This window comes from Phacochoerus africanus, chromosome 8, assembly GCF_016906955.1.
Source record: "Phacochoerus africanus isolate WHEZ1 chromosome 8, ROS_Pafr_v1, whole genome shotgun sequence".
In the NCBI taxonomy this organism is placed as follows: domain Eukaryota; kingdom Metazoa; phylum Chordata; class Mammalia; order Artiodactyla; family Suidae; genus Phacochoerus; species Phacochoerus africanus.
This window is the reverse complement of record NC_062551.1, coordinates 51681595-51749426: the sequence shown is the minus strand read 5'-3', so window position 1 is coordinate 51749426 and position 67832 is coordinate 51681595. Positions and strand designations below refer to the sequence as shown.

Genomic DNA, 67832 nt, shown 5'->3' with positions numbered 1-67832 from the left:
TTTTCCATGAGAATCAAAAGGCCAAAATCACAGCATTCAGAGAGAACCACTATTAACATTTTGAGTATTTCCTTCCAATCTTTTGGAATGAAATTCTAACCATAAAATATCAAGTTCTCAATCACAGAATCCTGGGAATGCAGTGTCCTAGGTACTCAGCAATTTGAAATGGCACAACCTCATATTTCTGGACTCACAACACATTGGTTTTTTTTTTTGTCTTTTGGCTATTTCTTGGGCCGCTCCCGCGGCATATGGAGGTTCCCAGGCTAGGGGTCCAATCAGAGCTGTAGCCACTGGCCTACGCCAGAGCCTCAGCAATGCAGGATCCGAGCCGCGTCTGCAACCTACACCACAGCTCATGGCAATGCCGGATCGTTAACCCACTGAGCAAGGGCAGGGACCGAACCCGCAACCTCATGGTTCCTATTTGGATTCGTTAACCACTGTGCCACAACGGGAACTCCTCACAACACATTGGAAACTTGAAAAAACTGAGCATCAGAGGATTTTGAAATCAGTGGCTCTTGGGATCTCCAAATTCCAGAATCTTGAAATCATAGACACCAAAGACCAGAATCACAAATGCTATATGCTCAGAATAAATGAATTTTGGAGTTCCTGCTTGGCTTAATGGGAATGAATCTGACTAGTATCCATGAGGACACAGGTTCGATCCCTGGCCTCCCTCAGTGGGTGAAGGATCCGGGTTGCCATGAGCTGTGGTGTAGGTCACAGATGCATCTCAGATCCCACAGGGCTGTGGCTGTGGCATAGGCCAGTGGCCACAGCTCCAATTCAACCCCTAGCCTGGGAACCTCCATATGTTGTGAATGCAGCCCTAAAAAGACAAAAAAATAAATAAATAAAAATTTGTAGGATGACACATGAAAATCAAAAATAAAAAAGCACAAGGTATAAATTAGGATGTTTATAATAGATAAAGATCCTAATTCCAAACATCTAAAATTAACACTTGGTAACACCTTGCCGTGTGTGCTTCATAGCATTTATTTTTTAATAAAATGAATGAAGCTGTATGGACTGAATATCTGGCTTCCACAATCATCAGCTTGGTCTCCCAGCTTCCTCTCAAGTCGACTCCCTGACTGTTGTAGGGAAGCAGTAGCTGTAGAACTGAGGTGCCCTCCTCCCCATGGCCTTCTGGACTCGGGCTCTGTGCCTTCCTGGATTCTAATCCCAGCCCTGTTGTAGCTGCATGACTTGGTTCGGCTGCCGCCTGGTTTCTGAACCTCTGTTTCCCCTTCGGAGAAATCAGTATCTTAGCCAGCCGCTGAAATGCCTCGCCCTGTCCCCCAGGAGATGCGCTCCGTGCTGCGGAAAGCCGGTTCCCCGCGCAAGGTCCGCCGCGCGCGCCTCAATCCACTTGTGCTGCTGCTGGACGCTGCGCTGACCGGGGAGCTGGACGTGGTGCAGCAGGCGGTGAAGGAGGTGAGTGCCGCCCGAGGGCAAGCGGGGTCGGGGCGGTGGCGGCCTCCGGCTGGCCGCTGCAGACTGAGCCTCGCGGTCCCCCGCCCGTCCAGATGAACGACCCGAGCCAGCCCAACGAGGAGGGCATCACCGCCCTGCACAACGCCATCTGTGGCGCCAACTACCCTATCGTGGACTTCCTGATCGCGGCGGGTGCCAACGTCAACTCCCCCGACAGCCACGGCTGGTGAGCCCTGACCGCGTGCGGCCTGCGGGGGCTGGGGGGCGACTTGAGGTGGGGACCGCGCTGCGGGCCACCTCGTGGCCTCTCACGCGTGCCTCCCACGCCCAGGACACCGTTGCACTGCGCGGCGTCGTGCAACGACACGGCCATCTGCACGGCGCTGGTGCAGCACGGCGCCGCAATCTTTGCCACCACGCTCAGTGACGGGGCCACTGCCATCGAGAAGTGCGATCCCTACCGCGAGGGCTACACCGACTGCGCCACTTACCTGGCAGGTGCGAGACCAGGCTGGGCAAGCCAGGTTCGGGGGAGGGGGTGAAGGGCTGGGCCACCCAGCTGGCAGGTGTTGTGGCGGAGAGTGGGGTGGGGAAGGCGGCAGAGAGACGTGGTAGCTGTATCAACAGTTTGGCAGCATCAGAGAGGAGGGGCCAGCGGGATGGACCACCTCTCCGCGTGAGAGGGGGACTGGGCCTCCCACCTGGCAGGTGCAAGAAGGGTCTGTGGGGGGAGCAGAATGTGCCACCTTCGAGGGAGAGGGGTCAGGGGAACTGAGCCACGCAAGCTGGACCCCTGTGGGGAGGAGATTGCGCTGCTTTATCCGCTTTTTTTGTTTTGTTTTGTTTTGGTCTTTTCTAGGGCTGTACCTGCGGCATATGGACGTGCCCAGGCTAAGGGTCAAATGGGAGCTACAGCGCGGGCCTACGCCACAACCATAGCAACGTGGGATCCCAGCCGCGGCTGCGACCTGCACCACAGCTCACAGCAATGCCAGATCTTGAACCCACTGAGCGAGGCCAGGGATCCAGGGATTGAACCCACAACCTCATGGTTCCTAGTCGGATTTGTTAACCACTGAGCCACCACGGGAACTCCCTGCGCTGCTTTATCTGCTTCTCATCTACAGGGGTGGGGAGTGGGACGTTCCAGCTACCATCTACCTGGCTTACGGCTGGGCCCCGGGCTGTGCTACCTGTGGGAAATACAGTACCACACAGGTGACAGGTGAACAGGCCATGCCTTCTGGGGAGGGACTTGGGGACTCTTCCACTTGTAGGGAGTCATGAGGCTGTACCATATATCTCCAGGAGGGAGGGGTCACATCACCTCAAGAGGTGACGGAAGAAACTCTGGAGACTGTACCCTGGGGGTGTGCCTGGGCTCCGTTCTGCACCCTTGGGAGGGGCCAACCGTACAGTAGGGTAGAGTTTGGAACTTTACAGAGTTGGAGGAAGGCAGGCTGTAGGACCTGGGGGTAGGACAGTGTTATTGAGAGGTGAGCCTAGAGGGACTGCGACAGCCTCTGTGCTCTGGCAGAAAGTGGGGGGGGAGGCAAGGGGCTATAACATCTGCCTTGCGGGGGAGAAGCAGCTGGCAGAGATTGGACCACTGGGAGGGGGGGAGGAGAAGTAGACCGTCCGCTGCAGAAGGGAAGGGCGGGAACCTTTGCAGAGGAGGATTGTGACCACGTTTATCACAAGCAGATGGAGCCTGTGAGATAAGAGGATTGTACAGTCCTACCTGCTTGGACCTGGGGAGTTCCGCGAGGGCGGAGCACGCGTGGGGCCGGGGGAGAAACTGGAACACAGTGGGCTGAACCACTAAAGAGGGGGAGCGCGGTGGACTGTACCATTTGGAAAGGGTGGGAATTTTACCTTGTGTGGGGCGGGGGGGTGTTGGCGGGCGGGGCTTTCTTGCAGGCTCTACTGTCTGGAAAATTATTACATCCTCCTGGAGACTTTATTTTTTGGGGAGGGGGACTAGTATGCCTGCACCCCCTGAATGGGGAGAGTTGGGACAGCTTCGTGGGGAGGAGTAGCGCTATACCGTCTGAAGGAGAGGTTGGGTCCACCGTGGAGACTGTACCGCTTAAGCAGGGGTTGAAGACGGTACTTCTGGGAGTGATACGGAGCCTACTGACCCAGCCTTGGGCGCCCCAGTGTTTTAGACATTGCCCGTTCTGGCAGCTGACTCCAGTTCCGGTGCCCCTCTCCAGACAGGGGTACACAACTTTTCTGGGGGCTTAGTCCCCCAGGTGGCGCCCTCCAAGTCCCAGGGTCTCTTCCTTTCCCAGCGTGTCTGGTACCCCTGTGTGTTCCCAGCCCCCCAGGACCGGGCGCTCACGATCCGTGCCGTTTCATGTTTCAGACGTGGAGCAGAGCATGGGGCTGCTGCACAACGGGGTGGTGTGCGCCCTCTGGGACTACAGCGCCGAGTTCGGGGACGAGCTGTCCTTCCGCGAGGGCGAGTCAGTCACCGTGTTGCGGAGGGACGGGCCAGAAGAGACGGACTGGTGGTGGGCCTCGCTGCACGGCCAGGAGGGCTACGTGCCCCGTAACTACTTTGGGGTGAGCCCAGAAGGGATACAGTGCGCGCCTCTTGATGGCTGTTTAAGGAAAGGGGTGATCCCATTAAAAAAGAGAGGCAAGAGGGACAGCCCATTATACTGGGATGGAGGGGAGGTCAGAAGAGTCCATTTTCCGTCGTGGGGAGGTGAGGAAAGAGCCCATTGTAATAACGGGGGAGGTAAAGGAGAGCCCCCTTCTTCTTTTTTTTCTTTGCTGTCACTTGGCATATGGAAAATCCCAGGCCAGGGATCTAACCCGCGCCACAGCAGCGACCTGAGCCGCTGCAGTGACAACGCCAGATCCTAAAGCGCTAAGAACCCCTCCTTGGTGATACTTACCAGTGCTGCCTTACTGGTTATTTGACTGGTTCGTGCTCAAGAAATACTCGTTATTATCTCTAGTTATATTCACCGGAAGGTAAAGAATGATATATTTTAGCCGCGGGGAGCCGTGAAGAATCCCGTTTTGGGTAAGTGGGAATTAGATGGAGAAGAGTCCCGCCCAGACAGCCACGGTTTTTATGGCCCAGTGGGAGGCTCAGAATATTTCTTTTCATCCAGCCGGCTGCTGATTGGAAGGCTCCCTCTGTGGTTTGGGAGATGCTGGGAGAGTCCACTAGGAAGGGATTGGAGGATGGAGACAGTCCTTGTGTTTGGGGGTGGGTCGGGTGACTATTAAATTTGTGGGTGGAATGAGGGGGTGGGGCTCCTGGTATCTGAAGATTCTGTCTTCCCTCAGCTCTTTCCCAGGGTGAAGCCTCAGAGGAATAAAGTCTAGCTGGAGAGGACATTTCCAAAGGACGGGGAGGAAGAAGCACTGCCTTCTCGCTGCACCTCCTCCTCCTCCCCTTACTGCTGCATCTCGCTCTGCCCCAGGCCCTTGCAGGGTGGGGTCCTTGCCAACAGCTCTCTGCTTCCCTGGAAGCCCTGGGGAGAAGGAGAAGCCCAGCCTTAAGTTTAGAAACCTGCCTTAGCTGTAGGAGGTCGAGGTGGGGCGGGGAATCTTTGGGGGCCAGAGAGACCCCCCCCCATCTGCCAAATCAGATCCCGTCCAAAGTGCCTCCTACTCTCACTGCCAACTTACCCCACCCCCATCCTCCGCCCCCCAAAACAGACAACCTCCCATCCCAGGGGAGCCTGGGGTGGGTCACCTCCACCCCCATCTCTACCAGCAGCGTTCAGGGCCCAGGTGAGGCATAGCCACCTCTGCCAGCCTCCTTGCCCCACCTGTCCCTAGTCAGGTGACTTCACACATCGCTGGTTTTATAACCAAATAGGGAAGTTTTTCTTTATAAATAAAGGTAGTTTGCACAGAAATTGACTTCCTTCTCTTTGAACTTTGTTCTGACTTAGTAAGTGCTTATCATTGGTCTTATTTTTGGTAAACCTTTTTCTTTTTTCTTTCTTTTTTTTTTTTTTGTCATTTTGGTGTTTCTTGGGCCGCTCCCATGGCATATGGAGGTTCCCAGGCTAGGGGTTGAATTGGAGGTGTAGCCACTGGCCTACACCACAGCCACAGCAACGCGGGATCCGAGCCGCGTCTGCAACCTACACCACAGCTCATGGCAACGCTGGATCCTTAACCAACTGAGCGAGGCCAGGGATGGAACCTGCAACCTCATGGTTCCTAGTTGGATTCGCTAACCACTGAGCCACGACAGGACCTCTTTTTTGTTTTTTGTTTGTTTTTTTCCCAAAGCTGGGGCATGCAGAAGTTCCTGGGCCAGGGATCGAACCCACTCCACAGAAATAATCAGAGCCACAGCAGTGATGACACGAGATCCTTAACCTGCTGATACACCAGGGAACTCCTTTTTGGTAGTATCTTGATCTTTTTTCATGTTTTGGATTCCTTTATGTCTTTAAGCGTCTTTAGATTTGTGATGTTATAGTGTATATGTGATAATCCCATCATCTGAAGTTTGAGGCCATCTCCTTCTGTAATCTGTTGTGTCAGGTTATTTTACTCATTCATCATTCTGACCAGACGTCTAGTCCCTTCAGTCTGGACCTTCGCGCCCTTTGGTTCTGGGAAACTCCCTTGTATATTTATGTGCTGATTTCTTCCACTTTGTTTTCTTGCTCTCCTTTCCTGGAATTTTCATTTGGATTTTGAATCTTCTGGCTTGAACTTTCAGTTTTCTTTTCTTTCCTTTTTTTTTTTTTTTTTTGCTTTTTAGGGCCACACCTGTGGCATATGGAAGTTCCCAGGCTAGGGGTGGAATTAGAGCTGCAGCTGCCAGCCCACACCACAGTCACAGCAACTCGGGATCCCACGTTCCTGTTGTGGTGCAGTGGAAACAAAGCCAACTAGCATCCACGAGGATTCGGGTTTGATCCCTGGCCTTGCTCGGTGGGTCAGGGATCCAGCGTTGCTGTGAGCTTCCACATGCTGTGGGTGCAGCCCCCCCCCCCCCCCCGCCCCCAAAAAAGTCCTTGCCTTCAAATGCAAACACTGCACCTTGAATGATAGTAAGCAATTATTACTCCTTTTTTTGAGGTGGGGTAATGACATTATGATTATGTTCTTACAAAGAGCTTTTTCTTTTCTCTTTTTTTCCCTGAACCTGTGGCATGTGGAAGTTCCCAGGCCAGGGACTGAACCCACACCACAGCAGTGACAATGCTGGATCCTTAACCCGTTGCACCACAAGGGAACTCCCAAGAGTCTTTACTTTTAGAGCTACACTTTTGTGTGTGTGTGTGTGTCTTTTTGTCTTTTAGGGCAGCATCAGTGGTATATGGAGGTTCCCAGGCTAGGGGTTCAATTGGAGCCACTGGCCTACGCCAGAGCCACAGCAACACAGGATCTGAACTGCCTCTGTGTCCTACAACACAGCTCACAGCAAAGCCAGATCCTTAACCCACTGAGCAAGGCCAGGGATTGAACCCGAGTCCTCATGGATGCTAGTTGGGTTCATTAACCACTGAGCCACAACGGAAACTCCTAGAGCTACATTCTGAAATACTCGGGGGTGAAATGGTATGATGTCTGGGATTTGCTTCAAAATAATCATCCGGCGGGCGGGGTAGTGGTTGGGGTATAGACGAAGCAAGATCAGCTCGGAGTTGAAAACTGATAAAGCTCCCTGTATGTGGGGCTTCGTTAGACTCTTAGACTCTTCTCTCAACTTTTGTGCCCATTTGAAATTGTCCTTAATAACTGGGGATAAAATGCTCCTGCTTTTGTAGAGCTGACATTCTAGTGGAAGAGACAGATGATAAAAAAAAAATAAGCAAAAAACCCCATATTCCATTAAATGCTGATCACTGCTATGGAGAAAACTAGAGTAGGCGAGGTGAGTATAGGTGCCCGATTGGAAGTGTATTCTTTTCCTGTGGCTACTGTCACAAATGACCCCAAATCTGATGGCTTGAAACAACACACATTTATTTTCTTACCGTTCAGACGATCAGAAGTCTGAAGTTAGTTTTACCAGGGGTGCGCTCCCTCCGGAGGCTGTAGGGGAGAATCAATTTCATTTCCTTTTCCAGCTTCTAGAACTGCATTCCTTGCATTCTTTGGCTCTGCCCTCTTCATCTTCAAAGCCTGCAGCCTGGCATCTTGCCTCAGTGTCACATCGCCTCTGTTTCTGTCCTGCTGCACCATCTCCCTCTTAGGAGGACACGTGATTACATTTCTGACACGCCTCGATAGCTCAAGGTCATATCTGCAAATTCCCTTTTTGCCATCTGTGGGATCAAAATAAAAATAGAGTCAGTATTGCTAGAAGAGTGCTCTCAAATGGAGCTGGGAGGCCACTGAGGAAGTGTGATTTAGGCACCTCTCAGCCTGGATGGAATCTGACCTTTTGACCACCTATTGTCCTAACATAGGCATCCAGAACATCTGCCAAAAATGCGGGATACTCAGTCAGACCCTTATCCTAAAATAACTCATGACAGCCTATCTATTTGTGGGACTCTTACCCTAAATAACTTGATTTCTTTAGGACAAATATTCCCTGGCGCATATCAGAGTCAACTGGGATTCTCACCACACAACAACCCTGTGGCTATTGTCAGCAAGGCCTTCCCTGACTACCCTATACATTTTTTTTTTTTTGTCTTTCTAGGGCCGCACCCACGGCATATGGAAGTTCCCAGGCTAGGGGTCAAATCAGAGCTGCAGCTCTTGGCCACAGCAACGTGGGATCTGAGCTGCATCTGCGACTTACACCACAGCTCCTGGCAACAGCAGATCCTTAACCCACTGAGCAAGGCCAGGGATGGAACCCACGTCCTCATGGATACTAGTTGGGTTCATTACCGCTGAGCCACAAGGGGAACTTCTGGCTACCCTATTTAAATTGCAATGCATCCTGGGTAGGCTGAATAATGGTCCCCAAAGGTCTCCAGGCCCTGATCCCTGGAACCTCTTAATGTTCCCTTACATGTGTCAACCAAAAATTAACACAGAACAAAACACAGAAGGCTGCAATAAGACAATTGTGATTCTAGGAGTTCCCGTTGTGGTGTAGCAGAAATGAATCCAAGTAGTAACCATGAAGTTGCAGGTTCGATCCTTGGTCTCGCTCAGTGGGTTAAGGATCTGGCATTGCCGTGAGCCGTGGTATAGGTTGTAGACACGGCTTGGATCTCGTGTGGCTGTGGCTATGGCATAGGCTGGTGGCTGTAGCTCTTATTAGACCCCTAGCCTGGGAGCCTCCATGTGCCGCTGGCTTCGGCCCTAAAAAAGCAGAAAAGAAAAAAAAAAAAGAATTATCATAATTCTGGAAACAGATTCAGGTAAAACTGAAGGAGGGTTCTGCGGAAGAGAAAGAGTCGGGGGCTGAGGCAAGAGCCTTCCAGACACAGAGAACTATGACTACAAGAAAGCTCTCAATCACCCTGCCGTCTGGCAGTCACGTCCTTGAGTAAAGCCTCCCCTTGACCAGGAGCTGGATGTAGAGATGTATTCTAAGAAATGTTTTACACTTGGTGCTCCCGACCCGTGGGTTCTGCTCAACCAACAGTGGATTGAAAATACAGTCATCTGGAGTTCCCATTGTGGCTCAGTGGTAACTAGTATCCATGAAGATGCAGGTTCCATCCCTGGCCTTGCTCAATGCATTAAGGATCTGGTGTTGCCGCGAGCTGTGTTGTAGGTTGCAGATGTGGCTCAGATCTGGCATTGCTGTGGCTGTGGTGTAGGCCGGCAGCTATAGCTCTGATTGGACCCCTAGCCTGGGAACTTCCATATGCCACAGGTGCAGCCCTAAAAGCAAAGAAAGAAGTGAAAAAAAAAAAAAAGGAAGAAAGAAAATACAGTCATCCCTTGGAGTTCCTGCTGTGGACAGTGGGTTAATGATCTGGCTTGTCTCTGTGGTGGTGCTAGTTTGATCCTTGTCCTGGCACAGTGGGTTAAAGATGCTGTGTTGCTACAGCTGTGGCATAGGTTGCATCTCTTGGTATAAGCAGGAGGAATGGCTCCTCCAGGGATACCAAAATCTGTGAATACTGAAGCCCCTCATATAAAATCTCACAGTACAGTTTTCCAGGGCAGACTGTGAGGGAGCTGAGCATATATTTACTGAACCCCTGGTCTGTGCAGGCCCTGTACTTGGTGGCAAAGGGCACATAGCAGTGACCCAAATAGTGTCAGCCCTACACTCCTGGAGCTCACAGTCCAGTGGGGGAGACAGAACCATCCCCAGGCTGTGACAACCCAGAGTGGGCAGGGCTGGGATGGGGGTGGCATGGGCAGCGGCACCTGGCCTAGCTGTAAAGCCTTGGGCAAGTTTCTCTCTGAGACTCACCACCGAAGTGGGGATAATGAAGGAGTTCCCTTTGTGGCTCAGCAGTTAACGAACCCGACTAGGATCCATGAGGATGTGGGTTCCGTCCCTGGCCTCACTCATTGGGGTAAGGATCTGCCGTTTCCAAGAGCTGTGGTGTAGGTTGCAGACACAGTTCGGATCTGGTGTTGCTGTGGCTGTGGCCAGCAGATGTAACTCTGATTTGACCCCTAGTCTGGAAACTTCCATATACTGTGGGTGAGGCCCTGGGGGAAAAAAAAAAGTGGGGATAACGACATATATCCACATATGGCATTTATCACAGTCAAATGAGAATATACTTTCAAAAGTTAGGCATCGGTTGAGGTATTTAGTGAGACATGACACTGAGCCTTAAGAGATGCCACACGGGGAATTCCCGTCGTGGCGCAGTGGTTAACGAATCCCACTAGGAACCATGAGGTTGCAGGTTCGATCCCTGGCCTTGCTCAGTGGGTTAACGATCCGGCGTTGCCGTGAGCTGTGGTGTAGGTTGCAGACGCGGCTCGGATCCCGCGTTGCTGTAGCTCTGGCTTAGGCAGGTGGCTACAGCTCCGATTTGACCTCTAGCCTGGGAACCTCCATATGCTGCAGGAGCGGCCCAAGAAATAGCATAAAGACAAAAAAAAAAAAAATCATTAAAAAAAAAAAGAGATGCCACACGGGAGTTCCTCTCGTGGCGCAGCAGAAACGAATCCAACTAGGAACCATGAGGTTTTGGGTTGGATCCCCAGCCTCGGTCAGTGGCTAAGGATCCGGTGTTGCCTGTGAGCTGTGGTGTAGGTCACAGACGCGGCTTGGATCTGGCGTTGCTATGGCTGTGGTGTAGGCCAGCAGCTGTAGCTCCAATTAGACCCCCTAGTCTGGGAACCTCCATGTGCCCCACGTGCGGCCCTAAAAAGTAACAACAATATAAAAAAGATGCCACGCAGGTGCTCCTTGCACTACCATGTACAGGAGAACAGACTGGGAATAACGACCACGCGAGATGTCAAATGGCTGGGTGTAAAGCATGGGATGGCTTCCATTTCGGAGGTTTGTGCTCCCCAAGCCGCATTCCAGCCCCATCGTGCTGTCCTCTGCTTCCACTTGCCTTCAGCGGTGTCCTCTGCGCCTGCAGCGACGTCTGGGCCACCTTACCCTGCCTCACTACTCCTCACCCGACCCCTCCCTCAGGAAGCCCTCTCTGATCCCCCAGGCAGGGTCAGGAACCCCCTCTAGGGCCCCCCCATTCTAGTCCTGATTACTTTGTCAAAGTGGAGGGGGCGTCTTAAAACCTAGAATATAATAGAATGAAATCAAGTGTGTATTCACTGCTCATAATTCAGACATATGCAGGAAGCCAGAATCCCAGTAAGTAGGATCGATTCTCTCGGTTCTCTTCCTTCCATGTTTTGTTCTTGGTCCTCGGCGATCCTCAGCAATGCCTGTGGTACCGCCTCTCCCGGAGCCCTCCCCCCGCCCCCGCCTTGCCCTGCGCACGCGCATTATCCGATTGACAGCCCCCCAGTGGAGTGACGGGAGGAATCAGCCAATGGTGTCGTGACGAAGGTGGAGCAGAGCCTCGAGGACGCCCTGCGGACCCTGCCTTTACTAGATATTCATGAGGGAGGCGGGCCGACGCTTCTGCGAGTAGCGGCCGGCGCCATGAAGTGAGAGGGGTTCGGGGGCTCGCGGCTTGCGAAGCGGGCGCGGGAGTCTGGACGATGCCAGGACCCGTGGGCGCCCCTGGGGTCCCAGCGGGGCGAGGGGAGGCTGAAGGGGTGGGGTGGGGATAGCCGTGGGGACCCACGGGGCGGTAACGGGGATAGTCAGCGATGAGATGCCAAAGGGACCCAGAGGCTCCTGGGCAACTCGGGGATATCTGGGGAGACCAGCGGGCCAGTTCCGGGCTGGTAACCCCTCTCCTGACGACAGCGGAGTGTGGGTGCTGGAGAGGGACTGAGGGGACGGGCGACTGACCCGGCAGCCCCTGCCGCCAGGCTCAACGTGGACGGGCTGCTGGTCTATTTCCCGTACGACTTCATCTACCCGGAGCAGTTCTCCTACATGCTGGAGCTCAAACGCACGCTGGATGCCAAGGTGGGTGGCTGGGGCTGCCTCATGTGCGTCTAAGACTGAGATTGCAGGACGTCTAGAGTTTGGAAATCTGAGGTCCGTGGGAGGCCAGTACGGCCAAACTTCGTCTTACCTAAAATAATACGGGTTAATAACAGCAGCAGCTAACATTTATCAGAGGCTGCATTGCTCAGTGGCTGGCTTAGGAACATAAAGAGTTTGGAACCAGCTCCTTGGGTTGGAATCCTGGACACACAGCTGTGTGCCCTTGGGTAAATCACTTAATCTCCCTGTGAACAGTTTTCACCTCTGTAAAACGAGCCTAGTAATAATACCTACCTCAGAGGTTAATATGAAGGCTCTAGGGGTTAATTCACTATCTAAAGCAGCTGTTATCAATTAAGGAACGTTTTGACACCCCTCTACCTTTCCCCCCATTCACCCATATCAAGAGACATTCCTGGCTGTCATACTAGTGGGGAGGGGGTGTGGCTGGCGTTTAGAGGCCACAGATGCTGCTAAACATTGTATGGTGCACAGGACGGCCCCCCACAATCAAGTTGGGTTTTTTTGGAGGGGGGGTACGCCCAGGGCATGTGGAAATTCCTGGGCCAGGGATCAAACCTGAGCCACAGCAGTGACAATGCCGAATCCTTAATCACTAGACCTCCAGGGAACTCCCAGGTGTGTGTTTGTTTTTACAATTTTTGAACCCGGGCCTCAGCAGTGAAAACACTGAGTCCTAACCCCTAGACCACCCAGAGAACTCACAATCAAGTATTATCCAGCCCCCAAATGTCAATAGATTTGCGGTTGAGAAACTGATGTAGGACCCTTGGTAGTAGTGCCAGACCCAGAGTAAGTGCTGGGGAGGGGCTTGCTACATTAAAAAGGACTCACTACCTGTCGGGTACTATACGGAATGTTTAAACTCTAGTTTCTCACTCGTCCTCCTAGTTGTGCTATAAAGAAGAGACCCATTTTAGAGATGAGGATACTGAGGCCCAGCCAGGTGAAGGCATTTGCCTAAGTCCACTCAACAGAAGTGGGGTTCAAATCCACTGCCCCTGGGGCCCAGACTTTTAACTGATGTGTTGACATGCTCTTCCAGGATTGGGGGGGGGGCGCTCCCCAGAGTTTGTGTCTCTGAAGTTCTGAGAGCCTTGTTCTTCCTCAACACCAGGGTCACGGAGTCCTGGAGATGCCCTCAGGCACCGGGAAGACCGTGTCCCTGTTGGCCCTGATCATGGCATACCAGCGGGTGAGTGACCCACTGGGCGCGTGGAGGGGGAAGAGGCTGGAGGGGGAAGAGGCTGAGCCCATTGTCGTCGGCAGGCGTATCCGCTGGAGGTGACTAAACTCATCTACTGCTCGAGGACTGTGCCCGAGATTGAGAAGGTGAGCCTGGGGCCAAGCCCACTGCTCCCCGACTCTGTCGGAGCCCTTGGGTTCCCCTGGCAGTTGCCACTAGAGCTTCAGGGGCGTTTGGAAAGCCGGGTAAGGGGCGGGGGCCTGGCTGGGCAGGGGCCGGGGCTTGTGCTTTCAATCAGGCCAAGTCCTGCTCCCTCATCAACTGGAACAGGTGATTGAAGAGCTTCGAAAGTTACTCAGCTTCTATGAGAAACAGGAGGGCGAGAAGCTGCCATTCCTGGGGCTGGCTCTGAGCTCCCGGAAGAACCTGTGTATTCACCCCGAGGTGAGTGCCTGTCCCGCCCCTCGCCCTAAGCCTTAGGGTTGAGGAAACTTTTTCTTTTTTCTTCTTCTTTTTTTTTTTAGGGCCACACCCGCAGCATACGGAGATTCCCAGGCTAAGGGGTCGAATCAGAGCTACAGCTGCTGGCCTACGCCACAGCTCACATCAATGCCAGATCCTTAACGCACTGAGCGAGGCCGGGGTCGAGCCTTCGTCCTCATGGATGCTAGTCAGACTTGTTTCCGCTGAGCCACAGTGGGAACTCCCTGGGTTGAGGAAACTCTTGCGTCCAACCAGGAGCCCTGGATCCCCAGACTAGGCCTCTTGGGGGATGTGCTGGGGACGCAGAGTCCTCCTCTCACTCCTCAAGTGCTGACACCGCATTTTGGCCCAGGTAAGCACACCTCTTCCCAGCTCCGGACTCCGGCAGCCCTGCTTGCCTGGCTCTGAAACGGGCTGGTCATGTACTTATGTTTTTTTCGTTTTTGGCCACACTTTTGGAAGTTTCCCAGCCAGAGACTGAATCCAAGCCGCAGCTGAGGCCATGCCTGATCCTTAACCTGCTGTGCCACAGTGGGAACTCGGCTGTGTACTCTTGCATAGGTGATTTCTGCTCTCTGGATTTCAGTCTTCCATTCTGTAAAATGAGGGTAATTAACTACCTGGAGTTGCCTGGTGGCACAGCAAGTTAAGGACTCAGTGTCATCACCTGTGGCGCAGGTCACAACTGTGGCTCGGGTTCGATCCCTGGCCCAGGAACTTCCACATACTGTGGGCACAGCCAAAAAAATTAACTACCTGCTTCATATAGTTGTTGATAAGTTTGGGCAAGGGGGTGGGGGCTGGGCAAAATGGGTGAAGGGGTCAAAAAAGTAGACAAGTTGTAAAAGAAATAGGTTGTGGGGATGTAATGTACACTTGGCCCTGTTATGTGTGGATCCAAAACCTGAGGATAGGGGAGCTCCTATCATGGTGCGGTGGAAACGAATCCGACTAGGAACCATGAGGTTGCCGGTTCGATCCCTGGCCGCTCTCAGCGGGTTAAAGATCTGGCGTTGCTGTGAGCTGTGGTGTAGGTTGCAGACGCAGCTCGGATCTGATGTTGCTGTGACATAGGTCGGTGGCTACTGTGCCATTTAATATAAGGGACTTGAGCATCTGCGGATTTTGGTATCTGTGGGGCGGACTTGGAACTAGTCCCCCCCCAGCCCCCCGCAGATACTGAGGGCAGCTGTACAGCATGGCGACCATAGCTCATAATACTCTATCATATATTTGAAAGTTTTAAGAGAATAAATCTTAAAAGTTCTCATTATAAGAAAAAAATTTGTGAAGGGAGTTCCCTTTGTGGCTCAGTGGTTAATGAACCCGACTAGGATCCATGAGGATGTGGGTTCGATCCCTGGCCTGGCTCAGTGGGCTAAGGATCTGGTGTTGCTGTGAGCTGTGGTGTAGGTTGCAGATGTGGCTCTGATCTGGCGTGGCTGTGGCTCTGATTAGACCCCTAGCCTGGGAACTTCCATGTGCCTCAAATTTGGCCTTAAAAAGAAAAAAAAAATTGTGAATTTCTCCTGTGGCCCAGCAGGTTAAGGATCTGGGGTTGTTACTGCAGCGGTTCAGGTCAGTGCTGTGGTGAGGGTTTGAGATCCCTGGCCTGGGAACTTCCATGTGCTATGCGCACAGTGGGTAAGAAAAAAAAGAAAAAAATTGTAAATGTGTGTGGTGATAAATTTAAGATTTTTTTTTTTGTCTTTTTGCCAATTCTTGGGCCGCTCCCGCGGCATATGGAGGTTTTCTCTGGATAGATGCCCAGGCGTGGAATTTCTGGATCATATGGTAATTCTGTTTTCAGTTTTTTGAGGAATCTCCATACTGTTTTCCATAGTGGTTGTACCAATTTACATTTCCACCAACAGTGTAAGAGGGTTCCCTTTTCTCCACACCCTCTCCAGCATTTATTGTTTGTAGACTTTGGGTTTTTTTTTGCCTTTTAGGAGCCACACCTGCAGCATATGGAAGTTCCCAGTTAGGGGTCGAATCAGAGCTATAGCTGCCGGCCTACACCACGGCCCCAGGCACTTGGGATCTGAGCTGCGTCTGTGACCTACACCACAGCTCAGAGCAACGCCAGATCCCCGACCCAGTGATCAAGGCCAGGGATCAAACCCAAATCCTGGATTTGTTTCCTCTGTACCACAACAGGCATTCCCTGTTTGTAGATTTTGATGATGGCCATTCTGGCCCCGTGTAAGGTAGTACCTCATAGTGGTTTTGATTTGCATTTCTCTAATAAATGTTGAACATCTTTTCATGTGTTTTTCGGCTGTCTGTATGTCTTCTTTGGAGAATTGTCTGTTTAGATCTTCTGCCCATTTTTTGATGGGGTTGTTTGTTTTTTTGGTATTGAGCTGCAGAAGGTGTTTATAAATCTTGGAGATGAATCCCTTGTTAGTCAATTCATTTGCAGATGTTTTCTCCCATTCTGTGGGTTGTTTTTCCTTTTCTTTTTTGTCTTTTTAGGGCTGTACCCATGGCATATGGAGGTTCCCAGGCTAGGGGTCTAATCAGAGCTGTAGCTGCCGGCCTACACCACAGCCACAGTAATGGGATCCTAGCTGTGTCTGTGACCTACACCACAACTCACAGCAATGCAGGATCCTTAACCCACTGAGTGAAGCCGGGGATGGAACATTCATCCTCATGGATGCTAGTCGGGTTCTTAAACTGCTGACCCACAGCGGGAACTCCTGTGGGTTATCTTTTCATTTTGTTTAGGGTTTCCTTCGCTGTGTAAAACTGCTTAAGTTTAATTAGGTCTTGTTTATTTTTGTTTTTATTTTTTTTGTCTTTTCAGGGCTGCCTCCGCAGCATATGGAGGTTCCCCGGCTAGGGGTCTAATCGGAGCTGTAGCTGCCAGCCTACGCCACAGCCACGCCAGATCCTAGCTGTGTCTGTGACCTACACCACAGCTCACGGCAGCGCCGGATCCTTAACCCACTGAGATTTGTTTCCGCTGTGCCATGACAGGAACTCCTATTTTTGTTTTTATTGTCTTTACTCTTGGAGGTGGATCTGAGAAGGTAATTCTGTGGTTTATGTCAGAGAGTGTTTGGCCTGTTTTTCTCTAAGAGTTTTATAGTAACTGGTCTTATATTCAGGTCTTTAATCCATTTTGAGTTCATTTTTGTGTATGGTGTTAGTGTTCTAATTTCATTGTTTTACATCTAGCTCTCCAGTTTTCCCCGCACCACTTATTGAAGGGACTGTCTTTTATCCGTTGTATTTTCTTGTCCCGTTAGTCATAGATTAGTTGACCATAGGTATTTGGGTTTAATTCTGGGTTTCTATCCTGTTCTGCCAGTCTATATTTCTGGCGGGTTTTTTTTTTTTTTTGATACCAGTACCATACTGTTTTTATGACTATAGCTTTGTAGTATCGTCTGAAGTCAGGGAGCCTGATTCTTCCAGCTTCATTTTTCTTTCTCAGGATGGCTTTGGCTATTCTGGGTCTTTTGTGCTTCCAAACTTTAAAATATTTTGTTCTAGTTCTGTGAAAAATGCCATTGGTTTGATAGGGATTGTATTGAATCTGTAGATTGCCTTTGGAAGTATAATCATTTTGGCACTATTGATTCTTCCAATCCAAGAGTGTGGTATATATCTTTTCATATGTTTGTGTCCTCTTTCATTTCTTTCATCTTTGAGCTTTATAGTGTCTTATAGTTTTCAGAGTACAGGTCTTTTGTGACTTTAGGTAAGTTTATTCCTAGGTATTTTATTCTTTTTGATGCAATGGTAAATGGGATTTTTTACCTAATTTCTCTTTCTGATCTTTTATTGTTGGCATATAATGTAGTCAATTACTGTGTATTAATTTTGTATCCTGCAACTTTACCAAATTCATTGATGTGCTCTAAGAGTTTTCTTGTAGCATCTTTAGGATTTTCTAGGTATAGTATCATGTCATCTGCAGTGACAGTTGTGACAGTTTTACTTCTTCCTTTCCAATTTGGATTCCTTTTTTTTTTTGGCTTTTTAGGGCTGCACTCACGGCATGTGGAGGTTCCCAGGCTAGGGGTCTAATGGGAGCTACAGCTGCCAGCCTAAACCACAGCCATAGCTATGCAGAATCTGAGCCGCATCTGCGACCTGCACCATAGCTCATGGCATCACCAGGTCCTTAACCCACTGTGCGTGCCAGAGATTGAACCTGAGTCCTCATGGATGCTAGTCGGGTTCCTTAAGTGCTGAGCCACAGTGGGAACTCCCCCTTTGGGTTCGTTTTACCTGGTATTTGTTGTGCTTCCCGGATTTGAATGAGTGATTCCTTTCCCATGTTAGGCAAGTTTTTGGCTCTTATCTCTTCAAATATTTTCTCTGGCCCTTTCTCTCTCTTCTTCTGGCACCCCTGTAATATGGATGTTGGTGCGTTTAATGTCCCAGAGTTCTCTTTGACTGTCTTCATTTCTTTTTAATCTTTTTGCTCTTTTCTGTTCTTTGTCAGTGTTTTCCACCAGTCAGTCTTCATTCTTCATTCTTCTGCCTGCTGTTGGTTCCTTCTAGTGAATTTATTTCAGCTATTGCATTTTGCATTCTCTTCTTAATCTTTCAGTCTTCTATTTCTTTGCTGTTTCTTGTAATTTATCGATCTTTGCTTCCAGTTTATTTTCAAGGTCTTGAATCATTTCTATCATCAGTCTAAAGTCTTTTTCATGGAGGTTGGTAATCTGCAGATCGCTTAGCTATTTTTCTGACTTTTTTCTTGTTCCTTTATCCGAGTCATAATTCTCTGCCTTTTCATTTTGTAGAGCTTTTTTGTGTGGTTTCCTTTTTACAGGCAATGGGGTTGTAGCCTCTCCTGCTTTTGATGTCCCCCCACTTTGTGGCTGAAGTTGGTACACAAGGGGCTTGTGGCCGGCTTCTTGATGGGAGAGACTGGTGCCTGCCCCCTGGTAGGTGGAGCTGATTCTTATCCCTCTGGTGGGTGGGGCTTTGTCTCTGGTGTGATTAGAGATGGCATGTGCCTGGGCGGGGGTCTCTAGACAGCCTGTTTGCTGATGGGTGGGGCCAGATTTTTCCAAAATGGGCACCCGTAGAGGAGCGCACGCTGACGATTATTCCTGAGACCTTTGCCTCCACTCTCCTACCCCTACAACAACCACAGTCATCCCCGTTTTCCCAGGAGGTCCTCCAAGAACCACAGGCAGGTCTGACCCAGATTCCTATGGAGCTTCTGCTTTGCCCCGGGACCCAGGGCACATGAAAGCCTGGGTGCACCTTTCCAGAATGGAGTGTCTGTTTCCCCTAGTCCCGTGGAGCCCCTGTGCACAAGCCCAGCTGGCCTTCAGCAGCAAATGCTCCGGGGACTCCTTCTCCCAGTGCCAGATCCTTGGGTGTGGGAACCTGACGTGGGGCTCAGAACTCTCACTCTGGTGGGTGAGCCTCTGTGATACAGTTACTTTCCAGTTGGTGGCCTGCCCACCTGGCGGGTATGGGGTGGCTTATATCGTGTAATCACCCCTCCTACTGTCTTCATGTGGCCTCCTCTTTGTCTTCTGGAGTACAATATCTTTTTTGATAGTTTCCAGTCTTTTTTTTTTTTTTTTTTTGTCTTTTGTCTTTTCAGGGCCAAACCCATGGCATATGGAGGTTCCCAGGCTAGGGGTCTAATTGGAGCTGAAGCTGCTGGCTTACACCACAGCCACAGCAACACAGGATCCGAGCCGTGTCTGCAACCTACACAGCTCACAGCAACACTGGATCCTTAACCCACTGAGTGAGGCCAGGGATCGAACCTGTGTCCTCATGGATGCTAGTCGGGTTCACTAACCGCTGAGCCACCATGGGAACCTGCCAGGCACTGTCTTAGGTGCTCTATGTGTGGAACCTCGTGGAGTAGGTATTATGTAACATTTATAAGAATTAATGGAGATAATACAGGTGACGGGTGATCACAGCACTTTGTTTACACCTGTGGAGGGGTGTTGTCCCTATTCTTGGTTACGCTGTGGAGCAAAAGAATCCCCGCCTCTTCCACACAGCCCACTTTGCGCCATCCCGCTGTTGCTACATGGAGTTGAGGAGCGTAACTGTGGTCAGCCTTTGTGATCTGATGGCAGGAGGATTGGGATAGAGGAAAGCTGCCACAGACCCTGGAGCAAAATTTCAAGATCTTTTTATTTTACTTTCTGGCCGTATCTAAAGCATGCTAGATCCACTGCAGCTGCGACCTACACCGCAGCTCACGGCAACGCCAGATCCCTAACCCACTGAGCAAGGCCAGGGATTGACCCCGCGTCCTCATGATACCACTCTGGTTTGTTATAGAACTCCCCAAGATCCTTTCCTTTAAACTGAAGTTAAGCCGGTCAATGAATCTGCTTACCTGAATGTGTTTCTGCAGAAATTTAGTAAATGCCGGCAATAGGAGAGCCGTGTCACGAGCCTTCAAGACGGGGATGTCTTTAAGGTCCCTGAAAATGGCAGCAAGATACTTTCATGATGGGAAGCACATAACCTAACATTTTTTAGTTTCACCATAACTAGTGATAACAATTTAGTGGAGTTTCTCAATATTAGTAAAATCAAAAATAAAAAATAAACCGAAGTTGAAATTAATGGCTTTAAATTAAGAGGTGCCATGTAGGAAGTGGATGTGTGTGTGTGTCCAGAACCTGCTCACGTGGTGGTCAACACTGCCCTCCTTAGGAAAATAAGTAGAGGATTAAGGAAGTGGATTGTATCTTCTGGACCTGTGATAAGACGTGTATAAGCAGGAGTTCCCAGGTGGCCTAGCAGTTAAGGACCTGGCATTGTCACTGTTGTAGCTCAGGTCCCTGCTGTGGATTGGGTTTGATCTCTGACCGGAGAACTTCTGCATGCTGTGGGGGGAAAAGTGCATAAGCAATACTATGTTAATATATGTTAATAATCAATAGTGTTATATTAACATGTTAATACAGTACTGTTAATTGCTGTGTTGGTATCATATGTATGTATACAGCGTACAGCGTGTATACATATTGAACCGCATGAGCTGTGCTTCAGGGCAGGATCTTAGTCGTCTCCCGAGATGTATAGTGACCTGGATAATGCTAAAGATTGAGCAGGTATTTTGATCTGGGTTTTGATCCTCCCATGGCTGCTGCTTTGGGAGGACTTAAAAGCATATGCCTGGTAGTCTTCTCTTGGATTTAGCTCTTCAAAATAGATCTGCCTTTGGGGCTCTGCTTCACACACAGCTAAAATTTTCAGGGTTTTAAAATACTTTTCTGTGGGAACATATGTGATGCTCCCCCCCCCACTCCCCATACCCAGGGCATGCAGAAGTTCTCAGACCAGGGGTCAAACCCATGTCACTGCAGTGACAACACCAGATCCTTAACCCGCTAGCAACTCTATGACACTTTTAACTTTGTATACCTCGTACGATGTATTTGCATGACCTGTTTTTTAAAAAGTGTAAAGGCATGTTAAAAAATGAGGAATGCCGGAGTTCCCGTCATGGCGCAGTGGTTAACGAATCCGACTAGGAACCATGAGGTTGCGGGTTCGGTCCCTGCCCTTGCTCAGTGGGTTAACGATCCGGCGTTGCCGTGAGCTGTGGTGTAGGTTGCAGATGCGGCTCGAATCCTGCGTTGCTGTGGCTCTGGCGTAGGCTGGTGGCTACAGCTCTGATTTGACCCCTAGCCTGGGAACCTCCATATGCCGCGGGAGTGGCCCAAGAAATAGCTAGAAAGACAACAACAACAACAACAACAACAAAATGAGGAATGCCGAAGGTGTTCCTTGGCGCCTGATGAAATGGGAAAAGGAAAGGGAGGTGTTGCCAGCCTCAGAGCCTTCCCTTTGGTGAGGAAAAAGATTTGGTTCTGAGGAAAGGCAGCCCTGGGCTGTGACGGTGCCACCAGCAGAGCCTTGCAGGGGAGAGCAGGTTCTCACACTGCTGTCAGCTTCCTCTGATTCTTGGACCTTGCTAAGGTTCTGGCTGTTTTAGCATTTTAAAAGATAAAGCAGAAATTCCCATAGTGGTGCAACAGTAATAATCCCGACTAGTATCCATGAGGATGTGGGTTCGATCCCTGGCCCCGCTCAGTGGGTTAAGGATCCAGCATTGCCATCAGCTGTGGTGTAGTTCGAAGGTACAGCTCGGATCCTGTGTTGCCGTGGCTGTGGTGTAGACCAGCAGCTACAGTTCCACTTTGACCCAAGCCTTGGAACTTCCATGTGCCTTGGGTACAGCCCTAAAAAGAAAAAAGATAAAGCAGTTATCTGTAATTTACCTGCTAAAGAATCTTCAAGGTGTATTAAGAAAAAAAAATTCAGATATAATTGACACCATATGTGACTTAACTATTTTTTTTTTTTTTTTGATCATTGTGTGGAGCGGCTTGATGAGGGATCTTAGTTCCCAGACCAGGTATTGAACCCAGGCTGCAGTGAAAGCACCAAACCCTAACCACTAGACCACGAGGGAGCTCCCTAGGACATACTGTTTTTGTTTGCTTTTTAGGACCACACCTGTGGCATACGTTCCTGGCTAGGGGTTGAATTGGAGCTGCAGCTGCTACCCTGTGCCACAGCCACAGCAATGCCAGATCCGAGCTGAATCTGCAATCTATACTGCAACACTGGATTCTTAACCCACTGAGCGAGGCCAGGGATCGAACCCGCATCCTCATTGATACTAGTTGGGTTCTTAACACCCACAATGGGAATTCTGGACTTACTGTTTTAAAAAGAATAATTTAAGAGCCTAACAGTTGTACCAACTCTTGCTTCCCTGCAGTAAGTTTCCAGGTGTCTTAACTGTTTACTAGGGAAGCAGGTTGAGGTTCCAGTTTTCCACGGATGCCCCAGTGTCACCCGGGACAGGACAGACAGATGGCCCCATCCTGCCTTAGCCATTAGGTGTTGAGCCCCAGGTTCCAGGAGTGGTTGGGCTCCTTGGCCCGTCCCAGTGCTAAGATGCCCTCTTGGCCGCTCAGGTGACACCCCTGCGCTTTGGGAAGGACGTTGATGGAAAATGCCACAGCCTCACGGCCTCCTACGTGCGGGCGCAGTACCAGCAGGACCCCAGCCTGCCCCACTGCCGCTTCTATGAGGTGCCTGCGGGGCAGCGCTGAGGGAGGGAGGCGGGGACCGCTCGCCACGGCTGACCTCCCTGACTCCCGTGTGCCTTGTCACCCTAGGAGTTTGATGTCCATGGGCGCCAGGTGCCCCTGCCGGCTGGCATCTACAACCTGGACGACCTGAAGGCGCTGGGGCGGCGCCAGGGCTGGTGCCCGTACTTCCTTGCCCGGTACTCGGTGAGGAGGCTGGCAGGGCTCACGCAGGGGGGGTGTGCATGCGGGTTACGCCTTCCCACCCACCTGTCCCTCTGCCTGTGTCCCCCTGTTGGTCTGTCCCTCTGTCAGTCAGTCTCTGTGTGTGTGTGTTCCTCGCCTGTGTCTGTCTGTCCTCAGCTCGCCTCTGCCTGCCCATCTGTGTCTGTCTGTCCGTCCGCCTGAGCCCCTTTCTGCACCTCGTCTCTGCGGGCCTGTCAGGCAGCACCGGGGCTGTGTGCTGCGGGCGGGGGGCAGCAGCACGAGGTGGGCGCTGGTGGCCGGGGTAACCCTGCACCCCCGGCCCCCAGATCCTCCACGCCAACGTGGTGGTTTACAGCTACCACTACCTGCTGGACCCCAAGATCGCCGACCTGGTGTCCAAGGAGCTGGCCCGCAAGGCTGTCGTCGTCTTCGACGAGGCCCACAACATTGGTGAGGAGGGAGCCAGGGCCGGGAGGCCATGCCAGCCCCTTGGGCTGCCGCCCCAGTTGCCTGCCTGAGCCCGGCGTCCCCTCTTTCCTCCTCCAGACAACGTCTGCATCGATTCCATGAGTGTCAACCTCACGCGCCGGATGCTGGATCGGTGCCAGGGCAACCTGGAGACTCTGCAGAAGACGGTGCTCAGGTGCGGGGCGCCGGCCTCTCCCAGGCCCGGTTCTCTGCCTGCCCTGCCCCCCACCCCAGGACACCAGCCCCTGCCCGGTCCCCGTCCCCGGCGTGTCCCCAGCCCTTCCCATCCCCCGGCTCCCCGCAGGATCAAGGAGACCGACGAGCAGCGTCTGCGGGACGAGTACCGGCGCCTGGTGGAGGGGCTGCGGGAGGCCAGCGCCGCCCGGGAGACCGACGCCCACCTGGCCAACCCCGTGCTGCCCGACGAGGTGTTGCAGGGTGAGCCCCCCGCCTCTGCGCCCGCACCCGCCCCTCTGGGCCCCTGGCAACCCCCCTCCCCGCCACCGACCCCGGCTGAGCCCGTGTCCCCGCAGAGGCGGTGCCAGGCTCCATCCGCACGGCCGAGCACTTCCTGGGCTTCCTGCGGCGGCTGCTGGAGTACGTCAAGTGGCGGCTGCGGGTGCAGCATGTGGTGCAGGAGAGCCCGCCCGCCTTCCTCAGCGGCCTGGCCCAGCGCGTCTGCATCCAGCGCAAGCCCCTCAGGTGCGGCTGCCCGGCCCAGCGGGGTGGGGGTGGGGGTGGGCCCGGGGCAGTATGGGGACTAATGGAAGCCTGGGGGAGCGCGCGTCACACCCGTGGGGCGGAGGGGGCAGGTCGGGGGCTCTGGGGCTGGCAGGGGCCTGGCGGGCAGCAGATGAGAGGCAGAGGAGAGTTTGGTGGACTGTTCACGGGGGTCCCGGGGGCCGTGCAGGATGGAGGAGCTGGTGGGGTGACCAGGCCCCTGCGCCTTTGCGGAAATTCATCCCACCCCAGGCCACACAGGGAGGGGAGGGAGTAGCCCTGGAGGGGGGCTCCTGATGGGCCCAGCAGGGTGGGAGCTGGCAGAAAATGCTGTGGATCCTGCCCCCCAGACCCCTGTCGCCTCCCACGGTCCCCCAAGCCCAGGGGCAGGAGCCTCCCCTCAGTGGTCTGGTGGGCAGGGTCCGTGTCCCCCTTACAGGGAGGTGGTGCATGGACCCAGGAGTGGGGGTGGGGCTTCCTGGGCTTTTCCTTTGCTGTTCTGCCTGAGTCAGTGGTCTTCCCTGAACCTTGGTCTCCTCCTTTGTGCCCCGGGCAGGGAGTCAGCCCCTTACTCCCAGGTTCCAGAGGTGGCTGGATAGGTGAGAAAGCAGCCACGCCAGGAACTTAGTGTCTTGAGCGCTGACGATGAGCTAAGCTACGTTTCGTATCCGTGGGATTTCAATAGTGTCCTCGCCTCGTGCTGCAGATGGGGACACTGTGTCCCAGGGAGGGGAAGCCAGTGCCCAGGGCCACACAGCACTGCGGGGGTAGCTGTGACTCGAAGCCAGGCCTCTTGGGCTCTGGAGCTCCTGGCTGCTCTGCCTGAGGCTGGGCGGGGAGCCCTCGATGGGGCCTCACCTTTCTCCCCGCCGTGGGAGACTTGTGAGGGCTGCGGGGAGCTTTGCTGCCTGCATGGTCCCTGAGTGCCTGCTCTGCTGGGACACGGTGGGGACTGAGACAGCCCTGGCCCTGCCTTCGTGGGGCTCACAGTCCAGTGAGAGAGGGACGTGCCAGGGCTGGGATGGGGGGAGGCCTGGGGGCCCGGGGAACACAGAGGGGCACCTGGTCGACCGTGGAGGAAAGGAAAGGAGGTTCAGGAAGCGGGTTTTAAACCTGACTGTGTGCCTGGCGCCAAAGCCGTGCTGCTGCTCCACAGCCTCTCCCTGAAGGGTGAGAGCCTCAAGCTGGATGGTCCTGCGTTGCGTACAGGCTGCTGCTGAATACAGTGTGTGCGAAGCTCCGGGAGTGTGTGTGAGATTGTCCCCCGCATGTGTGGGACTCTCACGCTGTGTCGCTGAGGGTGGCGAGCGTGGCTGAGACACTGAGAGGGGACCTGGGAGGGAGCAAATGGTGATGTGGCCGTGTGGGGTTCGTGTGGTGACTGTGGGATTCTGGGCGTGCTTGTGGGTTGCCCCTTCTGACCAAGAACCTGCTCATGAGCATGTGGCCCCCTATGACATGACCCTGTGACTCTGGGCTGTGCGATTATCGCTCCGAATGTGCCCTCGTATGGCTGTGGCCCTGTGGGATGTGGGGGACACAGAGGGGACTGAAGCAGACCCAGGCCCCGCCCTCATGGAACTTCGGGCAGCTGGGGAGATGGCACCTGGGCCCGTGCTCTGCTGGGGGGGAGGGGGCTGCTGGACGTGCCCGAGCTGGTCACTGTCGCCCCTCACCCCATCCTCCACCCCCCCACGCCCCCTCCAGATTCTGCGCCGAGCGCCTGCGCTCCCTGCTGCACACCTTGGAGATCGCGGACCTTGCCGACTTCTCCCCTCTCACGCTCCTCGCCAATTTTGCCACCCTGGTCAGCACCTATGCCAAGGGTAAGCGCCCCTTCCTGCCTCTGTCGGCTCCGGCAGCTGGAATCGGGATCTCCGGGGTCCAGAGGGTTGCCCGTGGGACTTGGACGAGCAGGACCTTGTAGGGTTGGGCTCCGGAGTTTGCGCTTTATTTTGAGGGCAATAGAGAGCTACAGACAGTTCGTGAGTGAGCGAGCCTCGTGCTCAGATTTCCAAGCTCCTCTCTGGCTGCAGAGTGGAGAAAGGTGGGGGCGGGCGGTGGCGTGACATGAGGCCAGAGAAGTTCTTTGGGGTCAGCTGGCCCTGGGGGGCGTGGTAAGGAGCTGGTCCGTCTGCTCCCAAGGGCACTGAGGAGCCACGGCAAGTGCCATGCAGGGGAGAGGCAGGGTCACTTGGTGCTTTGGAATGATTCCTCTGGCAGAGCTGGGCCAGGGCGGGAGGAGAGAAGAGGCGGGGCTGGAGAGAGACCTGGGAGGTAAAGAGGCCGGGAGGCTGGTGCTCAGGTTGCCAGCTTGAGGAGAGCAGGGCGGCGTCGCAGAGGCTTCGTCACTCAGCATTGCCTCACCTTCCTCAGCTTTAAGCTGGCCAGGGGCTCAGCCTAATCCCCGGGGATTACTCCTGTGTCCAGGAAACTAGGTCAGGCCTGCCCGCTGCCCTGCGGCCAGCCGGTCTGGGCAGGGCCTTGGCGGGGGGTGGCGGCCGTCCCCCCATCCCAGGGCTGATCAGCGGCAAGTCCCCTGGAAGCCGCCTGCTGCGTCCATCCCTCCATCCACCCCGTCTTCCCTTGGGCTGTCTCGCTCCTCCCTCCCCACCCCCTATCTGCCCACCCCTGGCGGTCTCTTCCCTGGAACAGCCTCCCCGTCTTCTTCCTCTGCCCCCGTTGCCGCCGCCTCACCCGTCAGTTCCTGGCTCAGGAGAGAAGCCCCCTCCTCCCCCAGGAAGCCCCTTCTGGCCCCCAGGCTGGGTCAGGCCCTCTCCTCTAGGCTGCCCTGTCCCAGCCCTCCCCACCCAGAGTGGTCACTCTACGGGACAGGTCAGTGTCCTCATCACTGGACTGTGAGCCCTGAGAGGGCAGGACCAGGGCTGTTTCAGTCCTGCTGTGTCTCCAGCATAGGCTTAGGTGCAAAAGACTTGATTTTGGGTTGTTTTAGTTTTTACTAAGTGAAAGTGTGTGGATTCATTCATTCATGTATTTGTTCAACAAGTGGGCCAGGCCGGCACTGGGGCCAAGTGGCAGGAATCCAGAAAGACCTCATTCCTGACTCCCAGAACTTATATTCTAGCGAGAAGACAGGTAGCAGAGATGCAAACACAAGTCAGGAAGTAATTCCAGGAAGTGGTCGTTTTCATGAGAAACAAACATGTTTCCATGGTGGAGCAAATGCCTGCAGTGGCCGGGGTGGCTTTTCTGAGAAGCTGACATTGGAGCTGAGTTGCAAATGACCTCATGGAGCCAGCTTGGGAAGCTTTCCAGGGAGGGGGGCCAGTGCAGAGACCCCGGGGTGGAATGAGCCTGGTGATTTGAGAGTTAGGCTGGAGGCCCAGGAGAACGGAGGAAATGGGGTTGGTGTGGAAGGACCCCACAGACCGTTCCGGACCCTGGGAGGGGTGTGGGGGGCCGTGGGGAGCTTCTGAGCAGGGGAGAAATGTGACCTGATTCAGGATTTCCAGGGTCCCCCTGGCTGCTGGGAGTGGAGAGGCCAGCGCAGTGGTCCAGGCAGAAGGGGACGATGGCCGGACTGGGCAGGGGCCGGGGGAAGGGGTCAGAGGGCAGACTTTGGAGGTAGAGCTGGCCGGCCTCCTGATGAAGTCATACTTAGAGAGGTGATGGGAGAAGGCTCGAGGCTTTGGCTCGAGTGGCGGGGAGGGTAGAGTGAGGGTGAGCCTTTGTGCTCCCGGCCTAGGGTCCCCTGGGCATGTTTGCACAGGTGTCGGCCTTGGGGAGAAGTGGGCAGGTTGGGGTGTATTTTGGACTCAGGTGTGTGGGTTTTGGGTTTGGGCTGTTGGTAGCTGGTCCCATTCACCGAGGAAGGTGGGCAGGGGGGACTGGGGTGGAGGGAGACATTGGGGGTGGGGGGGTAGAGGGGTGGCCTAGTGGGCATGGTCATGACTGGTGCCCCCTGTAGGTTTCACCATCATCATCGAGCCCTTTGATGACAGGACCCCAACTATCGCCAACCCCGTCCTGCACTTCAGGTGAGACGTGACCCCAGAGAGGGTATGAATGGACCACAGCAGCCCCCGCCCCTCAGCCTGGCCCCCATCACCCTTGTCTGCTCCTCACAGCTGCATGGACGCCTCGCTGGCCATCAAACCCGTGTTTGAGCGCTTCCAGTCTGTCATCATCACATCTGGGGTGAGGTCCCTGGCCCTCCACCTGGGGTGGGGGTACCCTGGTTCCTGCCCAGTCCTGCTAAGATCCCTCCTGCTGTCCCTGCTACAGACGCTGTCCCCACTAGACATCTACCCCAAGATCCTGGACTTCCACCCCGTCACCATGGCAACCTTTACCATGACGTTGGCCCGGGTCTGCCTCTGCCCCATGGTGCGTGGGGAGGGTGAGGAGATGAGGGAGGGAGACGGGAGCGAGGGCAGGAGAGCTTGACAGCTAAGGGCACGGATTCTGGATTCAGCCAGACCTGGGCTTGACTGTGACTCCCCAAGCCTCAGTTTTCTTATCTGTGAAATGGGAATGTCCCCTCCCTGCCCTCCTAAGGGGGTTGGGTAGGGGGGTTAGTGAAATGGTGTGAAAGGCTCTTATGGCCTAGGCCCTGCTACTTGGTTAATGTGGCTTTGCCCTGGCTGTGACGTTGATAAGTGACCCTCTACTCCGCCTCAGTCCCCTTCCCTGTAAAATGAACATCATAACATGGCCCTCAGTCCTGTGTCAGAATCCCTGGGCCGGATGTGTTTTAGAATTGAGAATTTTCCAGACTGCGTATGTAACACTCCCACTAGGGTCTGGACAAATCCCTCAGTGAAAATCATATTTCAGGGAGTTTCCGTTGTGGCTCAGCTGTTAATGAATTCAACTAACATCCATGAGGACACAGGTTCAATCCCTGGCCTTGCTCAGTGGGTTAAGGATCCTATGTTGCTGTGAGCTGCAGTGTAGGTCGCACATGTGGCTCAGATCCCACGTTGCTGTGGCTATAGTGTAGGCCGGTGGCTAAAGCTCCGATTGGACCCCTTGCCTGGGAATCTCCATACGCCATGGGTGTGGCCCTAAAAAGACAAAAAATAAATCATATTTCAGCATTTTTTTTTGGTCTTTTTAGGGCCACACTCACGGCGTATGGAGGTTGCCAGGCTAAGGGTTGAATCAGAGCTACAGCTGCTGACCTACACCACAGCCACAGCAACGCGGGATCCCCACCCACTGAGTGAGCTTGGGGTTCAAACCCGCATCCTCATGGACACTAGTCGAATTTACTTCTACTGTGCCACAACAGGAACTCCTCAGCAAACATTTTGACAAGTCAAACTAAGGACTTAAATCAGGTCTCTGGGCAGGGCAGGTTTTGCTGCCATATGAATTTGTGCCAAACTGAAAGATTGGGCGTTCCCAGGTGTTTTGGCTTTGGGATTGCCCTTCAGGGGTCGTGGCCTGGTGCTGACCAGCTAGCATGTCATGCTTCTGTGTGCTTGCTGGTGGGGTGGCACCAGTGACCAAGATGTGAGAGGTGGCTTCCTGGAGCCAACTGGCTGGAGGTCGGGGCTACCTGGAGGGTAATGCTGGTGAGACACATGGTCAGACATGGGTTCAGTTCCGTCTCTGCAGGTTATTTGCCATGTGACCTTGGGCGGGTGACACGCCTTTCTGTGAGCCTGAGGTCATTCGTCCGCACTGTGCAGATAACAGGGTAGCTGAGGGTTCCTTTAGTGACATTGTGTCTCTAAAAAACGTAGAACAGTGCCAGCAGGCAGCCGGCACTCACATGCTGCAGTGGTCGCGCTGCTTTGCTTATTGTGACCTCTCTTGCTCTCTCCAGATCATCGGCCGTGGCAACGACCAGGTGGCCATCAGCTCCAAGTTTGAGACCCGGGAAGATATTGGTACGCTGCCCGAGGTGGGGGTGGTTTGTATGGTTCCCAAGAGGGGAGGTGTATCAGTCAGGATGGGCTAGGTCATGATGCAGTAACAAACATCCCACTCACAGTGGCTTGATGCAGAGATTTCTTGTTCCTCACGGCCATGCCATCATGGGTTGCTGGCGGCCCGACCCACACAACCCCATTCTGGGACCGTCCATTATTAGACACATCACTGCAATGGCAAGATACGACAGTAGGGACCATGGTGAATTGTGCACTGGCCCGAGAAGGTTCTCACCTGGAGTGCACCTGGCCCTTTCTGCACTCAGTTCATTGGCCGTGGCAGGTTGCCTGGTCACAACGAACTTCAGGGAGTGGGGGTGCAGTCCACCCACGAGTCTGGCAAGAGGCATGCAATGTGGGGTCTCTAGGAACCCCAAGTTCAAGGCAAGGCATTAGGGAAGCTGTGAGAGGGCGCAGGGAGGAGGACCCCGGCCAGGAGCGCTTCTGACCTCTGACCCCTCCCAGCGGTGATCCGGAACTACGGAAACCTCCTGCTGGAGATGTCCGCTGTGGTCCCCGACGGCATCGTGGCCTTCTTCACCAGCTACCAGTACATGGAGAGCACTGTGGCCGCCTGGTACGAGCAGGTATGCTCAGCGCCCCACTTCTGGAAGGCCTCTCAGCGCTTGGCTCTGTTCCTCTGTGGGTTGGCTTCACTCTTGTGTTTTAAGTGGTGACATGTCTCATAGGTGACAGGAGAGCATATAAAACACATATGGACTGTCTGTACCCCGTGTCCCCTGCCCCCACCTCCAGGTTAAGAACTGAGATGTGAGCAGCCTTGCTGGGCCCCTCCCGCAAAGGCGGGCCCTCCAGGGGAGGTGATCACAGCCCGCCTTCTGTGTGCCTCGTTCCCTCTTTGCTCTTTTGGGGGTTACCTGTGACTGCATCCCTCCTGGTAGACACTGGGTGGCAGGTGTGGCTCTAGCTGGGTGCTGTGCCCTTACAGGAAGGTTCTGGATAATGAAGGCTGGACAGAGACTTGGGTAAAAAGCCTGCCTGAGCCCCTTCTGGGGAGTCCCTGTGGACGTGGTCACGGGGCTCATCACAGCTGGGCACCCGACAGGATCCAGGTGGGGCGGGCACCCTGTCGGTTTTGAGTGTGCAAGGGGCCCAGCTCTCCGGTGAGTTGGAGCAAGCGCTCATTTGCGGTGAGAGAGTGAACTTGGCTAAGGGAGCACTGCGGATGGTGGGGGCGGGGGAAACCTCATCCACTCACCACCAAGCCCTTTGCCTTGTCCTGGGACCAGGCTCTTTGCACACAGCAGGAGAGCTGGCCGTCAGCCACCTGAGCCTCATGTCCTGAGTGCCACTTGTGTCCTATTTAAGAAAACTTTGCCTAGCCCGGGGTCACAGAGGTGGTCTCCTGTGCTTCCTTGGAGAAGCGCTGTCGTTTTAGCTTTCACACTTAAGCTGTGCCAGGTACCTTGGGTGCATTGTTGTGCGCAATGCAGAACGGGGGTCAAGGTTCATTTTCTTCTCATGTGGAAATTGAGTTGCTTTTGTTGACTGAAAAGAGCTCTCCCCACTGAGTGGTGTGACCCTCTGTTTTGTCTCACTGGTCCATCCATGCATCTGCCCTTGATCAGGACCACACATCTATTATCATGTCAAATAGGAGGTCTCAGGGCAGCCTCCGATGGGCTCTGCCTGGCCTACATCAGCCTCTCCCCCAGTCATGAGCTGGGGGGGACATCCGAATTGGCCATTGAGCCGCTGTCCCCATGTCCAAAAGACGGGGATGTTCCCTACCTGGATCACAAGCAGTGTGGCTGGACAGTGCCACCACCCTGCCCCAGTCTCTGATGGGCAAGTCGAGACCCGGGGTGACAAGTGATCTGTTGCATGGGAATTGGTGGCAGAGCTGAGTTTAACTGGGACACCCCTGTCCTTTAATCTTTCTGCCAACCTGCACCCTGACCTCCCTGGTGTCCCTCCCTAGGGCATCCTTGAAAACATCCAGAGGAACAAGCTGCTCTTTATCGAGACTCAAGATGGGGCTGAGACCAGTGTCGCCCTAGAGAAGTACCAGGAGGTGGGTATTATTGCGGGGGAGGGCAGGGAGATGCTGAGAGTCCAGGGTGGAGAAGGGCCAGAGGAGACAGCTCTGAGGTGACGCGTCTCACATCCTGGCCTCCCCCCTCCAGGCCTGCGAGAATGGCCGTGGGGCCATCCTGCTCTCGGTGGCCCGAGGCAAAGTGTCCGAGGGAATCGATTTTGGTGAGTGGACCAGGCTTTCCCCTCCCCGAGGGCCTGCCTGGAGCTCCGGCCGTTTCTGCTTCCCCGGGGACCACCCACTGCCCACGGCCTGGGCTCACCCGGGGGCCTGCCCTCCCTCCAGCCCTGGGCCGCACTGACTCCCCCTCGTCCCCCGCCCCCCAGTGCACCACTACGGGCGGGCCGTCATCATGTTCGGCGTGCCCTACGTGTACACCCAGAGCCGCATTCTCAAGGTAAGCAGCGGGAGGAGGCGGGCTTCCGTCGGGCCTTCCCCTGGGGTCTTGTGCGGCGTGAGGAAGGGACGGCTACCCTCTCTGCACCCGCAGGCGCGGCTGGAATACCTGCGGGACCAGTTCCAGATTCGAGAGAATGACTTTCTCACCTTCGACGCCATGCGCCACGCAGCCCAGTGTGTGGGTCGGGCCATCAGAGGCAAGACGGACTACGGCCTCATGGTCTTCGCTGACAAGGTGAGGAGTCAGGCCTGGCTGGGGGTGCCCGGGTGCCCCTCCCACGGTCCTGACACCTGGCCTCTCTCCCACTCAAAGCGGTTCGCCCGGGCAGACAAGCGGGGGAAATTGCCCCGCTGGATCCAGGAGCACCTCACAGACGCCAACCTCAACCTGACCGTCGACGAGGGGGTCCAGGTCGCCAAGTACTTCCTGAGGCAGATGGCACAGCCATTCCACCGGGTGAGCCCCGGGCGACCGAGCTCCTCTTACCGAGCTCCTCTTACCCTGGCTTGCTTTCTCCTTGAGCCCCAACACCCCCCGCCCCTGACAGGTTTGTGTGTGCCCATGTGCCAGGCCTGGAGGCTGCAGAGGTCAGCGTGTGTCCAAGGGGCCTCTGGAAAGCCGGTCCTGCTCCGCCTTGGACGTAGCCCCTCTGCTGGCCTGTCCTCTGTTGACAGGGGTGGTCTGCTCTGCACTGGACATGTTTCCAGATTCAAGCATCCTGTCCCGTGGTCCCAGGCGGGCCACCTCCCTTCACTACTGGCTGCGGCGTGGACCCTGGGTCGGGATGTGCGGCAGCTATCTGACCCGCTTTCTCCCTCCCCTGTAGGAGGACCAGCTGGGCCTGTCCCTGCTCAGCCTGGAGCAGCTCGAGTCGGAGGAGACGCTGCGGAGGATAGAGCAGATTGCGCAGCAGCTGTAGCACGAGCTGGGCGGGGCCGCCAAGGTGTGCGCGTGATGCCCAGTCTTACCTGGCCCCGGGGAGGTGCTGGAAGGTCCCCGCAGGAAATGTCAGGCGTGCATTCTGGCTGCCATATCCACAGCCTTTAATGGCAGGAGGAAGGACAGTGGGAGGCTCCCCTTCCCTCCCCACCCTCTCCCATTCCTCCTGAGATGCTGCGGCCGCGTGGTCTTGTCGCCTTTATTGAGGGCCAAGGTCCTGGGTGCTGGCGCTGAGGGTCCGAGAAGCCTCACTCAGGTGCCGGCTGGAGAACTGGAAAGAGGCATGGGGGGTAGGTGGGTGAGTGAGGCCCGGACCCAGCTCTGCTCCAGCTGCCACTAGGGCTACTCCCTGGCAGCCTGGCCGCCACTGGCTGTGTCACTCATCCTCCTGTCCCCACCTCTCCCGCCTCTGCCTGGATAACCCATCCAGGCCCCTGTCCTGGGGTCCCTTCCCGTGCCATCCCCCCCTTCCCTTGCCTCTGGGCCCGTCCTCGTGGTTCCCCACTCCCTCCTTGCCCCAGGGACCCCCCTCACCGGGAGCCCGGTAGCCCTTGGCCCATCCACGTTCAGCACGTTGAGGGACACGGCTCTCTTCATCCTGGAGGAGGTGGGGCACCCGTGAGTCCGGGCGTGTCGGGCTCCCGTCCTGGGGCAGACCCTCCCCAGGAGGCGCTTGTATGTGTTGCGGGGGAGACGGGAGCCGTGGAAGGTTCTTGAGCAGGACAGGAGGGCTACAGAGGGGGCATCTATCCAGGCTCTCCCCCACTTGATCCCACACTCACCCCGCTGCCCCTGCCGCCGCCTCCCCTCGGAGCCGGGAGACCAGCTTCTCGCTTCCCCGCCGGATGGACTCCCGGAGCTTGGAGAAGGAACTGCTCCTCCGAAGGCTCTGGGAGGGGGGCGCCGGTCAGTCCTCCCATCCAGCCGGTCCGCCCCCCCCATCCCCTGGGAGCCGAGCGAAGCCCCTCCTCACCTGCTGTTCTGCACCCCCGGCTGTGCCTGTTTTTGGGGCTCCTAGGGAACAGATGAGGACATGGTAGTGGGGACCCTGTGCAGCCTCCTGGGGGAGGGCGGGGCTGGGGGCTCACCGAGGGGCGCGGGCAGGTCCTCCCTGCGGAGGATTTCTTTGTACAGCTCTTCCGCCTGCTGGTACTTGTTCTGCTTCAGGTAGGCTGAGGCCTGCGGGGAGGCGAGGGCCTGGGTGAGCTTGGCTCAAATCTGGGAGCTTCCCAGCCCGCCCCCTCCGGGAGACACCTAGGCTCACCCCACACTCCAGGCCTCAGCCTGCAGCAGAGTGGGCTCGGCGCCCGACCCCACCGCTTCCCCCAGGGCAGCTGCCTCCCTGGCTCAGAGCAGGAGCCTGCTCCCCCTCGACCTTAAGCCACACCTGGCTTTGCCTCCGTGTCCTCGTCTGCAGAATGGGGCGGCAGGAGCACCTACCTCGTGGGGCCCTTGAAGAGATGGGCAGTATAGGGCAAGTGCTAGGAAGGGGTCTAGCTCAATAAATGCGCTCATCTGTTCCTGGCTGGTCTCCGCGGCTGCCTCATTGCCTGGCGCTGACCTCTGGGCTGAGCAGCCTTGCCCGCCAGGGCCCAGCTCGGAAACCGAGTCTCACGGGACCCCTCCAGGGCCGGGCAGAGCCGGGTATCCCACCCTCGAGCGGACGCCGGGCCCCGGCCGTCCCCCCCGCCCCGGGGGGGGGGGGTGCGCACTCACCAGGTTGTTCTTGGTCTTGGCCACGTTGGGGTCCTGGGGCCCCCCCAGGGCCTCGTAAATGCTCAGGGCCCGGGCGTAGTGCCGCTCCACCTCCTCGAACTTGCCCTGGTTCTGGCAGAGCAGGGCCAGGTTGTTGAGCTGCTTGGCCACGTCCGGGTGGTCGGCGCCCAGGACCTAAGGGTCACGGGGTCTCATGTCACTGGGGTCATCCAGGGCTGACGGGCCACATGATGCCAGCGGCTGGAATGAGGACCATGTTCACGAGTCGGTGACCACAGGACCTCTGTGGAAGGTTCTAGGAGGTTGGAGTGGGAGACAGGGGCTGCACCATCAGATGGGATTAGTCAGGTCAGAGATCATGGGGGTCCAAAACCTCATGATTATATGTCAAAGATGGGGTTGCACTGGTCACCTGGGGTTGGAAGATCAGGAGGGGGGGCCGTGAGGCGAGTCGCAAGAGGAGGGGGTCAGAGCCGGGAGTCAAGGCCCAGTGGAAGTCATGGTAGGTCAAGGGTGGTGGGTCAGGGGATTGAGGGCTCTGGGTGCAAAGTGGCAGGGGCCCAAAAGGTCAGAGGTCACAGGAGCAAGCCAGGGTCCTCCTGCCAGAGCCACCGAATTGAGTGTTTCAGGATCAAATGGGAAGGGCTACACAGGACAGGGGCTCCCAGGGAGCAGGACCTTCTCACGGATCTCCAGGGCGCGCTGGCACAGGGGCTCCGCCTCCCGGTAACGCCCCCGCTTCCCGTAGAGGACGGCCAGGTTGTTGAGGGTGGCGGCCACCTGGGGGCGTGGGGTAGGCAGGTCAGGGGTCAGAAGCCCACAGCGCACAGCCCTCCCTTCCTCCGGGGCCCCCACTCACCGCCGGGTGCTCGGGGCCCAGGGTCTGCTCCCGGATCTGCAGGGCATCGTGGAGCAGGTCTGTGGCCTCTTTGTACTTGTTCTGGTCCCTGTGGGGCGGCCCAGGGGTAGAGGAGGTTAGGCCAGGCCGGGTAGCAGGGCCATGGGCTGGGCTGATCCAAGCATGGGGGGCACCCTTTGGGGGTCCCTTCTGGGTGTTCCCACACCTCCCAAGTCTAGCTTGGGGTCCCTGCCGCCCCCTCAGTCTCTTCTCCACTCTGGTGGCCAGGCTGACTCCTCTTTGCCAGGATCTCTGGCCTTGCCAGATCCCTGACCCCTTTCCCTGCCACCATCCCAGGTGCCCATGCTGGCAAGGCAGGAGACCAGGGCTCCCCCTCTTCTACCAAACAGGCCCCGCCCTTCCTGCCCCCTCCAGCCGCAGCGGCGCCAGCCCTTACCGGTACACTAGCGCCAGGATGTTGAGCATGGTGGCCACGTCAGGGTGGCAGTGGCCCGAGCTCCGCTCCAGGTCCTCTAAGGCCTGGCGGCACAGTGGCACAGCCACCTCATAGCGGCCTTGCCCTGCATACTGGATCACGAGGTTGTGCAGGGTCCGAAGGCGGGCGGGGATCTCGTAGCCACCCTGCTGGGCCGCCGCGGCCCCCGCTGCCTCAGGACCTGGGGGTGCCGCGGGCGCCAAGTCACTGCAGGCCTACTCCTCCAGCCCCACGTGAGGGGACACAGACACCCCTGGGACCACAGGTGTCTACCCAGCCTGTGGCATGTAAACACGGGAGCCACCTGGCTTGAGGGGCTGTGGCCACAGCCATCTGCTTTAGCCTGACACGGCACCTCATCCTTCCCCACCCCCCCGCAGAGACCTTGGGGTCCAGCAAACCCGAGTTCCCTCCCAGGGCAAAGCTCCCCACACCCACCTTTCTCCTCCTCACTGGGGAACAGGGAGGCCAGGCTGTCTCGGCGAGGCGGGGACTCAGGCGGCTGCAGAGAGGACAGGAAAGTGGGGCGTCTTGAGGCTGGAGACTTTGTCGCGAGACTGGGTCCTGAATCTCGGGGCTTGAGGGAGGGGGTGGTCAGGAGCCTCGGGGGTCTGCTGAGGGCCTGTGCATGATCCTCGGGCTTTTTGGGGCAGCTGGCCGGCTTTCACAGAAGTTCTAGCAGGTCTGGGGATTGGGGGGGGTGGTGCTGTGAGGCTCTGCAGAGGGTCCAGGGCACTGGAGGCTCCATGAAGGGCTGGGGGCTGTCGGGCCTCTAAGGAGCGGGGTGCCCAGTGCACGGCGGCCCCCCGAGCACCTGGCTCTCTGCAGGCGGGTCGTACTGCCGCAGCTGCCCCAGGAACTCCAGGTGGCTCTTCTCCTCCTCCAGCTGGGCCACGGCCTCCTCACTGGCCCGCAGCCGCCGCTGCGTCTCCTCCAGCTCCTCCCGCAGCCATGTGTTCTCCTGGGCCAGCCGCCGGGTCTGTGCTCGCAGCCGCTGCTTCTCGGCCTCCAGTGCGCCCATGTGTGCGGACAGGGCCAGCAGCACCTGCAGGGGGTGGGGGCAGCGAGTCAGAGGCCTGGTTCCCACCCAGCCCAGGGCCTCAAGTCAAACCAGAGCACCCCCACTGTCTCCAGGATCCCCCAGATTCTGAGAGGCTTGGGTGGGGCTCCGGCAATGCTTAGAGGCTCCCTGGGCCGTGCCCCACTCCCACCCCGGACCCTTCTGATCTCACCCAGACCCACAGGTTATGGTCAGGGACACCTCGCGTTCTTCCCACGGGACCCCAAAGTCTCCCCAAGACCACAGTTCAATGGAAAGGGCCCATGTGGTTCAGGGCTCCCCTGGGGCACATAAGGACCCCCCCCACACACATACACAAAGCAGCCCAGGGATCCCACTTGGGACTAGAGCCTCCGCTCCTGGGCTCGGCCTCCCTCTACCCTGGCTGCCCCCCTGCATACCCAGCCCCCGCCCGCTGAGTCACGTTCCCCAGAGTTGGCCTCTCATACCTGGGCCTCGCCCAGCCCCAGCTCGATGGCCTCCAGTGCGTGGCTCACCACCTGCTGCTTTTCTTCCAGCAGCTCCAAGCCAGCCACGGGGCCCTGTCCTGCCAGGGCCTCCGCCAGGTGCCCGGCCAGGCCATGGTGCTCTGCCCGTAGGGCCTCCAGCCCCTGCACAACTTGCCGTGTCTGCCGCACCAGCTCCTCGGGGCTCAGGCGCTCTGGGCCCAGCCCCAGGCCTCCAGGGGCAGCCACCTGTACGGACATGGCTGCTCCTAGGGGTGACAGGGTTGGGGGATCACCGCCAGGGCCTGGCAAGCCAGTCTCTCAGCCTCCATGCTATCTGGGCCACTGGTCCCCTCCCAGCTGTCACCCCATCTGCCCATCCCAGCCAGACCTCTGCCTCCGTGCTCTCTCACCCCAGCCAGCACCCTGTCCCGTACCCAGCCCGGCCAGCCCGCAACTGGAAACTCGTCTCCCTCTGCCCAGAGCCCTGCCCGAGAGCAACCCCCAAACCTCACTACATATCATCCACCAAAGGAGGGCAAATGCCCCCCCCCCAGCCCTCAGCTAACCTGGCCAGCCCTCCCCAACCCCGGGACCCTGGCTACCCTGGCCTGGGACTCCCAGCCGTGTGGCCTGGGACCGGAGGTGCCTGCCCCTGCTGGGCGTGTGGGGCGGGACGTGTGGAGGCGGCTGCCTCTCTGTGAGCTCATTCTCAGGGTGTTTTTGTTGGGAACCAGTCAGACCACTGGGGGTGGGGTGGCGCAGGAGGAGAGGGCTGAGGGGCTGGGGTGCTGGAAGCAGAGGAGGGGAGCTCAGGGAGGGGGCCCCACGTGGCGGCTCCCAGGGCCCGAGGAGCTGACAGACCTGGAGGAAACCGGCTCCACCCTCCACTGCAGACAGGCCCAGCCGGCCCAAGGCGTGTTGGGACACACGTGGGGCAGGCGTGGCCTGTGGGTGTCACACTGGCCGTGTCACAGCTGGGGGGTCTCGTACGTCAGATTTTATGGGGTTGTACGTGGGTGACAAGGTCAAGGACACAGCCAGTGATGGTGCTTGTAGGGCACACGTGCGTGCGCACACACACACACACACACTCCCCTCTCAAACACACCTCAATACATACTCTCCTTTCATAAATATATATTTTTTTGGGGGGGGGGTTGAACCCACAACATGCAGGACAGGGATCGAACCTGAGCCACAGCAGTGACAACACTGATCCTTAACCAGATGAGCTACTAGGGAACTCCTACCCTCCCTTCTTCAAAACACAGTGCGATACACATTCTCCCCTAAAATATAACACACACTCTCCCCTTGTTCAAATACAACATACTACACACACACACACACACTCCCAGAAATATGCGTCCGCAACACCTCTCAGAAATACAACGCAGTTAGTGTTCATTCTCTCAGAAATAGGACACACACACCCTGTACACACACTTTCTCTTAAAAATACCACTCAACACACATCCATATTTTCCCTTCAAAATACAACCAAATGCAACACACTCACACAGGCACACACACACGTACCTTCTTTTTTGAGAGAGAACACACGTACAGCCCCCTCCGAGAAACACAACCCAATGCACAGGTGTACCTTCCTTTCAGAAACAGAAGCCAGCACATGAAGAAGCTAACCCTCTGTCTCCTCCCTCACCTGCAAAACACAAGCAAATCCCTCCCATCTGGCCTGACTCCTGGCACTGCTGCCCACGGCAGAACACGCTGCCAGGATTCACTGTGGACCCGTTGCCACCTTCCCTGCTTCCTCCATCACCTCCCCAACCCCACCCCTGGCCGGTCCGGCTAAGGATTCATATGCCTGCACAGATGCACACACAAATACACCGAGAGCTTCACACCTGGGTGTGCAAATGACCTGAGCCCAGACTCTTAACACTGTTGCAAGTGGGTGCCATGGTACAGACAGCCATGGAAACGCACAGGTAGTGCCATGCTCTCTGCACACAGCCCCTCCCAGGCTTACTTTGCTCAAGCCGCAGCGCCCACCAGAAGCAGCGCTTTTGGCACCGGCACACGATCACACCCGCTTAGACCTCGAGTAAGGGAAGGCATGTAATCCTGCAGGTTTTCCACACCGCAGCCCCTCCATCGCCATCGGTTGTTCTCTATGTATACACGTGTTTGTGCATTTACCAATCTCTATGTAGTACATTCATGTGTGTACGTATTTCACACCCACACCATACTTAGTCGTGCAATTCACATGCAAGCCACAGAAATGGTCAGCCTCACAGCCACACGAGTTCGTTGAGCCAACCACAACCATCTTTCACACAAGTTTGTGGACATGTACAATCTCAGACAGCTGCTCCCCGCCCAGTAACAGTCACAGTGACATGCACGGCTCGACCTCATCACTTGGGCTGTTCTCTGGGTCTACACCAGCTCCCACGGTCTACACCAGCTCCTGCGCTCAAAGGCCCCTTCCCGGGCTCGGCCAGGTGCACACAATCACACAGCTGACAACGACCATCATGGACACATCACACCCCACACATCCAGCCTGTGCCCCACAGGGCCCCACCTCCTGGCTACCGCCCCATCCGACGGGCAGAGAGACAACCACAACCACACAACCTCTTGGTCACACACCTAATCCTATAAACAGTTCAACTCCCTGCCACACACACACACACAGCGTTACAGAACACAGAGGTCGCCCGCATTTTCACATCGCTAAGCTTCAGAGCATTCGCGCAGTCCCTCTGCCCTCACAGGCCATCTCCTGTACCCACACCCTGACATCATCTCATACACCTGAGTTTCAGACGCCATCTCTCAAGCGCAAGCACACATTCGGAGGCAGGAGAGCCCCATCGTGGCCAGTGCCCCCAAACCACACAACTTACCCGTGGCCGGCGGTCCAGCCCGGCGCACCCAGCTTCACCACCAGCCCGCCCAAGCCCAAGCCGTCACAAGGCCTCCCCCCCCAGGCCCCGCCCCGCCCTCGCTCCTGTTTACCTGCGCCCGGGGCAGGGGGCACGGCCTTAGCTGGGCCTCCAGACCCTGGGGAGTCCCAGGGCGGCGGCGCAGTGAGTGTCCAGGAGCCGCAAGGCCCATCCCCGTCGCCAGACCAGCGGGCCCAGGGGTGCGCCGGGCCCAGCTCACACCTTCCGCCCCCGCCTCCATCCTGGGGGCTCCCGGGACTCCCATTCCGCACTCCCGTCGCCCACCTGACTGCAGACGGCTCGAGGTCCGGCTTCACCGCGCTGCCTCCACCCGCGTCCCGCCCGCCACGCACGCCCAGCCGCTCGCTCGCAGCTGAGCCCCGGGTCTCCGGCAGCAGGCGGCTCCTTCGAGGGGCGGGGCGGCCCGGAGCCCCGCCCCCGCAGGTAAGGCCGGCCCCGCCCACCGCCCCGGGGAAAGTCAAGCTCCAAGGTCCCTACCCTGCGGGAATAGCAGAACCAGGCGCGCGGAGCCTGTAGCCTCTAGGGCACGTCGAGTCTGAAATAATTCCAGCGCGCGGGAGCCCTGGATACGCGAGCATCGACGAGCTAGAATCTTGGAAATTTTCGATTCCAGACGGATGGCCTTCTTGCATTGGATTTCTCTTGCCACAGACGTCGACGTTTGTTTGTTCTTTTTTCAAAGGCCGCTTCCTCCGAGAGGCCCTCCTTGCCAGCCTCTTCTAAACACACCTTCCCACCGAAACACGGCCTCATTTCTCTGCTTGATTTTGTTCATAAAACTTTCCAGGACCTAAAATTCTGTAACGTGTATACTTACATTACTGTGTTACGTTACACCACATAATTGTGAAGTTACAAATTAGGCTCTGGGTTCACATCCGATTTCATCATTTTCTGACTGTGCCAACCTCGGGAATACTTTAATCTCTATGCCTACATTTCCCTAATCTGTAAAATGGGGGTAGTCTAAGGCTGCAAAGATTGCATGGGTTAATATATGGATTGGAAGCATTTAGCAAAGGTTAGCTGATGATTTTATGGTATTATATTATTGATTCTTTCCCACTGGAATGCCAGCCCTGCAATGCAGGGCTCTGTATTTTCTTGCTGTTTAGCACTAGAACAACCTTGCACAAAGTAGGTGCTCAATAAATAGTTGTTGCGTGACTAACTGAATGAGTCAAGTCCTAGAAGCATAAATTGGCCAAAGCTGGGCACACAGGTTTCTAGCCAGCATCATCGAATCTAGTTCATGGCGAGCTTTGCCAAACTCCCGGGTCGCCGCACTACAGGATGCTTCCAGCAGAGGGCGCTGCTGTCCTGTGGCCATGACCCCCGACACCCGCAGGGCTCTCTACTCCCCGGTTGTCAAAGCTCTCGCCTCTGATCAGATGTTCCCCTCGGTTCAGAAGCTCTCTCCTCCAGGAAGCCTTCTCTGATCCCCTAGGCTGGAGGAAACGCCCTTCCTGGGTTCCTGCAACCTCCTAGACTCCCACATTCCAGCCCTGCCCATTCTGGATCTCTCGTCTGTCTCGCACACAGGCCTGCAGAAGGGATGACAGCCAAGGCAGACCCTCTCAATCCACATTGTGCTACCCAGCCCAGGCTGAACACAGAGAAGGCATGCGGGACAATGGGTGCTGATTGAACGGTGGAAAATAAAACTCAAACTCACGCTCTAATTTCTCCAGGTTATTTCTAGGGAACAGGGTAGAAGGGGGCAGCTGAGCCCCTGTCCCTCATTGTTCTGGCCTCAGGACACTGGATATTGGTTCTGAACTTGCCACATGGTTACTATGAAGCAGTGCAGGGACTGGAGCCAAAAGGTCCAGGTGCAAATCCCCGCTCCGTTGTTTGCTGGCTGTGTGACCCCTGAGCCAAGAACTAACCTCTCTGACCGTCACGTTCCTGGTCTGTAGACATGGACTCAGAAGGGTAACCTACCTTGTGAGGCTGATGTGGGGATTAACGAGTAATCTCTGTAAAAGGCTTAGAACAGAATAGCGCATAATAAACACTATGTGTGTATGTGGGGTGGGGAGCAGGGGGAATTGGAGCCACATAGAGCTGAGTTCTTTTTTTTTTTTTTTTAGGGCCACACCCAGGACATATGGAAGTTCCCAGGCTAAGGGTTGAATCGGAGCTGCAACTGCCTGGCCTACACCACAGCCACGGCAACGCCAGATCTGAGCCGCATCTTCGACCTACACCAAAGCTTACAGCAACGCTGGATCCTTAACCCACTGAGTGAGGCCAAGGATTGAACCCGCGTTCTCATGGATACTAGTTGGGTTCGTTTCCACTGAGCCACGACAGGAACTCCTATGGCTGAGTTCAAATCCTGGTCTCGTCATTTCCTTTCCTTGTCACCTGAGCAAGTCATGATTTTCTGAGCACTAATTCCCTCATCTGTCCCACTTATCACATAGCAGAGTGGTGAGGATTAAATGAGCTAAAGGCTGAAAGAAGCAGCTATTAACTAAGGTGACCATTTCCTTAGGCTGCCCCTGTGCCAAGCGCTTTTGCATAATATCAACTGGGGCTGGCATTTTCCCAGTGCTGGCCCCCATGGCAAGTCTTGTCTTGTTCACTAATTCTGTTCATCCTCACACCAACCTGATGGCGTGCGTGCTGTGCGTGTCCCCATCCCACAGGTGAAGAAGATGAGGCCCAGAGAGGTCAAGCGACTTGTCCAAGGCCACACAGCCAAGGAAGAGCGGAGCCCCTGAATCCATACAGCCACGCCCTGAAGGTGGCACGATCACTTGTGCCTCTAAAAGACGTGGAAACTGGGCCAGGCTGCACTTTGGAGGCTGTGGGGCTCTGGATGGAGTTGGGGGGGGGTCTCTGGACCAGCTCCACCACATCAAAGGTTTCCTTTAAGATCCCCTTGACGCTGGACCCAAAACTGCCCTCCAAAGACCCAGTGTTCCTGAAAGTACACCTTTCAGGGCAGTCTTAAAGTTTGCAATGAAAGAATTTGAAGTTCCTGCAGCCATCAATAAAGGCAATCATTATTGAAGACAGAAGAGGAAGAAAACCTGCCTGGACTGCTGGGAAGAAGAAGAAAAAAAAAGAAATGCGAAATATTCCTAGATATCGTGTTGGAAGTTGTTACTATCTGCTGCTTGGAACATGTGATTACCTTTCAGAAAGACTATTGATATTAGCGTTGCTGTAAAATGAAGATCAGGCGTGTAAAATACTAGAAAAACACCAGTAGTTAAGGAAATGATAACACTTATTATGAAATAATGAAGGTTACCTGTCCTTTTTTTTTTCTTTTTTTGTCTTTTTAGGGCTGCACCTGCAACATATGGAAGTTCCCAGGCTAGAGGTTGCATCAGAGCTGTAGCTGCCGGGCTACACTGCAGCCACAGCAATGAGGGATCCAAGCCATGTCTGTGACCTACACTGCAGCTCACAGCAACGCTGGATCCTTAACTCATTGAGCGGGGCCAGGGATCAAACCCGAGTCTGTGTGGCCTAGGTTCGATCTGGCCGTGGAACGTCCACATGCTGCAAGCTTGGCCAAAAAAAAAAAAAAGGAGGCATTCCTGCTGTGGCACAGTTGGTTAAGGGTCCAGCATTGCTCCCTCTGTCATAGGTCACATCTGCAGCTTGGATTCTGTCCCTAACCCAAGAACTTCCATATGTGGCAGTGGCGGCCAAAACAAAAACCAAAAAAACCAAATAAGAGGATTATGGATTGTACAGTTGGCTGGATAGCATCTGACTTGCAGATGTAAAAACAGTGGAATTTGGAATTCCTGTTGTGGCACAGAGGAAATGAATCTGACTAGCATCCATGAGGATGCAGGTTTGACCCTGGGCCTCGCTCAGTGGGTTAACGATCTGGTGATGCCGTGAGCTGTGGTGTAGGTTGCAGACTCAGCTTGGACCCCCTGTTGCTGTGGCTGTGGCATAGGCTGGTGGCTGTAGCTCTGATTTGACCCCTAGCCTGGGAAGCTCCATGTGCCATGGGTGCGGCCCTAAAAAGCAAAAAACAAAAACAAAAACAAAACCAAACAGGTGAATTCTTCATTACATAGCATTTACGATAAAAGATGTAGAGGTATCCTGAATACTTTTTATCATTTAGGTTGTTTTTGCGTTTCAAACTTCATGTGTTTATATTAAATTTAATATCAGGAGTTGCCATCGTGGCTCAGCAGAAATAAATCTGACTAGTATTTATGAGGATGGAGGTTCGATCCCTGGTCTCATTCAGTGGATTAAGGATCCGGTGTTGCTGTGAGCTGTGGTGTAGCTTGCAGATGTGGCTCAGATCTGGCATTGCTGTGGCTGTGGTGTAGGCCGGTGGCTACAGCTCTGATTTGACCCCTAGCCTAGGAAACTCCATATGCCTTGGGTGTGGCCTTAAAAAGAAAATTAATATCAGAGCCCAAAATTGAATTTTTTGATCTAGCCCTTATGTGTAAAATTCAAATCTCACACGAAAGTGTTCTTGCAGAATCCAACACTTGTAATGATGACACCTAAAAATAAAGTAGAGGCATTTTTTGCTGGAAAAAAAGAAAGAGGAGGAAACGGAGGCTCAGAGAGGAGAAATCCTTTGCCCAAGACCACAGTCAAAAAGACATTCAAGGGAGTTCCCTGGTGGCCTCGTGGTCAGGATTCAGTGCTTTCACTGCAACAGCCTGAGGTTCAATTCCTGGCCTGGGAACTGAGATCCCACATTAAACTGCTGCATATTGTGGCAAAAAAGAAAAAAAAAAGAAGAAGACACTCAACATTTGAAGTTGACTCTAGCTCGGGGAAGGCAGCTCTGGTTCAGTCATAGCAAAACCATTTCCCTGCTCTGCCTTCTTGGTTGGACTTAAATTATTAGCATTACCAGCTTTTTCCTCCACTCGTGGAAATTATTTCTAATGGCCCATGAAAATATCAAGGCCCAGGAGTTCCCACCATGGCGCAATGAGATCGGCAGCCTCTCTGGAGAACTGGGATGCAGGTTCAATCCCAGGCCTGCCGCAGTGGTTTAAAACATCCCCTGTTGCTAGAGGGTCGAAACCGTGGCTTGAGCGTGATCCCTGGCCCAGGGACCCCCTATGCTGAGAGGCGGCCGAAAAAGAAAAAAAATGAAAAAGAAAAAAAGACCCAGGCCCAAACAAACTCAGGTGTCTTCAGTTGCCATGTTCTACTTTATTGGCAATATATTGAGTGATGCTTTTCTGACAACTTCCTGGTTAGGTTGCTTTTACCAGATGAAAAATACCTAAAGACAGTCATTAATTACATGAAGATGCAGCAACAAATGTGAAGAACTCACCCTTTTCTTTCTTTTTTTTTTTGGTCACCCTGTGGCATATGGAGGTCCTGGGTCAACGATCAGATCCAAGCCACAGTTTTGACCCGTGCCCCAGCTGCGGCAACGCCAAGATCCTTTAACCCACTGTGCCAGACTGAGGATCGAACCGCATTCCAGCACACTGCAGAGACGCCACTGATCCCATCGGGCCACAGCGGGAACTCCCACACCAATGCTGGATCCTTAACCCGCTGTGCTACAAGGGAACTCTGCTGCTGTCTTGGGTTTTTAAATTTTTATTTATGTGAACTTCCAGCCTCCAGAGCTGTAAGCAGTAGGTTGCTGTTGTTTACAAGCCACTCAGTCCATATTATAGCTGCTCAAAAGGACTAAGACATTTGGCATCTGTTCCAAGGTGCTATGTATAGATTAGCTTTATTCTTTTAACTGCTGGATATTATTCCATTAGAGGAGGTCTTATCTTTTATTCATTAATAAAAATATTTATAAAAGCCATTCCTAAGATAAAGAAGAAATTATAACAGAAATTAGAAAATAGAAGTGAGGAGTTCACTTCATGGCTCGGTGGTTAATGAACCCGACTAGTACCCATGAGGACTTGGGTTCGATCCCTGGCTTTGCTCAGTGGGTTAAGGATCCAGTGTTGCCTTGACCTATGGTGTAGGCTGGCAGCTGTAGCTCTGATGCAACCCCTAGCCTGGGAACCTCCATGTGCCATGGGTGTGGCCCTAAAAAGATTTAAAAAAAAAAAAAGAGAGAAAATAGAAGTGACCAATAATCAAACAACTTATAACAAAACTTGCTAAACATCAGTCTATTGCTGGATGTGTCAGCGTGAATGAATCTCGACAGACAGAGCATTGAGTAAAAAAAGTCAGACAGGAATTTCCGTTGTGGCTCAGTGGTTAACGAATCCAACTAGGAACCATGAGGTTGCGGGTTCGATCCCTGGCCTTGCTCAGTGGGTTACAGATCCGGCGTTGCTGTGGCTGTGGTGTAGGCCGGCGGCTGTAGCTCCGATTTGACCCCTAGCCTGGGAACCTCCATATGCTGCGGGTGGGGCCCTAGAAAATACCAAAAAAAAAAAAGAAAAAAAAGAAAAAGAAAGATGAACAAGAGGACATCCTGTATGATTTTATCTCTATGAAGTTCAATTATAGGCAGTGCTAATCTGTGGTGTTAAAAGACAGGACAGTGGTTCCTTTGGAGAAGAGAGGGGATATTGATGTGGAAGAGGCATGAGAGAGCTTTTGGGGTGCTTGGTCTTGGTGGCATTCAGAAATACGCACATACACACACACACACACACGGAATCTAAAACAGGACACAAATGAACCTATCTATGAAACAGAAACAGACTCACAGACATAGAGAACAGACTTGTGGTTGCTAAGGTGGGGGCTAGGGGAGGGAGGACTGGGAGTTTGGGATTAGCAGATGCAAAGTATCATACATGGGACGGCTAAATACCAAGGTTCTATTGTAGAGCACAGGGAACTACATTCCGCATCCTGGGATAAACCATAACAGAAAAGAATATGAAAAAGAATGCATATATGTGTATAACCAAATCATTTTTCTGTACAGCAGAATTGAACACAATACTGAAAATCAACTATACTCCAATGAAATTTAAAAAAGAAATACACATATCTCAAACTTCATTCATTGATCTTAATTAAGATTAGGATATTTTTGCCTCACACCAGTCAGAATGGCCATCAGGAATAAGTCCACAAATAACAAATTCTGGAGGGGGTGTGGAGAAAAGGGAACCTTCCCGCACTGTTGGTAGGAATGTAAGCTGGTACGACCACTGTGGAGATCAGTATGGAGATACCTTAGAAATCTATACATAGAACTGCCACATGACCCAGCAATCCCACTCTTGGGCATATATCTGGACAAAACTTTCCTTAAAAAAGACACATGCACCCGCATGTTCATTGCAGCCCTATTCACAATAGCCAAGACATGGAAACAACCTAAATGTCCATCAACAGATGATTGGATTAGGAAGATGTGATATATATACACAACGGAATACTACTCAGCCATGAAAAAGAATGAAATAATGCCATTTGCAGCAACATGGATGGAACTAGAGACCCTCATCCTGAGTGAAGTAAGTCAGAAAAAGAAAGACAAATACCATATGCTATTACTTACACCTAGAATCTAATATACAGCACAAACGAACCTTTCCATAGAAAAGAAAATCATGGACTTGCAGCATAGACTTGTGGTTGCCAAGGGGGAGGGGGGGGTGGTTGCAGAGCTTGGGGTTAATAGATACAAACTATTGCCTTGGGAATGGATTAGCAATGAGATCCTGCTGTGTAGCACTGGGAACTCTGTCTAGTCTCTTATGATGGAGCCTGAGAATGTGCGAAGATAGAGTGTGTACCTGTATGTGTAACTGGGTCACCGTGCTGTACAGTAGAAAACCAAACTGTATTGGGGAAATAACTATTAAAAAAAAAAGATTAGGGTATTTTGCTAACTCTAAGTTATACCTCAATAAAATTAAAGTAGGACTTCCCTTTGTGGTGCAGTGGAAATGAATCTGACTCGTTTCCATGAGAATGTGGGTTCCATCCCTGGCCTCGATCAGTGGGTTGGGGATCTGGTGTTGCCATGAACTATGGTGTAGGTCACAGATGCGGCTCAGATCCCAGGTTGCTGCGGCCGTGGCTGTGGTGTAGGCCGGCAGCTATGGCTCCGGTTCAACCCTTAGCCTGGGAACTTCCATATGCCATGGGTACAGCCCTAAAAAGCAAAATAAATAATAAATAAATAAATAAAATGAAAGAAACTCTATAAATAAATGTGATCATTCATACGCTTTAACATTTCCATTGTAAAGAATAAAGTTGAGGTGTTCCCATTGTGGCTCAGTGGAAATGAACCTGACTAGTATCCATGAGGATGCAGGTTCAATCCCTGGACTCACTCAGTGGGTTAAGGATCTGGTGTTGCCATGAGTTGCAGTGTAGGTTGCAGATGCAGTGTGGATGTGGGGTGGCTGTGGCTGTGGCTTAGGCAAGCAGCTATAGCTCAGATTCGACCCTAGCCTGGGAATTTCCTTATGCTGCAGGTATGGCACTAAAAAGCACACAAATAAATAAATTTGAAGTAGTAACAATGTAAAAACAACAAAAAATGAAATGCAGCTAATGCAGCAGTTAGAGGAAAATGTATAGCTAAATTGATAAAGATCAATTTAGAGGGCCTGGAGCAGGGCTGGAGAGGAGTCATGAATACTATCTAATATGCCTGTCTTCTTCCACGCCACCAGTATGTGGGTCTGGGATTCAGTTGACTACAGGGCTGCAGCAGGCCTGGTCTTGCTCTTGGGGAAGAAGAAGGAGTAGGCAGGTTCCTAACTCTCAGTTCTGGGGCTGGCTTTGATTTACAACTTGTTTTTCCTGAATCATTTGGCATTGGAGACTACCAAGAATGGAAGAGGAGTTTTGGGATTCAGTGAGGAGAGCATACTGGGATGGTAGGCCATGGGGGTGAAGAGCTGGCCTCCAGAGTCTTCCCTAGAGTTGGTAGCCTCAACCCAGGGGGAGGGACAGGGACAGTGGAGATGGCAGGAAAAAGGAAGAGTTTGGGATAAGGGTGACTTGGCAATGCCAGGGCCTTGGGAGTGGAGGAAAATGAGGCTCTAGAGAATATTGCCTGTGCCCTCAGGCAACTCCCTTGCCCTTTTTCAGCCTCAGCGTTCATCATAAATTAGAGTAAAACGAGGCTTCAGCATGAAGAGGCCAGTTAGGAAGGGAACGACTACCTAGTCCAGTCTGGTTCTGCTACTTCCAAGCTGTGTGATCGTGGGCAAGTGACTCAACCTCTCTGGGCTTCACTTTCTGGATTTGTAAACTTAGCAGTACTCACCTCATAGGACTGTTAGAAAATTAAATTGGTTAATACGCATACAACTCTTGAATCCTGAAGCCAGACTGCTGCCATGATGAAGGGGATGTGGAGAAGTGGATACAGATCATAAGATCTAGAAAGGGACTCTGGGCTGACCTTGCCGAGAGGCCTGGAAATTATTCTCACTAAAGCCTGAACCCACTCCTGGCAGCCCTGTCCCACCTGGATTTCCAGCTTTGCCCGTTCTCAGCTGTGTGACCTTGAGCAAGTCACTTAACCTCTCTGAGCCTTATTGTTGGAAATGTTAAATGAATTAATATATGCAGTACTTAACATATAGGAGAGCTCCATGAGAGTTAACTGTTAGGGTGGAGACTGTGGAACACCCACTCAATAGCCAGGCTAACCTCCTCCTGGCATGTCTAGTTTTCCAGAGGATACCTGGTTCTGGGGGCATGAGGTATTGCTGGGGGCCAAGCCTAGAGCCTGCTCCTTCAGCCCTTCCAATAACATTGAAAGCTCCTAACATCTGGTAGTAAAAGCCCTTCTGCTCAAGCTGGGTGGAGGGGTTTCCAATGGACTGATAAGGCTACTATTATTTGCTTAGTCAACAAATACTCATTTATCCAGAGGGCACTGGGGAGCCATGGCATGTTCTGAGCAGGAGAGGCAAGGGGAAGGTAGGAGGGGGACAAGACCCAGCAGGAGGCCCCGGAGGAGGCTGGGCAGGAGGGAATGTGGAGGTCTTGAGCTAGGGTAGGAGGGACGGACAAGCCTTGGGGACTCAGGGGCTCAGGGTGGGAGGAATATCTATGATGGGAATTCCAATGCTCCCCAAGGCCAACTATTTCTATCAATAAAGGAGGTGGAGCTTATGGGTGGAGCTTATGACACAAGGTCCTCCTGGGGTGTTTGATTGGCTCAGCCCAGGTCACATGACTGGACCATTGATGCAAAGAATTCTGGGAAACCAAGTTTCTGACATTTTTTGGTTTCTCTTTTGTGTGTGTGTGTGTGTGTGTGTGTGTGTGTGTGTGTGTTTTGCTTTTTAGGGCAGCAGCTGTGGCATATGAAGGTTCCCAGGGTCAAACTGGAGCTGTAGCTGCTGGCCCACACCACAGCCACACTTTTGTTTGGGTCTTTTTAGGGCTGCACCTGCGGCATATGCAGGTTCCCAGGCTAGGGGTGGAATCAGAGCTGTAGCCTCCAGCCTACACCACAGTCACAGCAACACCAGAACCACAGCAACACCAGATCCAAGCTGCATCTTCGACCTACACCACAGCTCACAGCAAAGCTGGATCCTTAACCCACTGGGCGTGGCCAGGGATCAAACCCATGTCTTCATGTATACTAGCTGGGTTCATTAACCGCTAAGTTACCACAGAACTCTTTGGCTTCTCCGAAAGGAGGCAGTCAGAGGGTGGGGAACTCCCCAAACAATGGAAGGGGCCAAACAGAGGCTGCATGGCCAAAAGGAATTTTGAATGTCCCCGAAATGGGCTGGGCTGTATGTGACATGTCTGGATCCTCTCTCTCCCTTGCTCACAACCTTCAAGGGCTCACTGTGAGTGGGATGGAAACTCCTCCACGGCCCCTAGGACCCCATGGGTCTGCCCATGTCCCCTCTCCCACCTCATCTTCTTCTTCCCCCTCTCCCTCCTGCCCCATCTGCTCCAGCCTTCCAGCCTCCCAGCCTCCTCCCTGTCTCTCAGATATGCCAAGCCACTCCCACCTCAGGGCCTTTGCACCTGCTGTCCGCCTTCCAGATCCCCACATGGCTGGCTTCCTCCAGTGTCTGCTCTGATGTCACCTTCCCAAGGGAGGGCTGACCTGACCTTCTCTGCTGTGCCAGCACGCTCAGCCCTTACCCGCTTTAATTTTCCTTCGAAGCTGCACTGCCCCCGGTGTTAATGCATATATGAACTTGCTCGCACTCATTCAAATCTCACTCTGTGAGGGCAGGAAATTTGGGTTATTGTCTGCTGTGTCCTCAGTAAGGGCTTAATAAATAATTACTGAAATTATAAACATGTAACAATTCTAGACCAGTTCCTTTTTTTTTAGTCTTCTTAGGGCCCCACCCAAGGCATATGGAAGTTTCCAGGCTAGGGGTGGAATCGGAGCTGCAGCTGCCTGGCCTACACCACAGCCACAGCCCCTCAGGATCCTGAGCTGTGTCTGCGACCTACGCCACAGCTCATGGCAACGCTGGATCCTCAACCCACTGAGTGAGGCCAGGGATCGAACCCATGTCCTCATGGATACTAGTCGGGTTTGTTTACCCCAAGGCACGATGGCAAACTCCCTAGACCAGTTCCTTTGAGTTCTCTGGATCTCAGCTTCTGTGACTGTGAAGGACTTTGCCGCTCTGACCTTGCGGGGAGGGACAGCGGGTGGGGAGATCACCCGCTGAGCCCCAAGCAACCGCTTGCTTGCTTGCTTTCTTGTTCTTTTTTGATGGCCCCGCGGCACACAGAGTTCCTGGGCCAGGGTTCAGATCTGAGCCGTGGTTGCGACTTATGCCACGACTTCACCTTAACCCGCTGTGCTGGGCGGGTATCGAACCTGCATTGCGGCACTCCCGAGACGCTGCTGATGCCGTAGCACCACAGCGGGAACTCCAAGGAAAAATTTTCTAAGCAGTCTGCTCCCCACTGGGAACCCAGGGAGAGGCAGAGGGGACCCCCTTTCCCCAGATGGGTCCATCCTTCCCGGGAAGAAATGGGGAGACCAGGGAGGAGGGGAGGAACCCCAGAGGGAAAAGAATGGTCTCTTTTCTGTTCCAATCCTGGGCACTCCCCGGACTCCTCCTGATCCCCGGGCTTGTCCCCACCTGCCCTGCGCTTGGGCTGCAGTCTTGGCGCCTCCTGGGCAGAGGAAGCAGCTTCCTCTAGGTCGTCCTCCTGCGTCCACAGAGTCTCCTCAACCCCGAGAGCCCTGTGCTCTGACCCGAGTCGCCGCCCAGTCTTCTCCCCTGCGGGTGGGGTGTGGACGCCTCCCCAGGGCTGGCGCTGTGGCTGCCCTTGTAAGGAGGTGAGGCCTGGGGACACCAGAGAGGCCTGGTTATAATTAACCCGGACACGTGGACAGCCCGCCCCCACCCCCATCCCTAGCGCCTCGGGTCTCCCGGAGGAGACAGCAAGCAGCGAGCTCTAAAAATAAACTCCCTTCTCTGCAAGGCCGCAGGCCCTGTCCCCTCCACCGTGGAATCGCCCAGTGTCACTGGGCCCTGCGCCGCTTCTGGCCTGGCTTTGAGTCTGAATGGCCCCCCCTGGGCCCGGCCTCGCTTCCCCCCCTGCCGTCAAGGAGGGAAAACCCGCTAAGCACAGGCCTCAGGGATCAGGCTGCCCAGCTCCCACCTCTGCCTGGGTCACAGGCTCCCTGTAGCTGGGTGACAGCAGGCAAATCACGCAGCCTCTCTGGGCCGCTATTTCCTCCTCTGGAGAACCAGACACCTGGTCCTTCTGGGATGATGGCAGGGTTTCCCCAGAAGCAGGGCTCAGGACTTTGCTGGGGTCAAGGCCACCCTGGGGGCCAAGGAGAGACTGGCGGCCTAGCGGAGGGCCAGGGGAGGGTGGTTTCTACGTGCCTGGGACAGCCTCTGACACAGTCCCGTGGCCCTGGCGGGGGGCCAGCTGTCCCCGCCAGCCCGACTCAGCACTTGGTCTGGGGACCAGCTTGGTTTGGGGGTGGGGGGGTGGGCTCAGCCCCTGGGGCGGCCCATACAAGGCCATGGGGCTGGGCGCAAGGCACGCCTGGGTTCAGGGTGGGCACGGTGCCCAGGCAGTGAAGCGAGAGCGCAGCTGCCCTCCAGCCCCCTCCTGGCCAGCGGTCCCTCCTGACCAATAGCACAACCTGGGCCCCCCTTATAAAAGGCCAGGGCTGCAGTCCTGTCCTTTGGGTCAGTGTCGCCTCCAGGATACAGACGCCCCTTCCAGCACAGCCCAGCCAGGTACCACCTGGGGTGGGAATCGGAGTGGGGTCCAGAGTGGGGTCCCCCTGGGGTATCAGAAGCCGAGCTGGTTCTGGAAGGGGACTTGCGTGTCCGCCCCCACATCCCCCTGCACACAGCTGGGTCAGTGTGTGGCAAGGTTGTCCTCGTGTCAGAGGGTCCTCTCTACCTCTGAGTCCCCGACCCTGGGCGTGACTTGGGATCTCTGTGGCCCAGGGTCCTGGGGAGGGTCCGGGAGTGGGAAGGAGAATTGCCAGCTGCCAGCTGTCCCCCCCCCACCCCCTGCAAGGGGCTGCGGGCCAGGCCTTGTTCATGGTGGTTTGTCACCAGAACCGGGCACCGCAAGCTGGGGGAAGTGTCTGTGTGTCACCTGTCATGGTCTCTGCGAGAGCAGCACTGTGGGCTCTTTGTGTTGGTGACCTTGTGTCTGACTTCCCGTGGCTCCTGCGTGGGTGCCCGCATCCTGGGTGTGACCCTGAGCTTGGAGGTGTGCGTGTGAGGTTCTGTAGACAGTGTGATCTGGGGGTGCACGGTGATGGGGGTGGGGAGGGGGCTCTGGGCTATGTCTGCTGGTGTCACTTGCGCTCCCCCACCTTCCTTCCGACCCTCTCTCTCCTGGCGTGTCCCTAGCAGGGATGGGGGTGGGGACACGCTCAGAAAGGGGGTTTCTGGGCTGGAAGCCCTTGAGCCCCAAAGCCTGAATGCATGTCCTCCAGGCCACCCTAGCCCACCTGTCCCTGGCCTGCTGACTTGGTGCAAGCTGAGCCCCTGGAATGTGGGCGTTGTGGGGGGAGGGCAGCTGGGGGTGGGGGAGGGGAGTCTGCCAGACTCTAAAAATAGATCCCCAAGCCTGGATGTCAACCCGGGAGGCTTTTGAGGGTTTCCATCCGCCCTGGCCTGATGCCTCAGCCTTCAGCTCACCTTGGTCTGCATCCCCTTCCCACCATCCTGCCTGCGTCCCATTCCCGGAGCTGGAAATGAGTGTCCCACCCCCACTGCTAAGGGGTCCCTTCTCCTTCTGGGTCTTGTGAATAAAAGTAACAGTAACAACAATGGCAGCCACGCCTCGAGGTACGCGCAGTTCCACGCTGGGACCAGTGCACAGCCGGCCACATGGTTGAGCTCAGAGAATCTGCCTGGTAACCCCGTGGGAACGTTCAGTTCACAGAAGACAGAGGCTCAGAGAGGCTGAGCAACTGGCCTGGGGTCACACAGCTGGGAACTGGCAGAGGTGGGATTTGAACCCAGCTCTGTTGACCTCAGAGGCTAAATTGTTCTTTTCAACTGTGCTCTGTGGGAAACGAGTTAGCAAACAGGTGGGGATGGGCACCCAGCCCTCCTGCCCACCCTGCCAGTCATCCTTGGACCCAGAACCCAAAGACCTTTATGGAGAGAAGGTCCCTTCTCTGCTCACACACTCATTCCCAGCAACACCCTCTGTCTTCTCATCAGCTCCTCACAGTTTAAAATAATAATGACAATAATAATAGCTAAGCAAAATAATGCTTACTGTGTGCCAGGCCCTATTCCAAGTGCTCTACGAAATTAGCTCATTTCATCCTCCTGCTGCCTCCATGAGGTGAATGCTACCATACCCGCATTTGACAGAGGAGAACTTTGAAGCACAGAGAGGGTAAGCAACCCGCCCAAGGTCACACAGCTTTTTGTAAGTGGCAGAGCTGGGATTCAAACCCAGGCTGCCTGATTCCAGAACCTACATTTTTGTTTTTGTTTTTGTTTTTGTTTTTCTTTTCTTTTTTTTTTTTTTTTGCTTTTTAGGGCCTCACCCACAGCATATGGAGGTTCCCAGGCTAGGGGTCTAATCGGAACTGTAGCTGCTGGCCTACACCACAGCCACAGCCATGTAGGATCCGAGCTGCATCTGCGACCTACACCTCAGCTCACAGTAACTCCCGATCCTTAATCCACTGAGCAAGGCTAGGGATCGAACCTGCATCCTCATGGGCACTAGAAGGATTCGTTTCCACTGCGCCACAGTGGGAACTCCCTGGAACCTACACTCTTATCCGGCCACGATGACTAACTCCAGCTTGAGGGGTTCCCCTTCCATTTTTCAGTTGGAGAAACAGGCTCTAGCAGGTTCCTCGGCCAGGATCACCTGCCGGGATGTGGCAGGGCAAGGATCCTAACCTGAGACTCCCGATGCAGCTAGTCAAGCTGCCAGGGCTCAGAGAGGGGATCTCTCTGGCTCCAAGGCACAGGGGTCTGGACGGGCCCTCGGGCCCACCTGACCCCAGAGTCTGGCTCTGTGCCCTTGCTGGTCTCTGCTGGCTGTGAGCTGACCTCCACCTCCTCTGCGGCCCGCCAGGCCCCCCACGCCGCCACCATGCCGTTCGGTAACACCCACAACAAGTACAAGCTGAACTTCAAGGCTGAGGAGGAATACCCAGACCTCAGCAAGCACAACAACCACATGGCCAAGGCGCTGACCCTTGAGATCTACAAGAAGCTGCGGGACAAGGAGACTCCATCTGGCTTCACCCTGGACGATGTCATCCAGACAGGTGTGGACAACCCAGGTAAGCCTCCTTGGTGGAGCATCACAGGGCCCGGGGGCTCCAGAAACTGCCTGCCGGATCTTGCACCCACTCCCTGGGCCTCAGTGTTCCCACCTATAAAATAGGACCCTACTCACGGGGGCTGTGGTGAGGACCGAATGAGTTGAGGTGGTGAAGGGCTTGGGACGGGGCCCGGCACGTGGCAAACCACCCGCTAAACATACACGAACATGAAGGGAGGCTCCCTGAGGAAGCCCTTGATGTTCCCGGCCTCAGTTTCCTCACCTGAAAATTGGGCACCCGTGTTGGGACAACATAGGGCTCAGCGCACACAGAGCGGCGCCTGGCATGCAAGCGAGCGCTTGGACCCTGCCAGGGGGTGTCATGTGCTCCTTTCTCCAGGGACACCCTGCCAGGGAGAGTGGCGCTGGGGCAGGGGGCCAGGCTCGAGCCTGAGCTTCCGACTCACGGGGTGATTGGACGGAGAGGCTCTTTCTCTCCAGGCCTCTGTGTCCCCACCTGGGAAACAAGAGCATCTTTCATGGCTCTTATTATCTGTGGGGGCTGATGGTCTAAGGTTCCGAAATTTTTTAGAAGATTCCACAATTTGGGGACTCTGAAGTAGTTTTATGTATATATATATATATATATATATATATATATATATATATATATAAAATGCTTTTTAGGGCCGCACCTGCGGCATATGGAGATTCCCAGGCTAGGGGTCGAATCACAGCTGTACCTGTCAGCCTACACCACAGCTCACGGCAACGCCAGATCCTTAACCTGCTGAGCGAGGCCAGGGATCAAACCCATGTCCTCATGGATCTTAGGCCAGTTTGTTTACCACTGAGCCACGACAGGAACTCCCGAGGTAGTAATATTTTTAGCCTCCCGCCCCTCCCCTCCTCACCCTCGACCTTCTCCGTTCTGACCCAGAGGTGTCAAGTGAACTCCTGTGTGCATGCGCACGTGTGCCCACATAGACACACACATACACACGTGTGTGGGCGCAGTCTACACTGGACCCAGATGTGTGTGGGCGCAGTCTACACTGGACCCAGGAGCCCGGCCATTCCCAGCTGCGGACAAGCACCTCTGACCTCAACCCCCATCCCTGCCAGGTCACCCCTTCATCATGACCGTGGGCTGTGTGGCCGGTGACGAGGAGTCCTATGTGGTTTTCAAGGATCTCTTCGACCCCATCATCCAAGACCGACACGGGGGCTACAAACCCACCGACAAGCACAAGACCGACCTCAACCATGAGAACCTCAAGGTCAGCTGCTCCCAGAGGAGGGGAGGGGTGGGGGAGAGAGGGCAGGGAGCAAAAGGTGAGGGGGAGAAGGACAGAGCTGGGGGGAGACACCCAGAGACTGGTGACAAACAGAGATGGGGAGAAACACAGAGAGAGATGGGAAGAGAGAGGGACAGAGAGACGCAGAAGACAGACAAGGAGATGGTGGTGGGGGGCAGGGACAGAGCAAGGAAGGCAGGTACCAAACAAGACAGATGGAAGAGTTCCCTGGTGGCCTAGCAGTTAAGGTTCCGGCGCTGTCACTGTGTGGCTCTGGGTACAGCTGGGAGTGGTTACAGCTGTGGGGTGGGTTCGATCCCTTGTCTGGGAATGTGTGCATGCTGTGGGTATGGCCAAAAAGAAACAAAAAACAAAGCAAAAAAGAAAAAAAAGAAAAAAACCCAACAAAACAAAACTAGACGTAGAAAAAGGAGAAGCAGAGACACAGAGAGGGAGAGAGCAGAGAGCGAGAAGGGAGAGATAGAGCCAGGGAGCGTGGATGGACAGAGGCCACTGGGGAAGGAGGAGCCAAAGGCAGCAGCAGAGCCAGAAAGCTGGGAGGGCCTGGGGCGGGGGAGGGAAGGAGACTTGGACTTTGGGGGGCGGGGGCAGTGCGCCTAGGAGGGTCCACCGAGTCCTGACCCCTGTCCCCCATTTTCTAGGGTGGAGACGACCTGGACCCCAACTACGTGCTTAGCAGCCGCGTCCGCACTGGCCGAAGCATCAAGGGCTACACCCTGCCGCCTCACTGCTCTCGTGGCGAGCGCCGGGCAGTGGAGAAACTCTCGGTGGAAGGTGAGAGTCGCTGGCTCTGCTCCTCCATGGGCGGGTCTCTCGCCCCATTTTCCAAAACACTGGAGGAACTCGATAAACCCTGAGTGCTCGGTGGGTGAGCAGCATTTCCCCTGGTGGAGTCTGGGGGGCTGTCAAAACTTGACCCCCAGTTGCACCAGGGTTCTGGCCTTCATCCAGCCAGCCAGCCAGCCAGCAAACAGTCACAGCTGTCCCAGCCCTGTGTGGGGAGCCGGGGCTCCCATGATGCATAAGAAGGACAAGGTCACTACTCCCACAGAGCTGTCAGCCTGATGGGGAGATAAGTGGAAACATAGAAACCAACAAGAGAACAATATCATTCCAAAACGCCATGAAGCCAAGAAACAAGGATTGAGGTATAGAATGAATGACTAAGGGGAGCTGCCTTAGAAAGCAGTTGAGACTTGATGGGCAAGCAGGAGCCAACCTTGGGAAAAGTTGAGGCAGGTGGAAGAGCAAGTGCAAAGGGCCTGGGGTAGGAAGGTGTGTTGGAGGAATAGCCAGGACATGAGCATGGCTGGAGCCGAGTGGGTGGTGGGAAGAGCAGAGGAGATGAGGTCAGAGGCGTGTGGGTGGCCAGGTTGTGCAGGGCGTTGTGGGCTGTTGGCAGGACTTTGGCTTTGACCCCAAAGGAGGTGGAAACCACGGGAGGGTGGTGAGCAGAGGAGGGACAGGTTCAGACTGATTTGGATCCTTCTGGCTGCTGTGTGGGAAACACATTGTGGGCAAAGGCAGGAGAGAGAGAGACTGAGGGGGATGACTGCAGTGGTCCAGGCCGGAGGTGGGGGTAGCAATGCAATGGGGAGGAAGAGTGGGCCTGTTTGGGAGGTAGAGCCACTGGGGCTGGCAGGCAATGCTGTTCTGCTAAATGCTGAACAGCCAGCTCTGGGGGAGGAGGGCTGGGGAGAAGCAGCCCAGATCCGCATCCAGCAACTGCCAATTTCTCTGGTGTAAATTCTCCTACCCCAGCCATTGTTAAGCTATCTGCGTGACATCATGCAGAGACGGGCAATGGGAAGGGCTGAGTGATAGCACTTCATTATGTGGTGTTTCTGCCATGCGGCTACGATAGAGGAAAAGCACTTCAAGAACATAGAAAATAGTAAGTGGAGGAAAATAATTAGAAAGTGATATAGTTTTGAGTAAGGGTAATCCTAATTTTATTTTATTTTTATTTTTATTTTTTTTGCTTCTAGGGCTGCACCCTCGGCATATGGGGTTCCCAGGCTAGGGGTCCAATTGGAGCTGTAGCTGCCAGCCTATGCCACAGCCACAGCAACGCGGGATCAGAGCTGCATCTGCGACCTACACCGAAACTCGCACAACAATGCCTGATCCCCAACCCACCGAGCAAGGCCAGGGGTTGAACCGGCATCCTCATGGATACTAGCTGGATTCATTTCCACTGAACCACGAAGGGAACTCCCTGTATCACCTTAATTTTAAATATAATTTATGTATTATAAAATTTCATAAGTGATTTTTAACAATATAGTATTTAGTTGGAGTTCCCGTCGTGGCGCAGTGGTTAACAAATCCGACTAGGAACCATGAGGTTGTGGGTTCGATCCCTGGCCTTGCTCAGTGGGTTAAGGATCTGGCATTGCCATCAGCTGTGGTGTGGGTCGCAGAAGCGGTTCGGAACTGGTGTTGCTGTGACTGTGGTATAGGCCTGCGGCTACAGCTCCGATGAGACCCCTAGCCTGGGAACCTCTATATGCCGCGGGAGCGGCTCAAGTAAAGGCAAAAAGACAAAAAAATATATATATAGTATTTAGTATATGATATATAACATTATGTAGTATATTATAAATAATGTATAAAAGTATATAAATACATATATGTATTATATAATGTATTTATTATACACATAATACATATTTGTTATATACTGGGTCTACATATGAACATATACAAATACTATACATGCTATATTACAATAATGTTTACTGAGACTTTGACTCTCTGTCCTGCCAGCCAGCCAAGGGCGGGCACAAGCAGACTATTGCTCGCAGGTCGATAGGATGTGAGGGTCAGTAGTGGTGGTGGGAAGGGGAGGATTCGTATTTTCTGGCTTGAGCATATGGGGTAGGTGCGGCCAGGGCCAAGGCAGATGGGGGAGGGGTCATGAATTTGGGTTTAGACACATTATTTTGTTTTGTTTTGTTTTTTAGGGTGGCACCTGCAGCATATGGAGGTTCCAGGCTAGGGGTAGAATCAGAGTTGTAGCCACCAGCCTACACCACAGCCCAGCAATGTGGGATCCAAGCCACATCTGCAACCTACACCACAGCTCACGGCAACGCCAGATCCTTAACCCACTGAGCGATGCCAGGGATCAAACCCATGTCCTCATGGATGCTAGTAGGGTTCGCTAACCGCTGAGCTACTACGGGAACTCCAACACAGTGTTTTCTGTTTGGTCGGTTGGGGTTTTTGTTGGCCACGCCCACAGCATGCGAAAGTTCTCAGGTCAGGGATCCAATGGAAACCGGAGGCACAGCAGAGACAGTGCCAAATCCTTAACCACTAAGCCACTAGGAAACTCCAAGACACAGGGTTTAGGCGCCTTTAGCACCTTCACAGGGCCAAGGCCCAGGCCCATTAAGGGCGGCACTGTAGGGTCCCCAGGGCCTCTGCCCCCCACTGGAGGTGAGGCAGTTGCTGACCACCTCCCTCCTGCGGCCCCTCAGCCCTCAACAGCCTGACGGGAGAGTTCAAGGGGAAATACTACCCTCTGAAGAGCATGACCGAGCAGGAGCAGCAACAGCTCATCGACGACCACTTCCTGTTCGATAAGCCCGTGTCCCCACTGCTGCTGGCCTCAGGCATGGCCCGAGACTGGCCCGACGCGCGAGGCATCTGGTGAGGCCCCCCTGCCCTATGGCCCATTCTCCCCCGCCTCCGCCGGTCCCGTGACCAAAGTCAAGACCATAAAAGCAATTATCCAGAATGGTCTTGCCCTCCACCCCTGCCTACCCCGTGCTCTGCGGGTTGCATGTTGGGAAACTTAAAACTTAGACCTGAACCAGACTCCCTGCCAAGGCCCGCCGCTAGGGAATCTGGCTCCACCCCCTATGCGCAAGCCCCGCCCCAGGACCCCATCTCTAAAGCCAGAATCCTCAGTGCTGTCACTTACTAGCCGTGTGACCTCAAACACAGGGTTTAATGTTTCTCTGCTCCAGGTCCCCATCTATAAAACGGAGATCACAATAATTCATAGCTCTGCGGGAATGTGAGGGCTAAATGCATTAATAACTCCTAAAATGTTGGGGAAAGTGTCTGGTATACAGTAAGTGCTCATATTGACTGCGAGTATGATTTTTATTACTAGCTATTGTTGATTCAAAGATTCCACGAATCTGAATCCTTGATTCTGATAAAGATTTTACAAGGTTTTGAGAAACCTGGGTTTCAAACAATTTGGAGAGTATAGGTTGGAAGATTCCCAGGCTTTAAATTATTTTTACTTTTATTTTTTTGCTTTATTTTTTAGGGCCACACCATAGCATATGGAGGTTCCCAAGCTAGGGGTCAAATCAGAGCTACAGCTGCTGGCCTACACCACAGCAATGCCAGATCCGAGCCACGTCTGCGACCTACACCACAGGTCAAGGCAATGCCGGATCCTTAACCCACTGAGCAAGGCTGGGATGCAGCCCACATCCTCGTGAATACTAGTCAGGTTCTTTTCCGCTGAGCCACTGCAGGAACTCCCCCTAAATATTTTTTTGATTCACTAATTTCAGATTCCGTGATTCAATGGTTTCAAACATTTCCAGATCCTAAAGTTTAATGGTTCTAAAACTCAGTTTCTGAGATGTCACAATGTGATTGATGGGAAGATTTATCAATTCTGATTCCTGGCTTTAGTTTTTCAAAGACTCTAAGAGTCTTCAACTTAATGTCGTTCAAAGAATCAAGACCCTGAAGTCCTCTGATCCCAGGATGTGAGATTTCACAGGTCCTGTGACCTTAGACTACAGGTCGAAGCGTGGTCTACAGGCCTAAGCTTCTATCTTATGCTCCCACCTCACGCCCTGCGGGCCCGCTGCCCCCTGGCGGTGGGTATATGTTTGCAAGAGGCCGGGGAATGGGGTTCTGGAGGAGCTGATTCCTCGGCCTTTTGCTGCTGCGCCCGACTCTAGGCACAATGACAACAAGAGCTTCCTGGTGTGGGTGAACGAGGAGGACCACCTCCGAGTCATCTCCATGGAGAAAGGAGGCAACATGAAGGAGGTTTTCCGCCGCTTCTGCGTGGGGCTGCAGAAGGTGCGTGCCTGCCCCTCCCGAGTGACTTCTGACTCCGCGTGACCCTCCTAGAGGCTGGCCAAGGCCCCGCCCCTCCGAGCTCGGCTCCTCCCCTGTAGACAGGCCCCGCCCCTCAATGCCCGCCCCTCTCGCTTTCCAAGGCCCGCCGCTCGGGGATCTGGCTCCACCCCTATGCTCAAGCCCCGCCCCAGGAACCCGTCTCTAAAGCCAGACACCTCAGGCCCAACCCCCTCAGAATCCTACCACCGCGGGTGTCGTCGCGCCCCTCCCCTCAGAATCTCGCCCCTCTCGGTTTTCCAGACCCGACCCCTCGGAACCCCGCCCCACCCACATTCTCACACGCTGTACCTGCGAACCCCGTCTGGGTTGCGGGTGTATTTGGGGGCGTCCACCGGCGCTGACCCCTGGCCCTCCCCCCCACCCCTCAGATTGAGGAGATCTTCAAGAAAGCCGGCCACCCCTTCATGTGGAACGAGCACCTGGGCTACGTGCTCACCTGCCCGTCTAACCTGGGCACCGGGCTGCGTGGAGGCGTGCATGTGAAGCTGGCACACCTGAGCAAGCATCCCAAGTTCGAGGAGATTCTCACTCGTCTGCGCCTGCAGAAGCGGGGCACAGGTGCGGCCCGCACTCTCTCCCGCGGTTTCGGGGGCTGGCCCTGTGCGGCGGCTGAAGGGGAGGTGGGGTGTCCCCACGAGTTCTGGGGGCCCACAAGGTCTACCGTCTGTGAGCTTCGGTTTCTCCCTCTGCAAATAAGCATCAGCACGCCCTAGCTCAGAGGAATCAGTACATCATCATGGCTGTATAATACACACCGAGTTATGTCCCTGGCCACCTCGGGGCCTTATTTTCCTATTTGCAAAGGGGAAGAGGGTCTGGATTCAACCCCAGGCAGCTCGGCTCCAAAGCTCAACTCTCCTACCCACCACGCTGTATTTTCTTGTTGGATGGTTGAAGGGTGGGGTACCTACAGCCAGAAATGTGGGCCCGTGAAAAGACAGACGCTGAGGAAACTCTGTGTGCACTTAACCCATACACAGTAGGCACTCACTCAGTACGTGTGGCTGTCGCACTTGGCACGGGGGCGGCTCCTGCATCCCTGCTCCCTTCTCATGCCGCGGCCTCCTCCTCCCGCAGGTGGCGTGGACACAGCCGCTGTGGGCTCAGTGTTCGATGTGTCCAACGCCGATCGGCTGGGCTCGTCGGAAGTAGAACAGGTGCAGCTGGTGGTGGATGGTGTGAAGCTCATGGTGGAGATGGAGAAGAAGCTGGAAAAAGGCCAGTCCATCGACGACATGATCCCCGCCCAGAAGTAGGCTCCCAGCCGACTGCTGGAGCCCAGGGCAAAGGGAGGACCAGGCCCATCGAAGGCCCGCCCCTTCCTTCCAGAATCTGGCTGACAACGGTCAGTCAACTGGGGGCTCTCTCCACTCTTCATCGAATTCCAGTTCCAACCAGAGTTCCAGCCAATGGGCTCCATTTTCTGGGTTCTGGCCAATGAAAATCCTCCCTTCACATTCACCTCTCATTATCCCTGAGCTCCGCCCACCACCAGGAGCTCTGGTTAACAGAGGCTCCCTGACACATCTGGAGCTCATGCTTTTCTCCACTCAAAGCAACAAATAAAAGCAATGGTGGCCTTAGCATTGGTGCCATAGTTATTGGGGGAGGAGGAGGGACTTTTGCAATTGGCTAGGGAGTAACCTCGAAGCCGCCATGCCTCTCTAGCCATGTCCTAGGGTTAGACATATTTATCCCTTCTCTAGAATGAGGCACAGTTACCGTACAGAGTCTAATTCAAACATTACAAGGCTCTGCATGGAATCCGAGACTCAGGTGTGGCCAGAGTCCCACAGCCAAGCTTGGGTCCTTCCCAACATCAACTGCCAGGCATTCAGGTCAGATCTCAAACAGAGGGTCCACATGAGGAAGAAATAGAGGCCAAACGAAATGTCTGAGACTTGAACTTGGCCCCCAGGTTGAGATCTCCCATACAGCTCATCACGATCTATCTCATTAAACTTTTCATTAGCCTCCAGACTTCAGCCCTCTGCAGGTGCTAACTGTTTTTCCCCCATAAACTTCACTTACTTTGCTCAAGAACCTACCATGGCTCCCCACGTCTCCTAGAATACTCTCCTTTATATGCAAGTCTTCAAACAAATGCATATCATTTGCTGAAGGCTCATCTTTGTAGTTCTTTTCTCATGATCTCTCTGTATACTCTTTTGCTCCTTACACCCTGAAATTCCCACCTTAAAGAAATATCTGGGAGTTCCCGTCATGGCTCAGTGGTTACGAATCCGACTAGGAACCATGAGGTTGTGGGTTCAATCCCTGGCCTTGCTCAGTGGGTTAAGGATCCGGTGTTGCTGTGAGCTGTGGTGTAGGTCACAGACGTGGCTCGGATCCCACGTTGCTGTGGCTCTGTCATAGACTGGTGGCTACAGCTCTGATTCGACCCCTAGCCTGGGAACCTCCATATGCTGCAGGAGCGGCCCAAGAAATGGCAAAAAAGACCAAAAAAAAAAAAAAGAAAAAAAAAGAAACATCTGAACATGGATTGGGTGTTGGCCATGTCAATCATTTCTTCTTGACCCAATAGGTTGAGGCCTCCATCAGCAAGGGGTGGCCGGTAGGCCCTCAAAGAGACACATGTGTTTCTGAAGAAAATGGGAGGCAGCATTAAACAGAAGGTCTAGCTCCCAGGGACTTAGGGGCAGCACTGAAGAGGCAATTTGGGGGGTGGGGGTGGGCACAAGGCATGTGGAAGTTTTCAGGGATTGAACCTGCGCCCCAGCAGGGATCCAAGCCCCTGCAGTGACAACGCCAGATCCTTAACCCACTGCACCACAGGGGAACTCCTGGAGGAGGCACTTTTTCAAATCTTGTCACATGTAAAGGGCCTTTAGAGATCAATCAACCTCTCCATTTTCCAGAGGGGAAACTGAAGGCCAGGGACGTCCCCAAGAGTTCCCAGAGATCATACTCAAACAGAAAGCTTAGAGGAAACCCCAAAGATCAAGACTGCAGGACCTGGTAGATGGTGGGATGTCCTCTTACAACACTGGTCCCCACTGAAGATCCCGGCGCTAATCCCAGCCTCGCCCCCTGGGGCCACAGAGGCCACACAGGATGGTCTGCCCCAGCCGAATCCAGCCAAATCTGCAGTCCAGGAACCTGTCATCTACCAGGCCTGCCTCATAAGCCCTGAACCCATCCCTTCCCTCCCCACCTTCTGTGCCGTCCCAACCGCCTCCCTATTCTTCTGACCTGTCTGCTTCCCTCCCTCCACAGCACAAACCTGCCCCTGCCTCTCCTTTACGCATGACCTCACCATGGCTCCCTAGGACCCTTGGGACAAAGTCCAGGTACCTCTCCACGACCTTCCAGGCTCTGCCAGCATCTGCAGCCTCAGCTCTCACAGTGACTCTACATTCGCCCGAGTCCTATACCATCTGCTGAAGGACCTGCACTCTCTTACTTCCCAGCCATTGTACAAGCTGTTCCCTTTGCCTAGAACCCATGTGCCCCCAACACACACCCCTCCGCCACATCTGCTTAGCTGCTCAGCATCTTGCCGGTCATAGGAAGCTGCTCCTCCTGCAGGAAGCCCCCCTGGCTAGGGCAGCTGCCCCCTCCACCCTCTCTCAGGCTCCAGGCTCCCCCAGACCAGACCCGCCCACCCTAGGATCCCAACTGAGGACACAGCTGCCTCCTCCACCCATGAGCTACATGAGAGCAGGGCTGGGGCTGTCTTGCCGCTGTGCTCCCAGGACAGCGCTGGGTGCCAAGGAAGCCCTCAGGGGCTGAGATTTCAAGACAGGGTTAGCTTCCTCTCCCGACACTTCATCTTCCTACTCGCTCAACTGTAAATGCCTCTCTCAGCAGAGCCCTATTCTGGTTTCACTCATGACAGGACTCTGGCTCTGCCCTAGACTCTGAATATTCCCGCACTGGCTGATCTTAATCCTTACCACCCTTCTCTTCTCAATTGACTATTTTCTTTTTCTTTCTTTTTTTTTTTTGTTTTTTAGGGCCACACTTGCGGCATATGTAAGTTCCCAGGCTAGGGGTCGAATTGGATTGCAGCTGCTGGCCTACACCACAGCCATAGCAACGCCGGATACTTAACCCACTGAGCGAAGCCAGGGATCGAATCTCTGTCCTCATGGATGCTAGTCGGGTTTGTTACCCCTGAGCCACAACAGGAATCCTCAATTGACTTTCCTATCAGCCACATGATGAATACAAAAGTTGACTTCGGAGTTCCCGTTGTGGCGCAGTGGTTAACGAATCCGACTAGGAACCATGAGGTTGCGGGTTCGGTCCCTGCCCTTGCTCAGTGGGTTAACGATCCTGCGTTGCCGTGAGCTGTGGTGTAGGTTGCAGACGCGGCTCGGATCCCACGTTGCTGTGGCTCTGGCGTAGGCCGGTGGCTACAGCTCCGATTGGACCCCTAGCCTGGGAATCTCCATATGCCTCGGGAGTGGCCCAAGAAATAGCAAAAAGGCAAAAAAAAAAAAAAACCCAAAAAACAAAAGTTGACTTCACTCTGCCCTACTTGGGCACCTGAGGCAGTTTGCCTAAGCCTCTTCCCTGCATACAACTCTCCATGGCTCCCCACTGCCCTCAGATGAAAGCCTGACCCGTTCGCTTTGGCCCACAAGGCACTGGGTGGGGTAGCCCTGCCCTCCTGCACTGGACAGCTCCCTACTGCTTCCGTCCATTGAGCCTCTACTTCCCTTCTGCTCACGACACCTCAGCTTTCCTTTGGGGAACCCCCTCTTAAGTCCAGCTCTAGTCACAGGCCACTCCAGAGTCACAGTGAGACTGGTTCGGGAATGGCCACATGACTTATCTGGGCCAGTGAGGGTCTGTCTGGGGACTTTTGCTGGAAGTTGGAAATGAGAAACTTTCCTGCTATGGTAACTAAGCTGGAAAGATGAGGGTGCTGGGGTC

General features: G+C 54.3%; 4 protein-coding genes and 1 non-coding gene across 16 annotated transcripts in view; 4 read left to right on the top strand and 1 right to left on the bottom strand.

Annotated features, from left to right (window-relative positions):
- PPP1R13L (protein phosphatase 1 regulatory subunit 13 like) overlaps window positions 1-5340 on the top strand; it is a 16748-nt gene extending 11408 nt beyond the window's left edge. For both annotated transcript variants that reach the window (XM_047789605.1, XM_047789604.1), the window contains 5 exons: window positions 1321-1452; window positions 1545-1678; window positions 1784-1950; window positions 3821-4020; window positions 4759-5340. In XM_047789605.1, coding sequence (XP_047645561.1) covers window positions 1321-1452; window positions 1545-1678; window positions 1784-1950; window positions 3821-4020; window positions 4759-4797 — 672 coding nt within the window. In that variant the 3' untranslated portion in view covers window positions 4798-5340. The remainder of the gene's footprint in view (window positions 1-1320; window positions 1453-1544; window positions 1679-1783; window positions 1951-3820; window positions 4021-4758) is intronic.
- Window positions 5341-11403: 6063 nt separating this feature from the next.
- Window positions 11404-34862, top strand: ERCC2 (ERCC excision repair 2, TFIIH core complex helicase subunit). 4 transcript variants are annotated; one of them, XM_047789771.1, is made up of 23 exons: window positions 11404-11448; window positions 11779-11878; window positions 13038-13115; window positions 13190-13252; window positions 13437-13550; window positions 22535-22651; window positions 22739-22855; window positions 23182-23305; window positions 23402-23498; window positions 23628-23761; window positions 23857-24025; window positions 25751-25869; window positions 27972-28041; window positions 28132-28201; window positions 28289-28390; window positions 29838-29901; window positions 30409-30530; window positions 31886-31978; window positions 32091-32163; window positions 32326-32396; window positions 32490-32633; window positions 32712-32855; window positions 33226-34862. In XM_047789771.1, the coding sequence occupies exons 1-23, from the start codon at window positions 11444-11446 to the stop codon at window positions 33316-33318; spliced, it is 2283 nt and encodes a 760-aa protein (XP_047645727.1). In that variant the 5' UTR covers window positions 11404-11443; the 3' UTR covers window positions 33319-34862. The 4 variants fall into 4 exon arrangements, with proteins under 4 accessions (XP_047645727.1, XP_047645731.1, XP_047645729.1 ...); XM_047789773.1 differs by having other exon boundaries at window positions 11430-11448; window positions 11714-11878; XM_047789772.1 differs by lacking the exons at window positions 11404-11448; window positions 11779-11878; window positions 13038-13115; window positions 13190-13252; window positions 13437-13550 and adding an exon at window positions 18421-18499.
- LOC125134814 (small nucleolar RNA SNORA33) lies at window positions 19909-20038 on the top strand. The gene has a single exon (XR_007136810.1). It is a non-coding gene; the product is annotated as a small nucleolar RNA SNORA33 (small nucleolar RNA).
- Window positions 33419-41217, bottom strand: KLC3 (kinesin light chain 3). 8 transcript variants are annotated; one of them, XM_047789781.1, is made up of 13 exons: window positions 41104-41215; window positions 37898-38163; window positions 37203-37433; window positions 36827-36890; window positions 36350-36569; window positions 35914-36001; window positions 35733-35834; window positions 35055-35228; window positions 34427-34517; window positions 34312-34352; window positions 34121-34227; window positions 33873-33936; window positions 33419-33609 (listed from the first exon to the last, which is right to left on the bottom strand). In XM_047789781.1, exons 2-13 carry the CDS (start codon window positions 38153-38155, stop codon window positions 33538-33540), a joined length of 1512 nt encoding a protein of 503 aa, XP_047645737.1. In that variant the 5' UTR covers window positions 38156-38163; window positions 41104-41215; the 3' UTR covers window positions 33419-33537. The 8 variants fall into 8 exon arrangements, with proteins under 8 accessions (XP_047645737.1, XP_047645739.1, XP_047645732.1 ...); XM_047789783.1 differs by lacking the exon at window positions 41104-41215 and adding an exon at window positions 38464-38486; XM_047789776.1 differs by having other exon boundaries at window positions 33419-33936; window positions 41104-41217.
- A 12604-nt stretch (window positions 41218-53821) lies between these two features.
- Window positions 53822-64513, top strand: CKM (creatine kinase, M-type). Its single transcript, XM_047791575.1, has 8 exons — window positions 53822-53966; window positions 56296-56506; window positions 57613-57767; window positions 58448-58580; window positions 61292-61463; window positions 62747-62870; window positions 63299-63488; window positions 64008-64513. Exons 2-8 carry the CDS (start codon window positions 56314-56316, stop codon window positions 64184-64186), a joined length of 1146 nt encoding a protein of 381 aa, XP_047647531.1. The 5' UTR covers window positions 53822-53966; window positions 56296-56313; the 3' UTR covers window positions 64187-64513.
- Window positions 64514-67832: the final 3319 nt, after the last annotated feature.

What these genes read in the sequence shown, in the direction of transcription:
- ERCC2 (XM_047789771.1), top strand. An exon ending in TGATCATGGCATACCAGCGG is followed by an intron (nt 13,116 to 13,189) that starts GTGAGTGACCCA and finishes TGTCGTCGGCAG; the next exon opens with GCGTATCCGCTGGAGGTGAC. An exon ending in ACTTCCTTGCCCGGTACTCG is followed by an intron (nt 22,856 to 23,181) that starts GTGAGGAGGCTG and finishes CCCGGCCCCCAG; the next exon opens with ATCCTCCACGCCAACGTGGT.
- KLC3 (XM_047789776.1), bottom strand. Translation starts at nt 38,155, where the DNA reads ATGTCCGTACAGGTGGCTGCCCCTGGAGGCCTGGGGCTGGGCCCAGAG. An exon ending in CCCTGGAGATCCGTGAGAAG is followed by an intron (nt 35,229 to 35,732) that starts GTCCTGCTCCCT and finishes CGTGACCCTTAG; the next exon opens with GTCCTGGGCGCCGACCACCC. An exon ending in CCAAGACCAAGAACAACCTG is followed by an intron (nt 34,518 to 35,054) that starts GTGAGTGCGCAC and finishes GCCTCCCCGCAG; the next exon opens with GCCTCAGCCTACCTGAAGCA.
- CKM (XM_047791575.1), top strand. Translation starts at nt 56,314, where the DNA reads ATGCCGTTCGGTAACACCCACAACAAGTACAAGCTGAACTTCAAGGCT. An exon ending in GACAGGTGTGGACAACCCAG is followed by an intron (nt 56,507 to 57,612) that starts GTAAGCCTCCTT and finishes CATCCCTGCCAG; the next exon opens with GTCACCCCTTCATCATGACC. An exon ending in GGAGAAACTCTCGGTGGAAG is followed by an intron (nt 58,581 to 61,291) that starts GTGAGAGTCGCT and finishes GCGGCCCCTCAG; the next exon opens with CCCTCAACAGCCTGACGGGA.